This window comes from Siphateles boraxobius, unplaced genomic scaffold, assembly GCF_051911475.1.
Source record: "Siphateles boraxobius isolate OS27281-9 unplaced genomic scaffold, OSU_SipBor_1 7, whole genome shotgun sequence".
In the NCBI taxonomy this organism is placed as follows: domain Eukaryota; kingdom Metazoa; phylum Chordata; class Actinopteri; order Cypriniformes; family Leuciscidae; genus Siphateles; species Siphateles boraxobius.
The window spans coordinates 11,422,859-11,494,947 of NW_027509197.1; the positions used below are offsets into that span (position 1 = coordinate 11,422,859).

The 72,089-nt window shown below is 39.0% G+C and overlaps 2 protein-coding genes and 1 long non-coding RNA gene across 5 annotated transcripts; 1 reads left to right on the forward strand and 2 right to left on the reverse strand.

The window, feature by feature from the left end:
* Positions 1–3,482: 3,482 nt before the first annotated feature.
* On the forward strand, positions 3,483–36,209 carry ptprna (protein tyrosine phosphatase receptor type Na). Of its 2 annotated transcripts, none has more exons than XM_077216637.1 (23): positions 3,483–3,810; positions 7,771–7,821; positions 12,777–12,887; positions 14,938–15,031; positions 16,657–16,810; positions 16,903–17,212; positions 17,653–17,778; positions 17,984–18,015; positions 18,571–18,833; positions 19,499–19,585; positions 19,762–19,841; positions 20,063–20,124; positions 28,066–28,275; positions 30,273–30,485; positions 30,781–30,928; positions 31,443–31,516; positions 31,675–31,752; positions 31,968–32,087; positions 32,169–32,335; positions 33,938–33,991; positions 34,094–34,158; positions 34,241–34,314; positions 35,379–36,209. In XM_077216637.1, the coding sequence occupies exons 1-23, from the start codon at positions 3,735–3,737 to the stop codon at positions 35,448–35,450; spliced, it is 2,721 nt and encodes a 906-aa protein (XP_077072752.1). In that variant the 5' UTR covers positions 3,483–3,734; the 3' UTR covers positions 35,451–36,209. The 2 variants fall into 2 exon arrangements, with proteins under 2 accessions (XP_077072752.1, XP_077072751.1); XM_077216636.1 differs by having other exon boundaries at positions 3,509–3,810; positions 20,060–20,124.
* Positions 36,210–36,603: 394 nt separating this feature from the next.
* On the reverse strand, positions 36,604–45,028 carry dnajb2 (DnaJ heat shock protein family (Hsp40) member B2). 2 transcript variants are annotated; one of them, XM_077216639.1, is made up of 11 exons: positions 44,733–45,028; positions 43,953–44,039; positions 43,415–43,524; positions 43,242–43,295; positions 43,052–43,168; positions 41,893–41,985; positions 41,514–41,631; positions 41,164–41,234; positions 39,766–40,023; positions 37,605–37,667; positions 36,604–37,298 (listed from the first exon to the last, which is right to left on the reverse strand). In XM_077216639.1, the coding sequence occupies exons 2-10, from the start codon at positions 44,015–44,017 to the stop codon at positions 37,639–37,641; spliced, it is 915 nt and encodes a 304-aa protein (XP_077072754.1). In that variant the 5' UTR covers positions 44,018–44,039; positions 44,733–45,028; the 3' UTR covers positions 36,604–37,298; positions 37,605–37,638. The 2 variants fall into 2 exon arrangements, with proteins under 2 accessions (XP_077072754.1, XP_077072753.1); XM_077216638.1 differs by lacking the exons at positions 36,604–37,298; positions 37,605–37,667 and having other exon boundaries at positions 39,366–40,023.
* Positions 45,029–67,035: 22,007 nt separating this feature from the next.
* On the reverse strand, positions 67,036–69,409 carry LOC143723221 (uncharacterized). The gene is made up of 3 exons (XR_013197070.1): positions 68,221–69,409; positions 67,680–68,011; positions 67,036–67,475 (listed from the first exon to the last, which is right to left on the reverse strand). It is a non-coding gene; the product is annotated as an uncharacterized LOC143723221 (long non-coding RNA).
* Positions 69,410–72,089: the final 2,680 nt, after the last annotated feature.

The window sequence follows — 72,089 nt, forward strand, 5'->3', positions numbered from 1 at the left end:
GTGGAACATCAAAGAACATATTTTAAATATACATATTAAATGAATATACAGTGAAAGATTATGGCGCCTAGTGTTATTCAGTTTTAAATTGACTTAAGAAAATAATACAGGTTGGGGTCGACATGAGAGTGAGTAAATGATCACAGAATATATTCATATATATATATATTTTTTTTTTGTGAACTATCCCTATTTAGTTTTTGTTTTATTAAACAAACTAATCATTATTCATTTGATACAATTTGAGATCAAACAATAAAATCAGATGAGATTTTTTTTACATTGATAACATTAATGATAATGCTAAATGGTGTCCTTTTATGCATATGTGAAATGTGTTTCATTTGATGTTTTTTCCTTTAAAGGCCTTCAGCTATGTAACATATTATGCCATCATGTGAGGAAGGCTTAATATTTTAGATATATCACATCATCCTTTCAATGATGGAATGTTCTTCATTTGTTTTTGTTGTGTCATAAACTCTTACATTGCACCTGGGAAATCAGTGTAATGAAACTATTTGTATCATCAAATATATGTGATACCAAATAAGATCTCTGTTGCTCCAACCCCCATATATTCCTGTTCCCCAGGCTATAACCATAGTGAATGAGAAGTTGCAATGTTACTCCACAGCTGCTGCTGTCATGGCTATTATTAGACTTCCAGTCTGAGCCCCGTCACCAGGCTGCTTTCCTAAGGGCCTCTTGGAAAAAGTGTGGACTTGATGTGGCAGAGACTCAATCTCAAAGCATTTATTAAGAATGGTTCCTACAGAATACAAATGTGTAAATATTAATGCTATGAGTTAAATCTTTTATATCTCTGAATGCACCTGCGATTGGAATGTGTCAGAGTTTGGGGTTGCGGAGGGGAGGCGAGGACTCAAGTGCAGGAAACAAGGGCTTTTTTTATTAATAAATTGAAAACAAAATGCATACAAAAACTACCCCGAGGGGAAAAGGACTGGACTGGACTGGACTAAACTGGACTGGACTGGACTGGACTGGACTGGAACACCGGCTGTAGATACGACGACGAACCAGCACAGGACTGAAAACACAAGGAGAATAAATAGGGAAGCAAACAAAAGATGGTAACGAGGGAGGACAGGTGGGACAAATGAATCAATAATCAGGTAACAAGATAGGCGGGGTTAGACAATTGACAGGAGAGCACATAGCACAAGGAAACATACATGATGATAAGCAATGTGCTCACACCAAACATGATTAAAACACAAGCACATGGCCAGTAAAACAAATCACAAGCTATGTGCAAACACAAAACAAGACATGAACACGCAGCTAATGAAAACTCATAAGCCACGGTTTTCACACAAAGCATGACAACATGAAATCACACAGCTAGCGTTAAACACAAGATGTGAGCTACACAGTACAAGACAAAACAGGAGTGCTCTGTCACAAAACCAAGAAATATACTTAGACAGAAGTGACAGGAATGTATGATTGGTGTCCATGTGGTCAAAAAGTGCATGCCTCAAGAAACTTAAACATTGCAATTTATAACACTAATATACCCTCACAACTTCAGCTTCGTAGGAGTTTGGAGTCTGGTCACGGGCAGAGAATGTATGTAATTTTATATTCAGTTTGGTTATAATCTATCTGACTGTGTGATTTACACTGTTTTTCACAGTTTTGACCTGGCCTCACCTTTTTCAATTCAAAACATTGAATGAATGAATATTGTCAAAATGTGAGTTAAGGGTCAGGGATCAGCCTTCAGCTTTCTTTTATGCTGATCTTTTATGCTGTTATCATTTAATGTTTGATAAAAACTATTCCTACATCAGCTACTGTATATAAGAGGATCCAAGTAATCTGAGCCGGTCTATGAAACATACTACTATTTAGAAGTACTGTACTGGAATTCTACAAATTCTTATTTGTATATAACTTATTTAATCAGCTATTTTCTTTCCAGGTGTGTGTGTGTGTGGATGAAAAAGTGGTAAATGTCATTGGTAAGTAAATTTTGTCATAAGAGGAATGCAGATTATTTTTGTTAAAAGTGTTTAAGTCATTCAGCCAGGTGTGTGTGTGTGTGTGTGTGTGTGTGTGTGTGTGTGTGTGTGTGTGTGTGTGTGTGTGTGTGTGTGTGTGTGTGTGTGTGTGTGTGTGACAAGGGATATTGGGCCGCAGTTTGAAAGATGTAAAATATGCAAGGGACCTTTTATAAAACATTGACCTATAGCTGGACTTAAGGGCAACATTTCATTAGACCTTCACATTTACAATCAGAACAAAACTAAATTAATTTACTAAAAAGAACAAAAAATTAAAAGAAAGTTTGTTCAAAATATTTTGGATAGTTTGTAAAAAATACTAACTTTTTTTTCAATTCTGTGGTGGAACTAATATTTTCATGCACATTGTGAATCATATGGTCACTGTTTTAAACGTATTTTAGCAGTCTCATTTTTTATGTGTAAAGCAGTACTGTGTGTGCTTAAAAATATAATAATGTACCTCATAGGGTGCATGAGAATAATACTGCACTGACAATATCTGAACAGTTGGTGGCACCACAGCTCAGATTATTTATTTTTTCACAGCTCAGATTAATTTTTTTTTCACAGATCAGATTAATCAACTGCACATCCTCGTTTTTTTGTTACTGTCTCAATTGGTTGTAGATTATGTTGATCTATATAAATGATGACTGTATAACATTGGTATTCATTTATTTTGTTTAACTTTTTTTTATAGATTCCTGAAACAATATGAAAAATATTTTTTAAAGACAATGCACATTATTATTCTTACTTCTTTGGTTATCTGATTCTACATACGGAAGTTTTGTTGAAGCTTGTTCTCCTGAAGATGTTTGTATGTTTTCATTTGGCTATTTCTTGGTTATTAATATGAAAAATGAAAGTGGTTTCCTATGCCAAACATGGGGAACATACAATAAATACTGATTTGTCATGTTTGTTAGTTGTAAGCCTAATATAGGAATTTGTGTATGAAAACCTTTTTTTAGAAAAACAACAGAAACATTGCATTCTGACTGATACAAAACTCCATCTATTTGCACAAAATGATTGCAACTTGAGACCAATTAACGTTTCATGTAAAACATGCAATATGAAAGTCTAAAGATAAAACTGACAATAATAGAAAACACGTTTCTGTGTGCAAATTCAACAATATAGCATTTGTCATGGATTTTCCTTTAAGGAAAAATTCATTTGATATCCATTCTTTCCTCAGTGATTTGTGATGTCATTTTCTTTTTCGCCTCAGTTTCCTTGTGGGAGGAGGAAAACTATAACCAACAGAAGGATTCAGTCATCTTCTGCAGTCGCCGAAAATATTGTGAATGCTAAATAACAAACAGCCACACATCCTGCCCGCTCTTTATAGATGTCTGTTGGCCCCCTCCCTCCTTTTGCATGCAAGACTCTTCACAAATCTCTTGGGCTCCCTATGACGTAATTGCGGGTCCCCTCCACATCCGTGAAGAAAGATCGTGATTCCCGCTCCAGATCCGCACCACAAATTCTGTACATTCGTTACTTCCTCTGTATGTTTATTACTGCCTAAAACGAAAACCTACAGTTAATGTGTTTTACCTGACGCGTCCATCACTTATACTAAAAGCGCTAGCACAAGCCTGCGGCACCGACAGACAAGATGTGGATTTAAATTCTTGACGGAGGGCGATAAAACAACGCGTGCTGACTTCAATCCCGTGGATAGTTAATATGATGCATCCACGAGTATGGAGAGCCCTGTTTTTGATGTCCGTATTCTGCCAGCTTGGAATGGCAGGCAAATACGGTAGGTAATGTCAGCAGATGAGAAAATCTTCGAGAAATATCTCGAAAATAATATCAGCTTTCTTTGTGCATAGACATTGTGCATTGGTGTGGGTTTTAAGGCCTATGACAGTTACGATGTGGCCACATTTACTTACATTCAGTACAACAAATGCTTCTACTCGTAAGCAGTTTAATGAGTTATGTGACGCGTATGAGATGGTTTATGTGCCATTCTTTTAAAATCACTTTTTTATATATATTGAGATATTTGCATATTGTTCTTAGTCGCGTTTGCCAAGACATTATGATCACTTCTTCACCTAAAGATGCATCAGAAGTGTTGAAGGCTTAAACTGAACTGTATTTAGCTTCATTGCGCAACTGGTGGGAATGGACAGTATAGAGACAAGGAAGAGCGTTTCAGCACCATGGAGAGGGACAATATTGATATTTTGTTTATAGCATCTATCCACTTTATGTTTCATCATAGGTTATTTAGGCTTTAAATCATTCCATATATATCATCTCCCTCTATCTAACCATTATTTGGTTAAGAAAACTACTTTTTATCCTCCATCCCTGCTCTGACCAATAGAAACAACTCTTCTCTGTATCCTTGGCGACACGTCGACCACAGTGGACGAGTGACCCATTTGCAAATATTTTTGTAATATATACTGTCATCTACTAAATCTTATAGTATATCTTATATTTTCTAGTTGATTTACAGACTCTCGAGTGCACTGCCTTAGTTTGCTTTAACTTAAACTGAGTTTTTCTTAGGGTTGTTGTTGGTATTTAATTCATCCGTGCGTTATGACACGTATGGATGGTAAAGCTCAACAGCAGGATTCTCATTATAGCTACCCTTTGCAGGCTGGTTAAGGCTTTAGTTTTGTATAAATTAAATGCAAGATCAATTATTTATTTTGTTTATATTATTAATCTCCTTTTCTATAGCCTATTCATATTTTACATTTATATATAGAAATTAATTTCATTATAAATTGATAGCATTTGTTGCAGTCTTCACAAGCATTAGTTTTGTCTCGTTCATCCTAACATTTCCTCTAATTTTCTATGGGCTGGTGTTGATTTTGAAACAGGGTCTTTGTCCATCATTCATGTGTTTGCCGACACCTTGTTTCATCAGTTTCTGATTGATATTTATTGTTGCCAAGTCCAATCATTATATGATTGAGTTTTGTTTATAATATTGTATTTTAAAGAAAAATGGCAAGTGTTGCCTTGGTAAAGATTATAGGAAAAACCTGAAGGTTTAGAGTCGACTTAAGGGTTTTACTGCTTAAGCCTGATACTATCGTATACATACAACTGATTGGAGTATTTTGTGCATTTACATTGCTTATTATCTTAACACAATTTATAATAATTATTCCAGTTTGAGTATAGATTTGCACTGTCTGAGACTAAAAATCTGTCAATGGTTGGTGTTGTTCATTTTGTTTAATACAGGAATTCAATGCACTTTTTTAATCATTAATCCAGTGTGAGTAAAACACGGTCATGGTGATTTTCACTAATGTGATAAGTAATCATTGGAAAGTGGGAATGAGAGGTTGACATCAGATTATTATTATTATTTTTTTTTTCATTTCTAAGAGGTTTATCATCTGTCCATTTGCTCTACTGGAAAATAGGCATTAATAATAAACAAACTTCTCACAATTTACACAGTCTAATTGTCATTGAGGTAAACTGGAGTGTATTGGTTCAAAAAATAGCTCTTTAATGATATTGTGTTGAGTAACCTTCACTCTTCATATATAGAGCTCATCATTATTATGAGAGTGAAGTATTATGTTTTGAAGCTAACTTAAAAAAAAACACATTTTGTTATATATTTCCATTGAGAATGATTTAAAAACACGCCATGCTTTTTAAATTGCCTACGTTTGTTTTTAGGCCACTTTACTTTATTCTCCGACAGCTTTATCAGTCTGACTCTTTATCTTTGTTTGTCCTGCTCGTTCCCCTGACAGCAGTGCTGATGGCCAGCCTGGCGATTCACACACACACACACACACACACACACACACACACACACACACACACACACACACACACACACACACACACACACACACACACACACACACACACACACACACACACACACGCTCAAGCATAGTCAGGTCATGCTCACTGGCAGTTATGTTGTCTTTTTATTTGATCAGCTGTGTTTCAGCACATGCCCAGAGCTTCCCTCCTCATTCTATCTGCCCACACAGGGTTCTGCATCTTAGGGGAAACAAGCTACTCCAATCATAGGCCATCATGGATGAATGATTCTTGTCATTGATTCATCTTGATTCAATATTGTTTATATGCTTTCGGACTGTGTTTTTAAGCTCTAACACTTGTGATAGAGTCAGCTTTGAAAGGTTTGTTCATGGTCCCATGCTGAGATGAATGTGTTGGTGAAGGAAAGATTACTTGAATACTGTCTTTTCTATATCGGCACTGACAAAAATACATTGAAGTTTTCGATGGATGTCAAATGTAAGGCCTGATTTACTAAAAAGGAAAATTTGCGTGAAACTGCAAACTCCCTAAAAGCGCTAAAGGGAGTGGATTCTTCTGCTGGTGATTCTGACAATGCACAAATTAAAAAACACAGAAGCAGCACATTTCCATAATGACTCATGCAAATTAGCGTATAGGGTCGCAAACAAGCAGAGCCGATGATAATCAGGTGCGGGACAGTTTAAGTCCAATAACACGTGAAAGAGAACTTAGTTTAATACTCACAAGACGCTCCCTCTGACAATCAGCTTTCCGTGTGTGTGCTTCGATGTGTGTGCTCAGAAAACCGTATCAGAAGTTTAGAATGATGTGTCTTTAAAACGAATGCAGATAATAAACTTTCATGCTGATGACGAACTGCAATGTCACGTGAGCATGACCAAGATAGAGATGACAATCAAAATTGTCACGTTTTGGGTGTTTGTTTCTTGTTCCTGTCTTTTGTCTGTCATGTGATCCCCTGGTTTTAGTCTTGTGATCCTTCCCTTGTCTGTTGTGTCATGTTGTAATTGGTTGATTGTTAATTGTTTACAAGTGTCCCTTGTCTTGTCATTAGTATTGTGTGTATTTAAGCCCTGTGTCTATGTCGAGTATTGGTTGTTCCATGTCCAGGCTCCTGTAGTCTTGTTTTCCAGTCTATGTTCATGTTCCTGCTTTAGTTATGAGTTTTCATGCCTTGCCATGTTTTTGTTTTATGTTTGACTTTGTTCTTTTTGTAAATAAATTGCGTTTGGGTTCTCACCTCATTTGCCTCCATTGGTCGTCAATCGTTACACCTTCCACTCAAAAATGTGAATTTACAACATAATAAATTATCTGTTGGTTTCTTTTTTAGCTGAAACTTAACAGACAGATATTAAGGACACCTGAGACTTATCTTACACCTTGTAAAAGGGGGTATAATAGGTCCCCTTTAATGGCGCAAATACCAGTAAAATGACTACCGCAAACCTTAGTAAGTGCCGGTTCACAAAGAATGTGTTTTTGCTGTTAAAAACACATAATGTAGGTCAGTGGAAATAAAAAAAAAAAGTTTTAGAATGTCCAATGCTGCAAAAGATGCGAGCGCATACTAGAGTGTGTGTTTACTTTGAAAAACAATGGAAAAGCAACGCAGTGGAATGGAAAAACGCGTTCTGTGTCTAAATCACGCTGCATTATTTATTCAAATACCCATAAATCACATACATTTTGCATCTGAAAGGGAAACTCCTATAAATGCTTACGCAATAAGGTCAGCCGCATAAAAATAGCTCCACACCTGAATTCGTGAATTGAGTGTCCACACCCTTTCATCGCTAATTTTTCACTGCAGAGGGTTTGCGCTGGCGCAAGCTTTTAGTAAATCTGGCCCTAAATGTTTTATTCTATTTTCAGTTGCTTTTTTATATTTCTTATCTTTCCATCTGTCTTTTTTCTCTCTTGCATGCAGGCTGTTTGTTTGAGAAGAGGCTGTGCTCTAGGGAGCAGTTCTGCTCTGAGGGTGAGTATCACACTATGGGGACAATATTTATAATTCATATCGTTATTGTATACAGTAATTCTCTGAAGTTCAAAAACAAGGACTTGGTGCTATCTTCTGTGTCCTGTCTCTATTTCTTGCTCTTGATGATCTAATCGTGAGTTCCGGATCATCGCTTGACAGCACAGAGCTGCTACATCCCGCTACGACGCAACAAGAGACGCAAACACACAGCTAAATAATTTATGCAGCAGGAAATTTCACTCATTTTATATTAGTCCACAGTAACCAAGTTGGTGTGTTTTGGAGGAGGATGTTTACGTTATTTGCATCAGATATGCCTATAGATGTCCAAGTGGAGATACAATAGGATTCATACGTCTGGGACCACTATAGAAAACCTTGTATTTTGCATAATTTCCTAATTTAATACAATTTTTGGTGACGCTTTATTTTACAATTTGTGTACGTACTGAGTACTTACAATGTACTTACCTGAGAAAGTACTGGTAATATAAGGTAGTTACTGTACCTGGGTTAAGATTAGGTTTAGGGATAGGTTCAGGGTTAGTAGTTATTACCCAGTCTTTGTAATTGCTATAATAATTAAATAGTATGTACATGTGGAACAGGACTGTAAAATCAAATGCTACCCAATTTTTCATTACAACTGATATTATTAGTATAACAATTTGAATGAAAGGTTTAATTAATGAATTAAATGAATTTCAGTAGGACACTCATAAAGCTGTTACTGGGGCCGTATCATTTTAAAAGGTAGACATTTGTACCTTATTTACCTCTAAAGGCTGCATATTAGTACCCTGAATGTACATATTAGTACCTTCTGAAAGGTGTCTCTCTTTTGCATTAATGACAGCAGCACTCACTCCTGTAAACAAGCGGAAAACTTGATGTTCTTCAGCATGATTTAAGGGATATCCAAAATGCATCTTGTGCTTCATGAAAACAAGAACATTTGACCATCTGTATTCAAGGAGTTCACAAAGTCATTGTCGGAAGTGTGCATTTTTTTATTAGAAATAGTGTGGAATCACAAATATGCAGCAAAAATTTAGCAAAATCCTAAACCTTTTTGTTAATTTGCAGGATTCAATATTTGTTTTTTAATAATGTGGTCTCAGACTTTTGAACTCCACTGTATGTAACATTTAGACGACGTTAGATGAAGTTATCAGTGCTGCTTATTGTATGTATTTTTCACTCTTAAAAATAATAGTTCCTTATTGGCAATGGTGGTTCCATGAAGAACCTTTAACATCCACAAAAGCTTTTTATTGCACAAAAGGCCCTTTACTGTGGAATAAAGGCTCTTTAGATTATTTAAATCTTCTTCACACACAGAAAAAAAATGGTCCTTTTTAAAACTATTCACTGAGGTTTGTTGGGGAACCCAGAATGGCTCTTCTATTGCATCACTGCCAAAAAATAAAAAATAAAAATAGCCTTTATTTTTAAGAGTGTGTATCAGTATACCCATATTGCTTTTTGTGTTTTAATGCAATACCTGAAAATTCCAACTGGTATCAACTGGTACCCATCTGTGATTTTGTACTTCTCTCAGAGATTTACCTGAGTCTGTATTACCACTGCCATAAACCATAGTATTCTATCACCTGCTCTTCTCTCTCTCCGTCAAGTCCCCCCCACCCCTGCTCCACGTCCCCTTGGTAACGGTGACATCATCAAGCCCATGGAAGCTGGGTGTACGCCCCCACAATCACTGATGACTCACTACCCGGTGCTTACGCACACAATCACGTCTCATACGCACACATTATATACCCACACGGATACCTGCCAATTCAAAAGAGGTTACACAAATACAAGGAGCTCTTTAAAATGCGTTTCAAAGGCTTGTGTTTGCAGTGACGTTTATCTGGGTCTTGGATAGCTGTACACGGTCAAGGTTTTCGTGTTCCCAATCTTATAAAATGATGGCGCATAGGTGTATAAATAAACTGTTTTTTTTTTCTTCAGTGAAAAGCTGTTTGCTTTTTGCTGTTTGCTGTTTGAAGGTTTTACACCTTCAAACACACATATTGACAGGACTGGGTAGATTACTTACAAATTGTAGTCAGTTACTGATTCAAAATGACATGACAAAAAAAAATATGTAATAATTTAATCTGGGTTACTCATTTTAGGTAATATAATCGGACTACTTTAAGATTACTTTTGACCTAAATCGTTTATCACATTGACTTGAATAGAATAATCTTGTACCATATTGATATACAAAGAGAGAGAGAAAAAAATACATTTCATACTTTGTTTTCAACAACATGAACAGCATTAAATATTACATTATGTCGGGGTTTCCCAGACTCAGGTTCATGATGGAAGTTTCATAAAAAGCTAATAAGTAATTAAATCATAAATTAAAATATTAACACAAAATATTAAAATAAAAACAATGAAAATAAAACATTTGCTAAAAAAAAATTGTTTACCTGCATGTCATGTGACCATTAACCAACATCAGAAAACCGTGAACTGCATTTTATTATTATTATTTATTTTATTATTGACTTGATTTTAAGAATGACCTTTAAATAAATATATTATGGCAAAGATTTTCAGCTGACAAAAAAAGTTTACATTGGATGTAAATATGAAATTATGTGAATTTGAAGATTTTAATGTGTTTGAAAGACAAAAGCCTTCCAACGACAGTAATACATGGTTAAATGACTCACTGAGTGATAATTCAAATAAAAATGAATGTGTTCGTTAAGAGCTGATTAGATTTGCAGGGTTAAGAAAACACTTCTTAAAAGTGAATTGATTTCTGTAAATCCAGTGATCAAATGCTGTGTGGGTCTCAAAGGCACAGTGTGTGTGCAGTTCCACAAACCTGGAAGACCTTCTGGTGTATACTTATAAGCTGTAGACTTTTAGAGAGGGAAATGTAACAGATAAAAAAGAAGTAGAATCAATGAATTATGAATAATTTACTGTCATTGAGAACAACATGTAATCATGTAATCAATAGAAAAGTAACTGTAGTCCGATTACAAGTATTTTAAAATGTAATATAATCTGATTACAAGAACTTCAACACAGCAAATTGAAAGGCAGGTGTTCGTATTTAACTGAATATGTACAGAGACACTAATGAAAGAGAGAATAAAATAATTATTAACCTTTTATATAAGACACTCTGGATCCACCTGAAGTGTCTTTAATTATTATGTACTAATTAAATTAATCATTTACTACAATGCACTTATTGTGTGCATGTTTTTACACTCATATAATTTAAAATACCCACATTGTAACCTACATCTGTAATTCATTTCTGTAATTACATCTATAATTGCACGGTTGCCCCTTCTCTTACATACCACCAAACCTGTCTCTAACCAAAACTCTTTACTGTTTAATTTCTGTGGCAAAATGGGTTTAGACATAATAGACCTCAGGTATACATTAGCAAAATAAAAAAGAGAGATTCCCAAAACCTTTACTTCATAGCTTGTTCTGTCATTTCATCATAGGAATTTGGTCAAGTATAGATTCTAACAAACATGTGTTTGTTTTATATGTTCATAGCCTCAAAAACAAAAGGAAATCTAGCAGACTATCAATACTTGCATAAAGTATCAAAAAAATATTTATTAGTAACGTTTCGGTCTCATGACGTTCATCAGGCATATACAACATACTGTTCAAGCTCGATCACATTTAAAATGATATCATGACCAATCACTGTGAAGATCCATCAATTACCAATCACACTCAATGACTGAATACATCATTACGTCCACATCATCATATACAAAAGAACTTAAAAAATTGTACATTGTATAACATCAAAAAAATATTACATTATATAACAGGGAAAAAATCTAGCTAGTATCTTACTAAATAAAGCTTCATCGTTCATGAAGCGTGTAGCCCCTATGTTGCCTCAAAATCTATCTATTTATTGGTCTATGCTAAACCTGTTATTATTATGTATGTTATTATTAAATATGTAGCCTATTAATTATGAGAGGCAATTTGGTAACACTTTACAATAAGGTCCCATTATAAATTATTGCTTTAACCAACATTAACTAACAATGAGCAATACACGTGTTACAGTATTTATGAATCTTTGTTAATGTTAATTATAGTTGATGTTAGTTCAGATACATGAAATAATATTAACAGATACAAATTGTGATTTTAATAATGCATTAGTAAATGTTGAAATTAACATTAACTAAGATTTATAAATGCTTTAGAAGTGTAAAGTTTATGTTAACTAATAATTAACCTATTGTAAAGTGTTACCAATCATTTTGTGTTGTGTACGGTATGTCTTTCTTTTACAAAAGCGGCGGTGTGACATCAGTTCTCCTGGGTCACTTCTATTGCGTTGTAATAACGCACTGTGTATTTCCATGCCTCAGGGCAACTGATCTATCGCCCCCATAGTGCTCTCACATCTCCGTCTGTGCTAGAAATAGCTTTGAGTCATATTCATGGACAGACTCGCTCAGAGATATAGAAAATGGCCGGGTTCATGTTTAGAGCTCATCTGCGTTAAGGGATCAAGGTCTTTTTTTAAACCACACAACTGGAGGTTTAGTCAGGGATGAGTCAGTGGTGTATGTGTGGGATGTGAGTGTATGAAAGTGTGTGTGGAGTGGGTTGAATATGTTATGGGTGTTTGTTAGTCAGGAAACTGGCTCATTTTTCACTTATGGGTTATTTTGTCTGCGACATTTTAATATGCCTCTTAGTCACACTGTATTTTTTGTGTTTAAGATGACGCTTCATTTTTTCCCCCGACATTGTTTATACTACCATTAGTAACTTTTAAACGTAACTTAGTTGAGACAGCTTTTTTTTGCATTATTTAATCAGAATATTGTGGAAAAAATTTACTCTAAAATATTTTTTTTTCTCCAGATTTTCTCTTCAGTGTTCTAAATCTGAATAATCTGTTTTTGTTTGTATTACAGACAAGATCTTTGGACAGTGTCGGAGCTCCAGACATGATCAGGTTCAGTACCAGGTCTCTGTTCCTGTTCTTCAGAGACTGCAGGAAGTGCTCAAAGAGTTAATGATTCAGGGTAAGCCCACACACACACACACACACACACATAGAGGCAGAGAGAGAATCAATGTGCACACACAACTTTAATAACAAAAGACAAATACACAGTTTATGCAGACCGGGAAACAGGCAAACAATACACATGAACAGCAGAAAAACAAGAACGTCCTGGCACCCCCAACCGAACAGCGTGAATGCAAACAAAGACTAACAAATCATGAAGTTCAGAATATCAGGTTTTCCTGGAGCTCTGCGAAGCACGAATGACATTTACTCTCACAGTTGACATCCTGCGTTAAATCCAGTGAATAGTTGCTTTGTTGACTCTGGGTCATTTAATTAATTAAATTTGAATTTTTTTAAATGTTGGATAGTAGGGATAATATTAATAATAATAATTTGTTACATTTATATAGCGCTTTTCTGGGTGCTCAAAGCACTTTACATAGAAGGGGAGGAATCTCCTCAACCACCACCAATGTGCAGCATCCACCTGGAGGGCAGCCATATTGCACCACAACGCCCACCACACACCAGCTTACTGGTGGAGAGGAGACAGAGTGATGAAGCCAATCAGTATATGGGATGATTAGGAGGCCACGATGGACAGAGGCCAAGGGGCAAATTTGGCCAGGATGACGGGGTTACACCCCTACTCTTTTTTCCGAAGGACATGGGATTTTTAATGACCACAGAGAGTCAGGACCTCGGTTAAAAGTCTCATCCGAAGGACGGTGCTCTTTGACAGTATAGTGTCCCCGTCACTACACTGGGGTGTTAGGACCCAGACAGAGCACAGGGTGAGCGCCACCCTGCTGGCCTCACAAACACCTCTTCCAGCAGCAACCTGGTTTTTCTCAGGAGGTCTCCCATCCAGGTACTAACCAGGCTCAGCCCTGCTTAGCTTCAGTGGGCTACAGGGTGATATGGATGCAACCATACCAGTATCGGTATCGAGCCTGATGTGGTTCCCTAGATTATTATAGGAAGGCTGTACAGTAATCACATGAGCGTAATCGTGAATAGCCTATTAAATTGAGTCCCTTTCAAGTCTTCTTGCGCTTGAACAGACAAATTCACCACAAAATGCCTGTATAGTCAAGTATCCTTGTGAAACATAGTCGGTTATGTCTTAAATGAATGCAAACGGTTGGAATTAAAATACGTACGTAACAGCATGTTGGATACGTGCAGCTCTTAAAGTGACAGCAGCCTAATAAACCTATTGCTGTCTTTGTCCTCAATGTTAATCTATCAACCAAAGACAGAGAAAATTTCTCACTGCCCTTGACTGGTTGAGCCCTGCTGGAGCAGCTTTACATATTCACGGTGCTAATAAATTAAAGATACAATATGATAGAGCAATAATATGAACAGTGAAAGTATAACAGTCGCTCCTACAATACATTTTAATAGGCATTTGGCATGAAAATAACTGAAGGAAATATCTACTTGTTAAGCCAAATGATTTGATTAACATTCTTTTGGTTTCTTTGGCCAATATTTTTAACAATTAAAAATGCAATAAAAAATACAGGTAATGATCTTGTATACTTGGTATCGGCAAGTACTAAAAAAAAAGTATCGTATCGGACTCGTTCTGGAAAAAGTGCTATCGGTGCATCCCTAAAAATATTTTATTATGAAAAATCTTTTCAACATTTTACCTGAGAAATATCAGGACAAATTACAGTTTTTTTATTTGGTACTGACAAGCAACCACTTCCAACTTTTCAAATATTTAACACTTCATTGTTTTTCTGAATCCTTATATTACTAGTTTAATAAAAGACTGTCACTTCCATATCTAATTGTTATGTGTTATGCGCTGTGCAATGTGTATCAAAAGTAATACTTTATTATAATATCAAAGCAAATTATGAAGAATTTATACAAAGATTTTACATTAGACTAAAGGAAAACAGATTAACCATTTCTGACAGGATTGAGGATCTGTGTTTATTGACTGGTTTTCAAGAAAAAATACACTTACGATGCACACTAACCCGCACCTGTAATGGCGTTTGTGTCTGTAATGATATGTGTGTTTGTGTGTATGTGGACAGGATTCTCCTGGCAGGATGAAATCACCCAGCGCATCATTGCTAAGGAGCTGAGCCGTATTCCTCACACACGCTCCCAAAAGATCCAGAATGCACAGTGAGTACCAGAAACAAATACGACTTTTAGTTTAAAGGAATAGTATCGTTTACTCACCATCTTGTCGTTCCAAAACCTGTATGACATTTCTTCAGTGCAAAATGTTTTCTTCCTGGTCATTTTTTTTTCTGTGCAATTACAGTTAATGGATTCTGGAGCTCAAAATGACCATAAAAGTATCATGAAAGTGTGCTGTATTCTAAGTTTATTTTAATTTATACAAGAGCTTTGTGAATGTTGAATTGTTATTCACTTCCCTCCAATGAGCTGGCAAAGGATTATTGAGTCAAGATGAACTTGAGGACCAGATCAGTCTGATTCTTTAATTAATTTTTCAGACCGTGTTTTAAACCTCATCAATCAATATGTTTCAACAGAATATTTTATTCATGAATCACTACTTCTTTCATGAATGTTCAAAGTAGAGCTTGCTTGGTCAAGATTTTCTTTTTAAAGATTTATTTTTGGTGTTTTTGCATTTATTGGGAGAAACTTAAACTCGGGGGCTTCGGCTCCAACAGATATCAAGAGCTGTGTTCGAAATCGCCCCCTAAACCCTCATTCACTATACCCTACATTACTCCACGAATATTATCCACTTGAAGGAGTGAATGAAAACGAGTGTGTGAATTCGGACACTGAGTGTGCAGGAAGGGCTGCCGCTTGTGCTTACTGTTAATAATAATTTGAAACTTAGCAAACTCACAGCTCCAGTAGTTGAAAAGATCTTGAACTCTGTCATGGAAACTAACATGTATAAAACTTAATTAAACAATTTAATAATCCATTAAAAAAGGGATTCTTTAGTGTCACATGATCCTTCAGAAATCATTATAATATGCTGATTTGGTGCTCAAGAAACATTTCTTATCTGAAAATGGCGTAATATTTTTGTGAACCCATGATATTTTAAAAAAGAATATCTGTAACTTTTGTTATCTGTAACTTTGATATCTGTAAAATGTATACCTGTATGATATTACACTGTAGCCACATTGGACCAGCGGTTTGGAAAATGGATGGATGGATGATTCAGCTGCGGGCGCCATCTTCTGGTCAGACGCGGGAGTTAATTCGGCACGAGACTCTCACAATGCATTATGGGTATTCCGCTGAGCGTACATCATTTGTACACTCATTATTGCGGTGCATTATGGGATTGAATGAGTGAACTCGATAGCGTCGACTATGGTTTCGGACACCATTACAAATGGCTGTTCCCTCAAATAGTGCCCTATTTAAGGGTGTAGGGGGCGATTTCGGACACAGCCAAGATTTTCAATAAATATGACTTATTACTGAAATATTGTTGTGTTTCTCACACAAAAGACTTCCAATATACTGCACAGACGTGTATGGTCTACTTATGATCCCTAAAAGATCCCTAATACTTTTATGGTGCTTTTACATCCTTTTTGAGGCTTGAAAGGTCCAATCTATTGTGATTGTATAGAAAAAGCATTCTTCAGAATTTCTCCTTTTGTGTTTCACAGAAGAGAAAGCTATTTTTATGTTACAACTATCCCTTTGAGTGTCTACAGTAAAACCTGATTTCAGAGGTCTTGTCTGACCTGAGATGTTTGATCCCTGTTATTAGATTTAATGCAACTGACTGAATTTTTCAGGCCGCCACAGCCTGCAGCTAAGAAGATCTATTCCAGCTCGAACTCTGAGCCTGGTCCAGCTCAGAGTTACATGGATTACATGGTCTTAGACCCCCACCAGTCCTCCTCGCTCCGGATGCAAGCCCTACCAATGGACCCATACTCATACCTACAAGTAAGTCTGGTATAGAAAGTAGCAGAGAAAACCAGATTTATGAGGGGGAAAAAAATGCTTTTTAGACTCATTTTCTCATTGTTCTCTAACAGGAGGACATGACCCATTCACTCCATCCTCACAGCAGCATGGGATACCAGCGACCACCCTCTCGAACTGGATCCCAGCAAAAAGACAGAGACCGTCAGCTCCTGGAAGATGCATTGTCTCTCTACCTCTCCTCCGCACAACCCTCGTTCCGTCACAGGGGGGCAGCAGCCCTCCCTGCCGATCCATACTATGAGGATCTAGATTTCCCTTTGGAATATGAAGAGGACTACACCCTACAGCAACAGCCCAGCTCAACCCAGCGCGCCAACAAGAAACCCCCTCAGGACTACAGTTCTCTTGCCGGACTTGATGGTGAGTAGAGTACCTTTTTTGGGATGCTATAAATGTTAAGATGTGGTCATAGTAATCAATTCACTATTAAAATCTGCATGTGCCATTTTTGCTTTAGTTTTAAATTGGAGTAAATTCATATTATGGAGCTGTTTATTGTATCTTGCATGTGTATTTTGAACTTGTTAGCTCACAGATTTCCTTCCCTAAAGTTAACAATACAAATATGTTTTTGTGAAACACAAGGATGGGATTCCTGTATCGAAAATAGAAGCTCTTGGTGCTAGTATAACACCAAAATCATGGTGTAAATCCCAGGAAATGCACTACTGTCATTTTTGATGTTAGTGGTTGCTGGGAGGGATTTCAGAGTTAGTATTTCATTGTATTGTGCAACAAAACGTCACCTGGATATATGACAATGAACTCTTGAATGTTGAATCTTGAACTTTGTGTTACAGATGATAAACTGGCGCAGTTGGCGAGTCTTTTAAAGGGTCTTGGGGTGGACCCACGAGACCTGAGCCCTCAGCAGATAAAAAGACTTACTCTAGTGTTACAGCTGCTACAAAACATGGAGAACACAGGTATAAATTGGCATCACAACACAAACCAATGTACTCATGGCATGCATGCAGACATATGCATCGTCAAACTGCTTGAATCATATAGGAGGAAGTCACTGCACCTGGTCTTATTGTCATGCACGTCAAGTTTTTATTTTAATACCATTTAGATTAGGGGGGACAAAAGCACTGTGTGATGTTTTTTTCTTATCTTTCTGTTCCTCAGATCAATCCCCAGGGACAGTCACGGTAAAAGAGGTACGTGCATCGAATGATTCATCTAAACGCTAAAAGAAACTATTAACACTCTCATCTGGATTCGTTTTTAAACAACACTTTTAACACACAGTTGAATGAGTCACCTAATTATTTAAATAACACTGCCACTTATCATAAAGCTTGAAAGAGTTTGTAATGTATTAACTAACATGAACTAACAATGAGCAATACATTTGTTACTGTATTAGTAAATCTTTGTTTACGTTAGTTAATAAAAATACAGCTGTTCATTGTATGTTCATGTTGCTTCACAGTGCATTAACTAATGTTAACAAATACAACTTTTGATTTTAATAATGTATTAGTAAATGTTGAAATTAAAATTAACCAAGAGTAATAAATGCTGTAGAAGTTTTGTAACTAAGGTAGTTAACTAATGTTGACTAATGAACGTTATTGTAAAGTGTTACAGAAAGTCATTAATTAGCTGTACATTGCATTTTTAGGTTTAAAAAATCTTTGCAGGGAATTTCGACAGTATGTTTGTAGTACGTTTTTTTTCCAACACTTAACAGTTTGTGTTTTCCTCGACAGACGATTGTAGAAGGCAGTGAAAAAGTGTCACAAAAAGGAGCCAAACCCCCCTCACCTGTTTCAGCTCTGCCCTCCACCCCACCATCCCAGCGGAGCCCTACTCGTCCCGCATCCACACCAGCCCCTGCCACTGTGCCTAAGGAAGAGAGTGTAGGACCCACCCTGTCAGCAAAAGATCTGGATTTAAAAGAGAAAACCGCCAACATCCTGAAAACCGGGACAAACACCAGAGAGGAATATGGATACATCGTCACTAATCAGAGGTAGGAGTCACAGTCAAGCTCCTAAAACTTTTTAGGGTTTTGTACTGTTCATTTAGCTAAAATTGACTGTGATGTAGAAGTCATTTGTAGACACAGTAATCCATGCTCAACTTCAATAAAAGTGAAGCATCTTCCTCCTCTAAGTTTTAAGAAAATGTATATATATATATATATATATATATATATATTTGTATATATTTATTAATTTAAATTTGTAGCCAATATAATTTTTTTTCTTATCTCTAAAATATTTAATCAGGAAATTGTTCTTTGGGAGTGCAATCTGTATAAAATTGATTATATTATTTATTTAATGATTTATTATTTTATGTAAAATAATTGATGTAATTATGACTGGAAAATCCACGAGCAGTTTTTATACAAATGTATGGCAAGATATATGGATTTTGTTTTTTCTTAAAATAAATTTAAGGTGACCACATCAAAATCTACATACCATTTAAATTTTTATATTAGAAATAGAAATATAGAAATTGATCAGTTTTTCCTCTTTCAGAGTCCAGTGTGTGTCTCTGGTGTTTTTCTGATGTATTTCTGTTAATAATATGGCTGAATGTTCCTTGAAATGTGTTTCATTTATTTGTCAATTTGAATGCTAATAATAAAACAAGTGTATTACATGCCTTCCTGTGTTTTCCCTCCAGTCATTTAAGTCTTTATGATGGTGTGAAACTCTTAGAGACCCTGGCAGAGAGAATTCATCTCTCCACGAGCAGTTTCATCAACATCAGGTAAAGTGTGTGTGTGTGTGTGTGTGTGTGTGTGTGTGTGTGTGTGTGTGTGTGTGTGTGTGTGTGTGTGTGTGTGTGTGTTTCCATTGCTGGATGGAGAGACTAAAACATTGGTGAATAAAGGGTGAGAATAAAAGAAAAAACATTTGGCCGTTTGTCTCTGTTCATGTGTGCAGCGTGGTTGGTTCTGCCCTGACGTTCAGGATCCGACAGAACTCTCTAAATCTCAGCGCAGAGGATGTGGCCAATAAAGCCGGTGAGTGACAAGCCTTCTCGTTTGGACCGTTAAATTTACATCCAGCTGGCTGGGGAAAGGGAGGAGAGAGAGAGAGAGAGAGAGAGAGAGAGAGAGAGAGAGAGAGAGAGAGAGAGAGAGAGAGAGAGAGAGAGGATTTGATAAAAGGGAAAAAGAATGAGCAGGCACTTATTGATTAATTCACACATTCACAAACATGTTTTGTCTTTATATTGCAGTAGCTGAGAAGAAGTTCCTCGAGGGTGAGACAGGTTTGAAAATCATCCAGACTGGAGTGGGAGAGGTAAGAATGTCCTCCAAACACAATCCAAAAAATAAATAAAAACACATTCCCTGTGATCTATTGATTAGCGATTATGGGAACCGGTTGGTACAATGAGGCATTCTCTCTTGTCAGACAGCAACAGAATTGGCCACACAGATTATTATTCTCTACATAACGTCCTCATCAAGCAAACAGGCAACATTCTCATTGAAATTCATAGATTCTACAGTTTTGTCCGTCAATTATGTACAGATCACGTACCGAGATATAATTCTTGGGTTCTCATGAATCACTTTGGCGTTTAATACTGAACCGAACAAGGAGGGCATTTGAAATGAAATGATTTTGAAATCGTCACCGTTCATCTCGAACCGACCCCACTGTACCGTTCCCCCGTCTCAAATCCTCCTGCGTTTTTTCCCGCTGTGCCTCATTTCTCTCCCTCACTCATTCTTTCTCTTCTTGTCCCATGCCATTCTCCCCTCTGCCATTCTCTTTTTGTTACCTCTGCCTTTGACCCCTCCCCGTCCCTTTCTCCCTCTCTCCCCCACTTTCTTGGGTGGCTTTTGTGCTCGGTGCATATTGAGGCGTTCTGCTCTCCCTCGTTCGCTCCCCTTTCACTTTGTACAGCTGTTGCAGGCCCTTGAATGCAGAATAATGTCTTTTGTTGCATCCGGCTGCTCATATTTTTAATTATTCTTTCTTGTTCTATTGTGGGTTGTGACACTTTTTTTGCTCTGAAGTGCACGGTGTATGAGTGTGTGTGTGTGTGTGTGCAGTCTGTGCACTCTCCCTGTCCTTTATCTTATAATTTTCTCTCCCTCTGCCTCAGTAATGAGACCTGCTTGCACCTGACTGTTTTTTGTCCGCTTTTATGGGGATACATGCTTTTCTGCTTAGGCTGTTTAGTCTCTCTGTGCTTCTTTCTTTCTTTAGTCTCTTTCTTCACTTCTATTCTCTTCTTTAATGAATTAAAGTTTTTGCTTCCCATGGTGACATACATAGCAATGCCCAAATTTTGGGACTCCCACTGAGATTGCCTATAATTTTATTAATGACAAATTTTGTCTGTACCCTAGAACATTTACATTTATCGAACATCACATCCTAAAAATCCTTTTTAAGCTTAAAATGACTAAAATATCCAAACTAAAACATATGTATTTGTCCATTCTCATACAATTCATATATATATATATATATATATATATATATATATGGTTCTGTCAGCCACTTCATTAAAGAACCTTTTAGTGGTTCCCTTCATGGGACCATTTTATGGATTCAATTTCAATTTATTAACTTTGTTGTCATTTTTTTTTTATTTGAATTACATTTTATGAATTAAACAGCTCATAAACATACTTTATTTCTACATAAAATTTAAATAACCCGTTAAACATGAAAGTTGTAAGCAACCATTTAAGACATTTCTCCTTATATAGAACATTTTCTATATAGAACCCCATTGAAGAGTGTATCAATCAAAGCTCTTATTATTCTATAAATCATTGGCCCGTATTGTCCCCAGCTTATTCCAGATGTGAAGGCTCAGTGTTTGTGTCCTTGCCAAACCATATTACTTACGAACCCCTTTTTGGGCCCATGGCACTTTCCTTAGACCCCATTCATTGTACCCCCCTCCTGCTCCTGTTGCTTTCGGCCCATTCCCCCCCCCTCTCTCTCTCTCTCAAGAACGACCTATCCAGGGCATCAGTACCTCCCCCACCCCACCATTTCACCATCAGCAACATGTGGAGCTGTCGCCACGGCAACGACGTTTGATGTGACAAGTGGCGGCATTGGTTGAATGGGGCTGAGAGGCAGCGAGGCCTTCATATGAGTCGGACACAGCTCTCGGGGAGGCACATTCTCTCTTTCCCCTCCCTTTTCTTGTCCTTCCCATTTATTTTCACTCATTTACCTTTTCGCTCCGGCACTACATGTATGCCACTCTTTCCCTCCGTTTTGGTTTCTCACGTCAACCACCGGCTACTTTGAAGCGCTATCTTGATGCTTTGCTTAAGTTGTTCGACCGGGGATGCGTAGACTTTGAGGAGGCTTGAAAATGTGAGATTGAAGATGGCCCTGCTCGTGATGTTGTGGCGCGTGTGATGTAAAGAGGTATACGAGATGTGTGCGGGTGAGTTCTGTTTTATACCAGATCTATTGAGGCTGTTGGCCTTTATTTCGTTTTTAAATGCTGAGATGCTTAATTATATATGCTGATGTTTATCTGATGGTTGTTTTTGACACTATTATATATTTTCCTTATGAATAATGTAAAAAAATGTTGCATAAAAAGACATAGGCTACTTAACGCTTTATTAGTTGATCAACGTACTGATGCCATTAATTGTGCACCCTGGTTTAATTTAGTCAACATTTGTAAAAAATAATACAAATAAAATAAAAATATTACATAAACACTTTTTCAGGACATCTTTTTTTCTCTTTGCCATATGTGGAAATTGTTTAAAGAAAAATTTAAATTTCACATTGCAATACATTTAATAATTTGTTTCGTTTTGAAAAGATCACAGCTCGAAAAATATGGTTGAACTTAAAATTTTTCTATTTGCACACCCATACACACCTTGAATTATAAAATCAGTTACAAACTGCGACAGAGTTTTGACTAATGCTGTATTTTAAGTGTAAGTCAGTGTTTTGCACTATATATTGTAGGCTTTATCAGTTCTTTAAATGTGCATAAAACAAATGTACCATGACCACTCCAACTTTTACTTTCACTCATACTGTTACTAACCAGAACCAGACTAAACTTGTAAAAACGTATTCAAATATTTTTTTTCTCTCTCTCCTTCCAGTTTTACAGGGGTCAAAATTATACATTTTAATTGAATACATATATAACTATATATTAGTGCTTTCAAATCGATTAATCGTGATTAATCGCATCTAACTGTGTATACACTCACTCACTCACTCACTCACTCACTCACTCACTCACTCACTCACTCACTCACTCACTCACACACACACACACACACACACACACACACACACACACACACACACACACACACACACACACACACACACACACACACACACACACACACACACACACACACACACACACACACACACACATTTACAAACTTGTATGTCAGATGCAATTAATCGCGATTAATCGATTTGACACCACTACTATATATACACTTTTGTAAATACAAATATTTAAACAAAAACTTGCCTCTATATCGTATCATCATATCTTACCATAATAACAGAACTCAAAATAGTTTATCTTTAAATTTGTCTTTTACTATTTGGTAATATTAAAAATGATTTAATATGATAAGATTTCAGATCTCAAAAAATGAATACTAAAATAACAATGAACCACATGTGTTTGGTTACAGTTCACATCTTCAGTATTATGCAGCGTGGCACACACACGAATGCGTGTGATGGAACATTTTTGTTAAACCCTGTTTTTAAGAATTGTCTTGAATAGCGATGTCAGGTGGACTGGTTGCTGTGGTAACAGGGCAGAGCAGGCTGGATGAGTGAGATGATGTAATCCGTTTGTAGTCATTGCAGGTGCATCTAAGTTCATACTGTTTCTCATGGTTTCATGTACTAATTATAAAAAGATATTATTGTAAGGTCGCAAAATAAGTTTTATTGCATCAAATGTTTGTATTACGTACTGATAAAATGACCCACTCAGTGACCGGAATTAACCGGGCATGTTTTTCATGTTAACTTGAAATAAATATCATTGTTTACCCGTATAGTTTAATAGTAAAAATAGCCCCAAAATCTAAACTTTCTTTTCATTATTTTCTAGCTTCGACCTTAGTGCTAAATCAAGTGAACGGTTATGTGCTATTTCAAATATTGTTTATAAAAAACTGCAAGGGATAGAAAAATCAATCATTATAAACTCTCTGAAGGTTTTCTTTAGAGGAAACTTAATGAAAACTGCACACCTTCTGCTGTGCAATATTAAGGCTGAGAGAGACGACGGCTGTGATGAGAATTCTGACGAGTCATAGTCTGAGCGCGTCTATCAGATAAGATGAGTCCTGCTGAATTGTGAAATCAACTTACAAGGAGTGAATGGAGCAGAAGATACATAATGGGACAGACAGACTGATGAAATCTTAGATCCCCGAGAGTCTCGGAGATGGTCGGCACTTCATTTCTCACTCGGACATCTCGGCTGTGCGCGAACTCCCTATTGTGATTCAGAGTGCGAAGCTTTCGGTGATCTTTGCCCCCGAGATCTTCCAAAAACAAACAAGCACAAACACACACACACACACACACACAGCTATACATGTGTGTTTGTGTGTGTGTATCTTCTTTTTTTGTGGCTGAGGTCAAAGGGCGCGGTAGATGTCAGAGGGGTCATGGGGGAACCGGGGAGGGGGTCCTGGGACCCTGAATCCTATTTTCCCGCTTCTTGAGGAACAGATGTTTGAATTATGCTTCTCGGCTAGCAGCTTATTGTGATTCAAATGCACATTTGTATTCGTGGCGACTTGTTCGTGTGTGTGTGTGTGTGTGGAGTACGTGTTGAACTTTTCTTTACGTAAATATGACCTCACTTGTACGGTTATTCCTCACGTATCACCCTCTCCGGACCCATTTCACCCCTCCTGCGCAAGAGTTTTACTCTCTCGTTCTCTGTAACCATGCTTTCTTTCCTTGAGATCAGTTGCCTTCTCTCCCGCTTTCTCTCTGCCTCCTCATTTCTCTGCCTGCTCCGCTCAGACCTTGGGGGGCCTTTGTCCTCTTGTCCTAAACCAGCTCATTTTTCCTGCCTGCTCCCGTGCTCCATTCTAAAAGCCTGTCAGTCTTCCCTTTTAGGGGCCTCTCTGGAGTAGCAGGTGAGGCGCCCCACACCCCTTATCTCCTCCTCCATTGTCCTTCCGTCCAGTCGCGCACCCTTGCTTCAACACCACCACCCCCTCCCTCCTTCAATCTCTTCTCCGGAACATTCTTCCAGCTTTTCAGGAGAAAAGGCCGAATTTGAGTGGGAACAAGAGGGATAGAATGAAACGTGTGAGGAACAGAGAACGAGAAAGAGAGGGAGAGTGGGTGCGAGGAGGACAGGGAGCGAGGGGGGGAAATAGTTGATGAATTTTGAGAAAGGACAGAAAAGAAGGGAAGGCGTCCTAACCTCTTTGTGGTCAGACTTAAGTGCTTATTCACTCAATCTTTTTCTTTTGCTAGCTCAGCTGTAACGGCTGCAGAGCCCGTTTTGAAGGCCTGAAGGTCTGTGCCACTTTCTCAGAACAGCCAGTGGGTGTCTGTGCGAAAATTATAGGCGGTGCAAGAATAGATTGTTGAAAGTTCCTGTTGCATTTTTTCCTGTTTTGTTCTTAATGTTTCCTGTTTTGTTCTACGTTTTTCGACAAGAGATTCATGGTAGCCTTTTTTTCAATTGTGGAAAAGTGAAGAGTAATATATGTCAAGCTCTATATTGCATAAAAACTGCCTCAAAAGATTGTGTTCAGTTGTATTCAGCCAACTATTGTTTAATATTGTGGATTGTACACTTTGATCATCTTTGGTTGATGTGAGAGGCATATAGTTTAAACAAATGGAGGAATTAAGTTTTTTTTTGCCATAATCCCCTATTCTTTTTCAGAACAATTTCCATGCCAAATAATAATTGATATGCTGGATTAAAGTAATATTAATTTTAGACTTTTTAAGTTATACATTTAGTTATCAATGAAATGAATCAATCATACATTTTCTTGTGCAAGTGCAGTTGTGTGATTATGTTTTTTTCAGTCATCATAGTTTTACGTAAGCTTTTAGTTTAGTTTAGTATAAATGTAATTATTAATGACATAATTTAAGCATACATTTACTTAAGCAAGTGCAGTTGTGTGATTATGGATTTAGTAACACTTTATTTGGGTACACTTTATTTAAAGATGACGTAGTTACATTGTACTTACTCAAATAGGTACTGAGTAATATTAATTAACTACATATACTTACTATAAGAGTTATGGTTAGTGTTTGGTTTAGGGTTAGTTACCTGTAATTATGCATAATTTACTGTTATTACTATAGTAAGTACATGTAGGTACGTGTAACTGTCATCTTAAAATAAAATGTTACCCTTTATTTTAGTGTCTTTGTTACACGTACTTACCATGCATTACAGTAAATTATGCATAAGTACTTGCAACTAACCCTAAACCAAACCCTAATCCTAACCCTCTAGTAAGTACATGTAGTTAATTAATATTACTCAGTACTTAAATGTATCTGTAACAAGGATACATTGAAATAAAGTGCAATCATGTATTTTTAGTAATTAAAAGTCATACAGAAGCTTTAGTTTATTTTAGTACAGAGAACATTCTCTTTTATTTGAGTAATTTTGGTAAAAAAATGATTTACCATTAACTTATGTACTGTAGGTTTCCCCATACTTGCACACAGGGCCTAAAACTAACTTTTTGCTTCACCTGCCAATGGCCGGTGACCTAATAAAATGTACCATGAAACTGTTTTTGCAAATAGGCCTACAGGCAGTAATGACACCAAAATTTTAAATACCAGTGAAAATTCACAATCCTCTATTCCAATTCTGATACCACAGCTGAATATACTAGCCTAACTAATATACATTTAAAACATTATCAAGTGAACAGTCAGTAATAAAATAAGAACAAATAATCAAATTACAAGCAAAAGCACACAATAAATACAATATAAATACAATATAATAATGATACAAATGAAATAAACAGTGCTTTTCATGTTTTTCCTGGTAGGTCTGACAGTAGCAAGCAAATGTAAAATAACACTGCATATTCTTCACTGTATAAATTAAACATCCTTATTAATTAATCCTTATTAAAGTAACTATAGTTATTCAGTCAAGAGCAGTGAGTGATTTTATTTCTTTGTCTTTTGTTGTTTGATTAACATTAAAAACGCAGACATCAGCAGGAAAAATAGGCTGCTGTCACTTTAAGAGCGATTGCACGGATCTAAAATACTGAAACTTTAGACATAACCGACTATGTTTACTGGGATATGTTTACTCGCTATTTATTGACATCATTTTGAGAGAATTTGTCTGCTCAAATTCGTATAAGTCTTAGACATACCAAACATACCGAAATAATAAAACACCTAAAAGAGATCATTAAAATGGACGCGGTTTAAATAGATATTTCTTTCAGTGTTACATACTAAGGCGGTTTCTTTAGATAACACCACATGTAATTTCATTGAATAGTGTAGGCGTTTTGACAATAGCATATTTCCTCTCGTCTCTCATTTCCTTCTGCTCACCGTGATGGCCATGAATTACATTGAGCATTCTGCTGTTGCCATGGTAACGCTACGGCCTGTTCTCCCCTGCTGAGGCTCCCAGACACCATGGCAACACCAACAGGCAGGGGTTGGAGACACGGGGGCAGAGGGGCTGCATGACATCAGCAATCATTGCGTCCCTTCGTTTTCTTGTTCTCTTGATGTGCTATAAGTACAGATTGTGAAAACGGGTACGAAAGAGAGAGACGGAGAGAGAGAGATATCGAATAAAAATAAAGGAGTGTGAAATGAAAGAGATCCCCTCAGAGTGATTGACTCCTCCATTGTGTGGGGGATTTCCTTAATTGTTTACTTGCTGGTAATTATTCAGTGGGGCGGGCGGGTCAGTGACTTTGTCTAATTATTTCAGGGTGGCACGTGGCTGTGCGCGTGTGCCTGGGTTGCCAGGGTAATTAGTAGTCGATGATGACATCCGACTTGTTTATACAAACAGAGAGAGAGACAAAAGAGGGGACGAGAGACACTGTTTTGTGCCATAGAAAGCACACGAACGCTTCCTCACTTGCTCCTTGTGATGTCTGAAATGCTTTTATTTTCATTTTCCATTTTCTGTGCCATCGCCCTCTTTGCTTTATGTTATCTCACGTTTGTTTATTTTTCTCTCCCTCATCATAGAGGAGCGAGGGGCGTGGCTTGCCCCAGGCCACACGGGTAGGGGAGGGGTCGCGTGGTGTCATCCTGACAATGGTGGCCATGGCGTGTGTGGGCACTGTGCTGATAGTCGCCCTGGCAGTCGCCTGTCTTCGTCACCATGCCCGTCAGTTAGCCTCTGGCAAATTGGGCCTGGGACCAGAAGCTGGTGTGGAAACCCACTTTGATTACCAGGTAGCCCACACTGTTAAACACACACACACGCTTCAACATAAATACAAATGCTTCTGAGAAGGATTTTTCAATATTATATATATATATATATATATATATATATATATATATATATATATATATATATTGCTATAAAACAATAATATGCTATTTGAATATATTTTAAAATGTAATTTTGAGATGTCAAAGCTGAATTTTCAGCATCATTACTTCAGTCTTCAGTGTCACATGATCCTTCAGAAATCATCCTAATATGCTGATTTGATACTCAAAAAACATTTCTTAATGTTGAAAACAGTTTTGCTGCTTGATGTTTTTTGTGGAAACCATGATACATTTTTTAAAGAGATGAAGAATTGTATTTAATGATGATATATATATATATATATATATATATATATATATGGTGTATAAAGACCTTGCATTATGAACCGTTATGTTTTTATAACCTTAGAATGAGACATTTATATCTCCAGAACCGCGGGCGCCCCCTTCTATGGAGGTCGACATATTGTGTCGTCATGTTTCTACCGTAGCCGACAGCGAACAAACAGCGCTACAGAGCGCGTTTCATCACTACCTTGAAAAAAAGTTTTCAGTGGTGTATAAAGACCTTACTTAATGAACGATATTTGTATTACCTTAGAATGAGCAGTTTCTATCTACATACACCACGGGTTCGCTTACATTGAAATGCGGCAACATGTTTCTACAGTAGCCCAAAACGGACAAACGCGTTTCGTTACTATGTTGCTCTTCGTGCAAGGAAGCAAGCTTAATTCAGCGAATAAAACACTGACACAATGATGAACAAGTAACAATAATATTCACAATTACATATAGTTTTACTGGATAAATAAGTAAACATAATTTCTTAATTTATCCTTGTAAACAAACCTCATTGCTGAACTGGCTACTCGCTGCTGTCTCAGACGATGACATATTTTCCTGTCGGCCACCGTAACTTTTGTTGGTTGCAATTCGTAACCTCACCACTAGTTGCCGCTAAAAATCACACACTGCACCTTTAAATACGTTTTTTATGATATCAAACATTTTGATACCATTGAAATTTCATAATTCTTGTCTCTATTTTCAATATCACTAAAGTCTAACTAAAAAAAAAGCTTACTGAAGACAAGTTAACATTGACAAAATAAGAACAAAGAAATGAATTGCAAGCATATAGGAAAATAAACTACAATCAAACAAAGACACAAATGAAATAGACCTACCTGAAAATATTCAAACACTAGAAATTTTTAGAAAAAAACCCTGGATAGTCTTCACTGTGTAAATGAAATATACACACAGGTTACAGAAGTGATGCAGTGAAGAGCAGCGAGAGATTTTCTCTCTTTTGTTGTTTGATATACATTAATGACACAGGCGACATCAGGTATATTAGGCTGTTGTCACTTTAAGACTGACTGCACGGATCCAGAATCTTTCTCAACTTTTGAAGTTTGCTTAAAACATAAATTACTGTGTTTACCTGCCACATAAGCCCAATTAGGCGGCATAAAGAACTGAGATCAGAACTCGCACGAACTATATAGCGAAATGAGTTCTCTTTTGCTGCTCACTGCGCTTCAACCATGTAAAATCACTAGCATTTAACACGCAATGCTTAAAAACGTATGCAAATGATAAGCTTTCAGCACAGCAGCACAGTCACGTGAGCGTAAGCGTAGAGACGATAGTGCAAAATCTCTACCAGTACACACATTTCTACCAAGTACCGATTAATCGTGTCTACCGGTATATCGCCTATAGAAGCATGAAATAGTGTCTAATATCTTTTCTAGTGGCATTTTTAGGATGACTAAAGCAATCACTAATCAGGTGTAGCTGGCATATAATCTGCACTGTAATTGCATTTAATTTCATTCGACGTTGGCCTTGGCTATTAGAGATTGGTAATTGTACAGTGATGATTATTGATCAGAAAATGTCATTGGAAGTCAGTAGTGATAAGGTTTCCCTGCATCTCTCAGGAGCTGTGTCGCCAGCACATGGCAGCCAAGTCATCGTTCACCCGTCCGGAGGCAGGCGGTCGACGGGGGACCGACACATCTCGAGTCAGCAGTGTGTCGTCTCAGTTCAGCGATGGACCGCAGCACAGTCCCAGCTCTCACAGCAGCACACCGTCTTGGAGCGAAGAGCCTGCACAGTCCAACATGGACATCTCCACAGGACACATGATACTGGTACAGAGCCACAAGCGCACCAAAATTATATTTCAGACTTTACTTTGCTAAGAATCAAACTCGAATTAACAGGAATTATTGCACTACAGCACATATAAGTAAATAGGTCGTAGAGTCTGTGTTTAAACATGCAGTAAATTAAAGGTACTATTACAGGGTTTCATGTCTTATTTTAGCTGTATGGTCAGCTCTGAGGTTTAAGCTGTATCCTGAACTCTTTTAATAATTACATAGAAACAAACTAGATTTGTATAAGCAGACAAAGAAATGCTTGAAGTTCGTTTGTGGTGTACAGGCATATATGGAGGATCATCTGAAGAATAAGGACCGTTTGCAGAAAGAGTGGGAGGCTCTTTGTTCGTACCAGGCGGAGCCGAGCTCCGTCTCTATCGCTCAGTGTGAGAGCAACATGGAGAAGAACCGCTATCCTGACTTTGTGCCCTGTAAGAGCATGTGCCAACATTTATTTCTGTGATCTCATCCATATGCTGTACACTACTTCAAAAGTCAGTGAGATTTATTTTTTAAGTAATTGTGGTTTTATTCAGCAAGGGCACATGAAATTGATCAAAAAGTGACAGTAAAGACCTTTAGAATGATTTCTGAAGGATCATGTGACACTGAAGACTGGCATAATGATGCTTAAAATTCAGCTTTGCATCACAGGAATAAATTACATTTTAAATTGTATTCAAATAGAAAACAGTTATTTTAAACTGTAATAATATTTCACAGTATTACTGTTTTTACTGTATCTTTAATCAAATAAATGCAGTCTTGGTGAGCATAAGAGACGGTGAGCAAAAACGTTACAATATTTGAACAATATTTGAACAATATTTGACACTAGTAGGAAAGGCATCAGATCATATGACTGGAAAATACAAATAAAGGTTTACCAAAATGAGTAATTTTTTTAACACTGACTATGTTTAATTAAAAAAAAAACTGTTTTAGATGACCATTCAAGAGTGAAACTAAAGGCAGAGGTCAACCCCTCCAAAGAGGACTACATAAATGCCAGCACTATCGTAAGAAACAACGATTTTTATTCCACTAAAGAAGTATACATATACTGTATATATACTGGATAAGTAAATACTGGTAGAAAAACACATTATCTCTATAAAAAAGGTAAATGTGATCATGTCACAGGAAAGGGTCTTCATTTTTCTGTCTTTACCCATAGATTGATCATGATCCACGTTTACCTGCTTATATTGCAACTCAAGGACCCTTACCACACACTATTGCTGATTTCTGGCAGGTAAGTAACACATGTTGAGAGTAATGATGACATTTTAAGATTTAGATTTAACAAATATTGGAATATTTTTAAATATTTTAAAAAATAAAATATGATGATTCATAAATCGAAATTACTAAATGGCTGTAATTTAAATAATAGAAACTTGGTATTAAAATGCATTTCCTATATAAATTATTCTTTGTGTGCTGACACTGTTTTGGTGCATATGTTAGATGGTATGGGAAAATGGCTGTACTGTAATAGTGATGATGACCGCTTTAGTGGAGGATGGAGAAAAACAATGTGAACGTTACTGGCCTGATGAAGGATCGTCTTTATACAACATCTATGAGGTGAGAAACATTAAGATTCACTTCCTTTGGACCTTATGCTTTTAGTATGTACTACCCATTTTTTCCCCCTGTACGTCTCAGGTGAATCTTGTGTCTGAACACATCTGGTGTAAAGACTTCTTGGTTCGTAGTTTCTACCTGAAGAACGTCCAGACTCAAGAGACCCGCACTCTGACCCAGTTTCACTTGCTGAGCTGGCCAGCGCAAGGCATTCCCACCTCCACACGCCCCCTGCTGGACTTCCGCAGGTACTGCCGAAACCCAACACCTTCCTGCTGATAATAAATGAACTCATATTGTGATATGACTACAAACAGATCACACACACACACACACACACACACACACACACACACACACACACACACACACACACACACACACACACACACACACACACACACACACATCAGGTGTTTTCTCAAGGGAGGTAGTAGCTCCTCAAAGATATTACAAAAGATAATATATTTTCAAAGTAATACTGTCCAATAGCAACATCAGTGTAATAAGGTTCGGACGGAGGGAGGCAGCGTCTTTTTTGCCTCCCTTGTGCTTAATATGTTCTCATAGGGAACATAATGATAAATTCACATGACATCAAGTTAGCAACCGCTCGTAAAATTGATAAATGATGGAAACTGATGGACTAATCACGGAGTAAACAACATCTCCACTAGGTCACATCCGAATTGAAAATAAGAAATGATTTAGGAGTTTGATGATTTTTAGTGAGCACTCAGTTAAATTAAAGGCCTTTGTGCCTGTGACCATTTACTGAAGATTTGTTGACTACTAATAACAATTGCCAAAAAACATCTAGTAAGAAATAAATGTGCATTGTAACACTTTATAATAGGATCCCATTGATCATACATTAACAAACATTAACTAACAATGAGCAATACATTTGTTAAAGTATGTAATAATCTTTATTAATGTTAGTTAATAAAAAATAACTGTTCATTGTTAGTTCATGTTATCTTAGTTCTATTAAAGAATATTAATATTAAATGTTTTAATTAACAAAATGATTTAGAAGTGTCTATTATTGTTATTTCATTTTAATTAATGTAAACTAATGTTATCCAATCAAACCCTATTGTTAATGCATAAACGTAATGAGTAAATATAATATTCAATAGTATATTTAATATAATATTAAAAAATTAATTCTTGTTGATAATGTGAGGTCGAATGTTTTCCTCATGCCTTCGACTCAGACACTGTATTAACATCAAATAAACGCACTTTACATTTGATAAAACACACATACGCAAGTTTTTCCTCCACATCTGTCTCATTGCAAATACTTTCCCTACTGTTTTTCCTCACCCTAATATGAGGATCTGCTTCAAACTTGGGATTCTCTAATTACCTGTGGATGTTTTCTTTACCTTGAAGCCCAGTTCCCCCCAAAGTTCCTCTCCCTTGAATGCATTTGCACTGTGGACCGTTTGTCCTCGACATCCTGCCACGGGCCCTGCGTCACCCCTATCTTTCTCTCCTCCTTCCGTCACTCTCTCTGTCTCTGATGGAGATCGGTAGGTCCCTGGACGTAGCACACCTCCCAGTGTCATTTTTGTGATTTGCAGCTAGTAGTCTGGGTCCAGTTGCATAGTCACAAAAATGATCATTGGTAGGTGTGAGTGCAGCAGGAGTGAGGCTCCATCTCCTCTCTCCCCTTTCCTTCCCCAGCATCATGCATCCTCCAATTCCTCTTTGTCGCCAGAATAATGAATCGTAGGGTTTGACAAATTGACAGTTATGCTCATTATGACATGCTTTCTCCCTTCTTCACCCCCAACCTTTCTATTCTTCCATTGTGCATCATTTTTTCCCTTTTTTTCCAGAAAAGTAAACAAGTGCTACAGAGGACGCTCATGCCCAATCATTGTGCACTGCAGGTAAACGGCTACAATTTGTGTCTCAGGCTCACAATATGGGCTATGAATTTATTTCATGGAATATGAATGATTTAAATTCAAATTGTTTCCTGTTTCAAACAGCAATGGTACTGGTAGAACCGGCACCTACATTCTTATTGACATGGTACTTAACCGCATGGCCAAAGGTAAGCGCTTCATTACTCTATCTAGCTGTATTATTTAAGTGTGCCTTGTATGCCATGCTCACAGGTTGTTTGCCTGTTTTAGGTGTGAAGGAGATTGACATTGCCGCCACATTGGAGCATATTCGTGACCAGAGACCAAGTATGGTACGCACTAAGGTATGTATAAAATGCTTTTCGATGATTTCAGCATGCGATTGTGCATGTTAGTATGGAAGCTCGTTTCAGCAACGCAATTAACAAAAAAAATTATTGCGACTTTATCTCAAAATTCAGGGTTTTTCTCTCGCAACTGCGAGTTTCTCTCACAATTCAGACTTTGTCTTGTAATATTGAGTTTATATCTTGAAATTCTTTGTTTCTTGCAATTCTGACTTTCTCTGGCAAACTCACATTTCCAAGTTTATATCTAAAATCGCAATTCCTATAAAAAAATACAGAATTGCTTTAAAAAATAAAGTTAGAATTGCGAGATATATAACTTGCAGTATTTACTTTTTTTCTCACAACTGCGAGTTAACATTGTGCAATTCTGACTTTTTCTTGTAATTCCGAGTTTACATCGTGCAATTCAGACTTTTTCTTGTAATTCCTAGTTTACATTGTGCAATTCAGACTTTTTCCTTGTAATTCCTAGTTTACATTGTGCAATTCTGACCGTTTCTTGTAATTCCTAGTTTACATTGTGCAATTCTGACCGTTTCTTGTAATTCCGAGTTTACATCGTGCAATTCTGACTTTTTCTAGAAATTCTGAGTTTACATCTTGCAATTCTGATTTTTTCTTGTAATTCCGAGTTTACATCGTGCAATTCTGACTTTTTCTAGAAATTCTGAGTTTACATCCTGCAATTCAGACTTTTTCTTGTAATTCCTAGTTTACATCCTGCAATTCAGACTATTTCTTGTAATTCCTAGTTTACATTGTGCAATTCTGACTTTTTTTTGTAATTCCGAGTTTACATCCTGCAATTCAGACTTTTTCTTGTAATTCCTAGTTTACATTGTGCAATTCTGACTTTTTTTTTTGTAATTCCGAGATTACAATGCAATTCTAACTATATTTCTCACAATTCTGAGTTTATACATTTGGAATTGCAAGAAATAAAGTCAGAATGGCAAGATATAAACTCGCAATTACCTTTTTAATTTTTTATTCTGTGGCGGAAACAAGCTTTCTTGTGTTATTGTGTATTTACGCACTAAGCTTGAATGTTTCTTCAGGACCAGTTTGAGTTCGCCCTGACAGCTGTGGCAGAAGAGGTCAATGCCATTCTGAAAGCCCTTCCCCAGTGAGCCACATCCCACTGTGTCCCTATTACATGCTTTCGACTTGTACTCACCTCTTTTCATGCACCTCACTCACTTTCAAAAGTCGGAAAATTAATATTGTCACACTATAAAAGACTATGAACGCTTTCTGTATGCTGGAAACACTTTACAGGGGCCAAATTCTTCAGTCCCATTTGAGTTTCAGGGAGAAACAGTGGTTTTAAGAGGCATCTGCGTTCCACACAAGCATAAGACAGTGATTTAAAGTTACCTAATTTCTTAACATTGATATAGTATAATGTCTTTTTTATAAATATATATATACATATAATGTTTGATGTTGAAAATGTGTAATCTTTACATTTTGTTGTTCTTAAAATGCTTTCTTGTTCATGGTATGGCCAAAAATGCAATTCATGTCTCAAATGTAAAAACGACAGAAGAACCCACCATGTCTCATGCAGTCAAACATGAGAACATATATGCACAGTCATGACTCACGTCTGAACCCAAGAGTGGTTTGTTTCAGTGGAATGTACCTGAAAGGCACCTGTAATATCTTACGGTTCCTGTCAAATCTCTCACAAAAATTCAGTGCTTTCACATTGATGTCTTAATGTCTAGTGCAGCCTTTATGTCGTGTGATTATCACTGTGAATAATTCATGGAGAGCTCGGTTTGTCTATTCCTGTAGCAAATAATTAGAAAATGATTAAAAAAAACAGAGAAATATGTGACTATAATTTTTAAATGGTACTGAATTAAATGTGAATCTGTGTATCAGCACTGCTTGATGTGTGTGGTTTTTTCTTTCATTATAATCATGCAGACTGAACTCTGCCATTTATTAACAAAGTATATATGGCTTTGAATGTAGAAAGATGCTTTTTCTTGTAGACTGTGTAGATGAGACCAAAACTAAGTCATATAACCAAACCTAGTTATTATTTTTGGCACCGAAATTACACATTTCACCTTTAAATCACACACAAAAAATGTTGTATCCTTGTCTGATTTTTTTTATAAGACATTTAAAATGTCTATCTTAAATAAATGCTGTTCTTTTTAACTTTCTATTCATCAAAGAATCCTGAAAAAAATGTATCACGGTTTCCACAAAAACACACAGTTAGCAATAATAAAAATGTCTCTTTAGAATCAAATCAACATAGAATGATTTCTGAGAAACATTGCTGTTTTTACTGTATTTTTGATCAAATAAATACAGCCTTGGCAAGCAGAAGAGTCTTCATTCAAAAACATTTGAAAAATCTTACCGATCCCAACCGTTTGAACAGTAGCATATAAAAAATAAAAAACTACAGAATAATTGGGTTATGAGTGCAGACATTTTAATCAATACACAAGAAACCTTTCAGAATAAATAATAAACCTTTCATTAGTTATGAAGATTTGAAAATCTCAAATATAGCATTTCAAGTGCAACTATACATTCATTGCAGGTTTGAATCATTCATTATTAAAAATGTGAAAGAATAATTTTGTCCTCAAGACACTTGATTTTGTACACAAGCTCACATATTTAATCAGTGCAGGCCATAAATATAATCTATATATAAAAAGTAATCCAGTTCTCCCTCTCCAAGGCTCACTTTAACACACATACATACTTAGCACGTACATTATTGACCTTTATGTAGTGTTGCCTGGGATTTTTTTTCCAAATAAAACTTTGAAAAGGGTCTGAGCAGCAGGTGAGCCAGGCAGAAAGAGAAAGAGAGAGAGAAGCAGGCAGAAGAGAGAGAGAGAGAGAGAGAGAGAGAGAGAGAGAGAGAGAGAGAGAGAGAGAGAGAGAGAGAGAGAGAGAGAGAGAGAGAGAGAGAGAGGGAGGAGCACCGGGAAATGCTTCACCTGTTAAGAACAGACGGATGAATTCAGTATTAGCGTCACAATCCTCTGTGTTGTGTTTGGTCAATTAAAACTACATACACAGACTAATGAAACTGAGACTAATAAAACAGGATCGTTTGCAATGTTGAGCTTACTCCCTATTCTATGCACAAATTCAATATTTTCCTGCTTGATCTGCAGCAGGAGCCACAAACTCTCAGGTAATTACACAAATGCATGTTCATTAACTATGAGTGGGGAGAAGATCTAAAAACTATGCTTTAGTTCTCAGTCATGTACAGAGAAGTCTACAACACTACGTTTTACCTCTGGGGGTCAGAGGGGGTCACAGCGCCACAGGTCAGCCTGTGAAGGCCTGGAAGTCGGACTCTGTAACGGCAGGGAGAATGAGTCAGGTAAAAAGCCCAGGAAAAACAAAATCATTAACATAGTAAATGCAAATGAGGTTTACAAATGCAACCCATTAATAGGAATGATGAATGTGCTGGTAATGACAACAGTCACACTGAATTACATGCTTTTAGGTAAACGGTGTATCACTAAGAAAAATAAAATGTATTCAACCTTATATAACGTATGGCCTTTCAGCTGTAAAAAAAAATTTGAAAGTTAATAAAGGGCTGCTGTCCATTTATATCAGGTAAACTGGAGAAAAGGCATGGATAAAAATGAGTAGTCCATCAAAAATACTTCTTATGCTGGAAATTTAAAAATGATTTTTAATCATTTTTAAAATTTTTATTAATTTTATTTTTTATTAATATTATTATTTTTATTAATTTTATCATTTTATTAATCCAGCAGAGCTGGATTAATACAGTTTATTGTTCTTCATATTACCAACAACATCATGCTACAAGTGCTGAATATGAATTAGGATACTTCTGTTCTGAGATAACAATGTTGTCTTCGCATAACATTTTCAAATGTGAATTGTAGTTATTGTGTGAATGACTTTGTTCCCTCTTTGCAATTTATATTGTACACAAAATATTTTTTTCATTAATGTTCACATAGCATCACATTCAAACTTTTTGTGCTTTTTTTAGTGATCATTTATTGACGTTTTGTTCATTTTATATCACAAAGCTTATAGTTATGAAACAAACTGCACAAACAAGTGAAAAAAAAAAAAAAAAATATATATATATATATATATATAAAATGTGCTCTGGCTAACTTGCACACAAACAGGCATGTGAAATATAGCAATGGCAACAATAGCCAAGCATTTGAATCCCAGCAAAATAAAAGGCACAAACAAAATATCAATACTAAATAATTCTGATGCGTATAAAACTATTGAGAGAGATTGTCAGTCAGTCAGTTATTTGGCACATTCTGATCAACTCAGATCATTTTGGATCTACATTTCCTTACATGTCTGTCTGTAACGTATTAGGTAATAGGAGTGCTAATCACTAAACATTAGCCCTCGGAGGCACATTATCCTAAAGTCTTTGTGCAAAATTTCCCCATCTACAAAAAAGTCCCCTTCACATTCAACAGGTACCTTTGAAGGAATGGCAAATGCACACTAATATTTTGAGGTTGAGAACCACTGGTTTATAATGCAGCAACTTACTCAGTTGCAATTTAATTAATCTGAGTGAGAATGCAAGTACAGAGCATTTATCTTTGTTTGGCACTAAAAAGTCATGTCAAAAACTGGATTATGCTGGTTAGCCATTATGCTAACGTTTGCTAACCGTACGCCTGCTCTCCAATATCCCAAAAACGCACCCTCCAAAGACATGTCAGTCAACCTGATGCCAGCAATCCAAAAGATTCACGGGCAGAGTGTTTCTGATCGACTAAGAAAGCGACTTGACTATTTTTACTGTTTACACAGTCAAGGCTGGCAAATGATATCCCAAGACACCTATATCAGTGATATCTGTCAGTTATGAGTGACATTCTAAAATATGGCATACAGTACCTTCAGACTTCCTACTGTATAAAATGTCCTGTCTTTGTGTAGTATAAACACATTTTGGCACCTGTTATTCATTCCTCAAGGCAAGAAAATACAAATTCAACACTGCCATTTTTGTGCAATGCCATCAGCCCTGCCACAAGAGACAAAACTGTTAAAGCACAGTCCAAAACTTAAGGAAGGATTAAAAAAAAAAACAGAGAGAACATAAGGTTAACACTGCTGATTTCACACAACAGCATGATTATTCTCCACAGTCTTACTAACAGACCACACACTGACATTTCCTTTTCTTCTTTACCACATTATTCCCATTGGCCGCCATTTTATCATTCTCTTTATCCTCTCTAACACTCTCTGGATGCAAACTTTCTGAACCCGTATCCACACCCTGTTCTGTTAGTTTGTCTTCTGGAGATGAGGGGGTGCTTTGGTCTGAATCATCCATCACTTCTCTCTCGTATCTGTTTTTTTGAACGGCTCCCTGCCCATTCCCATCACCTGGTTGCCTCCCCCTCCCTCCCCCAGCACCTGAGATCACGTCCTCTGCCCGCTGCTGGGCCTCCATCTCCGACAAGCTGTAGGCCAGCGCCATCTGGAGGTCTTCGTCCTCGTCTTCACTGGCATCAGGGCAGTGGTAGAACGGGGCGGCGCTGAAGGATCGTAAGGCGGGGTTTGGGGAGCTGTTGATGGGGGGTTGGAGCAGTGGCTGTTGGGATTGTCTGGGAGGCTGACTGGACTGCTCTCTACGACTCAGTTCCAGAGCTAAAGCCATCTCATCCTCCACACCTTGACACAAAAACACAGCTGAATGTCAGATCACTTCTACAGCAAATCCTCAACACGGAAATTAGGAATTTGCATATATGGAAATGCAAGAAGCTGGCGTAATGTAATGAGTTTGCTAAATCTACCTGCAAGCCTAATCTGAGGTTTTGAGACAATATTTTTGAAAATAAACAGTTGAAGGAATATGTGGTATTATTGTTTTAATTATTTATCTGACTCCAATAAAGTAATGTGACTCCATTAAAGTTTTAGATTAAATTCAATTAAATTAGGATAAAGACGTACTGAAAATGATGTTTAAGCACCAGAAGGCAAGATTGTTGAGCTAAGTACAATTATATATGCAGCCGTGGGCGGGAAACAGCATAAAAGCCCTTTTCCTACAATATGCTAGGTTTCCACTTTTATAACTAGGCCAAATGGTTATGACTTGCACATACACTAATATTCAAATGTTTGAGGTCTGTAAGATTTTTTTTTTATGTCTTTGAACATTAAAAAGTCTCATATTTACCAAGACTGCATATTTGATCAAAAACCCAATAAAACCAGTACTATTGTGAAATGTTTGAACAAATTAAAATAACTGTTATATTTTAATACATTTTCAAATGTAATTTATTCATGTGATATAAAGCTGAATTTTCAGCATCATTACTCCAGTCTATGGTGTCACAGGATCCTTCAGATATCATTCTAAAATGCGGATTTGCTGTGCAAGAAACATTTCTGCTTATCAATGTTGAAAACAGGTGTGCTGCTTAATATTTTTGTGGAAATATGATACATGTCTGCATGATTCTCTGATTAATAGAAAGTTAAATAATAACATTTATTTGAAATAGAAATCTTTTGTAACATTAAAACTGTCTTTACTCTTACTTTTGATCAATTTATTAATACATCCTTGGTAAATAAAAGTATTCCTTTCTTTAAAAAAAATATCTTATTGACCCCAAATGTTTTAATGGTAGAGTACGTGTATTAGGACTGCAAACACATCTACTTTCCCAGGCAGTCCTGATTCTTATCCTGAGTGTTCAAGTTGATAAGGTGATTTTTTACAAACACATTAAGTATAGAGATTGCCTTTTAGCTCAGCCCAATATTATTATTAAACGGTAGCAAAAAAAGAATTACCATTGATGAGGACAGTTTTCAGAACCCCATCCTCCTCAACCTCTGTTCTCTCCTGGCCATTTTCTCTGACCCTGAGGGAAGAAATGAAATGTTTATGAAAAAAAGAAAAGAAAAGGGAAATATGTAAACAAAATTAAATTCCTGTGACTTTCTGTAAATCAGACCTTCACATTATGGCAAAGTATAAACCCTCTTTTACTATTCTACATCAATTGCATTTTAATTACTCGTTTAGTCACAAACTGTATTTTTTGTTTAATCTGCCAGATGCACTGTCATACATCACTGATTTCCACATATGGAACTAGGATAACAGCAGACAAAATCAGTTTAAAGAGAAGCAAACTGACTTTTTTGTGGAGACACGTTTTCCATTGACAATACGGGTGGAAGTAGAAACAGACTTGAAGTTTGCCCCTCCCATGCTGCCCATCCCACCCATTGAAGAGGAGAAGGAGGTAAAGTCAGCTGTTGATAGAGAAAATAACAATTCAGCTCTTAAGGATTTGAAAAAACAATTCTCATAAAGTGACTATATTACCAGATCAACTCATTTATTTGCCATGGTCCAAATCTACAAAAGAATAGTTTTTCACCAAATTGTCATCAATGTTATCAATACATATTCAGAAAAGTTCACCTAAATTATTAATCTTGGAGACTGACCACATATGCAACATGCATACAATATATACACAAAAAGAGCACAAAGCATATTTAAAAACCAACCATTTGCTGAGGGGAAGGAGAAGAAGCGACTGGGCCCAAGCCTGGAGGAGGAGCTGTGAAACCCACTGTGCATTCCACCAAACGGGAAATCATCTAGCGGGAAAGTGTAGAAAAATGTGAGAGGGCTTAGGAGGGTAAGGTCAGGCAGGATACGATGAGTCTGTGACCCAGTGGTTCTCAACCTTTTTGATTCAGAGAGCCAATTAAGGTCCCCCCTTTGTCTGAGACTTTATTCAAGGGCCCTTTTATATAAGCTGTTATGCAACTCCAGTACTGTACATCTATTGTAATCAATACAAATAGACTCAAAAGTATGGTGTCAGTTTAATGTTGTACATCTTTATTTTTAGATTTTAGCATTAAAGGGGTAGTTCAAACCTGTATGAATTTATTTCTTCTGCTAAACGCAAAGTAAGATATCTTGAAGAATGTCGGTCACCATACAGTTGATGAACCATTGACTTCCATAGTATTCTTTTCCATACTATGGAAGTCAATAAGCCCAACAACTGTATGGTGACCGACATTCTTCAAAATATCTTACTTTGTGTTCAGCAGAAGAAATAAAATCATAAAGGTTTGGAACAACTTGAAATGGGAGTAAATTATAACAGAATTTTCATTTTTTTTGGGTGAACTATCCCTTTAATATAACTAATTTTACAACATTTCCCTGAAAGTTTGCTGCGACCCCCTAGTGGGCCCCTGAGCTGAAAACCACTACTTTAAGGGACATTCTGACAGAGATAAAACAATTGCACTGGTATCCAAGCAAAATTCAAAGATTAGCATATTTACAGACTAAAGGCAGTTCACACCAAGAACAAGAACTATAACTATTTCAGCATCCACACCATTGGACGATATTGTTCTGTTTCTTTTAAGTGCGTCGCGCTGGAGTTTTGTCGTCGTCTACTTTAAATGCTTGAGCTCTTTAAAGCAGGATGGATTCTGATTGGCTGTCAATGTTTTTATCATTCAGCAGCAGGACAAATTTATTCTGAAAGTGATTCCAAACGATATTGTTTCTCTATGCCATTACTGTTATAGTTGTTGTGTGGAGTCTGCTATCCCCTTTACACTTCAAACTATTTTTAGAACTGTATCTTTATCGTTATAGTCCTTGGTGTGAACGGGCCTTAACTCTCTGAGAACCCACCAAAGAAGTCAGCGAATGGGTCCTGCCCTCCGAAGAACTCTCGAAACACCTCATCTGGGCTGCGGAATGTGAAGGAGAATCCTGGGAAGTCATCAGGAAATGAAGAACCACCAGAGTCTATAAAACAGAAGAGCTCACATAAGCACATGTAACAATAAGAGAGTATCAAAAAGTGTAAAGTTCTCCTCACCTGAGCTTGGCATGTCCGATCTACCGTATCTGTCGTATGCATCTCGTTTGCTTTCTTGGAATTGAGAAAAAAACAACAGTGAAATGTAACACCCTAAGTAACCTAACCGTTTCCTAACAAGTGATTTAACCATTTATAACATTGCTGTAGAGATAACATTTCCAGTGTCCTACTGTCTGAAAGAACTTCATAGGCCTCTGCTATTTCCTTGAATTTTTTCTCTGCCTCTTCCTTGTTGTCTGGGTTTTTGTCAGGATGCCACCGCAGAGCCTGTTTCCTGTAACTGTATACACACACATAAATAAGTAGCTAGGTAAACTTAGCTTGACTGGCATCTCAAGATTGTGATGAAGTGAAATATAGGTTCAGAGGCCATTCACATACAACACATTCTTGTGTCCATCTGTGCTTTCAATTGTTAATAGAAAACAGATACTTAAAACTGTAATAATATTTCACAATATTACAATTTTAGATCAAATAAATGCAGTCTTGCTTAGCATAAGAGACTTTTCAAAAACATAAAGAATCTTTTGAATGGTAGTCAGAGCACTGTGGTTGTTGGATACTTTATATAGGTAAACTGTTTTAAAATTACTTGAATCTTCACTTGCATCTGTTAAGAGACAAATTTAGAAACATACAGTTAAAACAATACCGAGGCCATCCCATACTGCAAGCTACTGATAAGAGAACGCAGTTTTAACTTACGCTTTCTTGATGTCATCTGGAGAAGAATTTCGTGACACTCCCAGAACATCATAGTAATCCACCATTGCTGCCTTCAGTGTAGTGCACCTGTTACTCAAACAGTAATAAATGACCTCATTATAAATCACCAGAATGTGTTTCTGAAACCCTGGATGTCAGTTATTACAGTCATGTTCACACAATTAGGGATCTGTGATCATTCAAATCAAATGCCATGACATCAAAACATACAGTAACAACAACTTGGCTCATCATACCCACTGATCTATATACAGAGATCAGTGGTCATACCCTGTGTTTTTTGACACAGCAATGTATATTGATTGGTTTAGCCATAATTTTAATGTATCTCAACCCTGTTAAAGGTTTATTTGAACAACTTTAAAATTCCAGGCACTTTTGGTAGGTTTTCTACTGGACTTTTTATTTTATTTTTTTATTTTTGCTCGTATGGTGTTATGGATGACAACAGATCAATGAACTGTTGCTGAAGATGACAGTTTATCAGAAACTGCTGGATTTGGATTGTTAGACTGAATATAGACGGGCATTCCCCTGGAGTCTGGCCTGCCCATGTCTGGAACTCTCTGGAAACCGGACACAATGTGATGTTATTTCAAGCCCAAAGTTAAAACGCGATTTGTGTGTGTGGGCCATATGGCCACTGACAGCTGCTGTAACACGCCTGATCATCAGACACAAACACACTCAACTCCATATAAATACATAATTTTAGAGATCCTGCAATCATTGTGGTCGCCCTATTAGAATAACTTTTACCTTTTTTAGAAGTATGTCCAGCCAGGAGAAGCCGTGCTTCTGTAAACAGGACTGAGATATTTCGGGTGAAGCCACGGGAGCGACGGTCCGTTCCGACTCCCAAGACGCTAATCACAGGAACTGACGCTGTTTTAACGTAGGCTACGCTTGGGTACGGAATTCCGTCAGAATCACCCATTTACCGTTGGCACACCGGGCTTCATTACTTCAACGTGTAACCGATACTCAACTTCTAAATATATGTCTGTCCTTCGCCCTTTGCTGCAAATGCGGTGCGTCACGATCAGCTGAGCTGCGCCGTTTGGGAACGTGCCTGTGTTTGTTTACGTCACAGGCCCCGCCCACCACTGGAGCCATGTGTAGTAGGCTACCGAGGTGGAAAGTACCCATCCAACGAACTACTATATTAATAACGGTGTTTAAACAAAGAGAGCGCATCATATCAGGCTCAAAATACCTAAAGGATTGTACGAGGCACACTATTAACAAATGTCATAAAAACAGACCGCACCATAAATGGAGTGGACTTAGGCTAACATTTCATGTAAAATAATAAAGTAAAAAATAAAAGTAGTTTTAATTAAATCATAGGTCATGGGATTGGAAATCCTTTATTCTCTGCCATATATCTCAGACGTGCTTTTCAAGGATCTTTGGCAAAACTGTTTAGGCCTATAGGCTAGCCATTGTCAGAATTATGGCCAGCTGTCAGAAAAGAAAAAGAACCAACCCATAAAAAAATTAAAGGTTTGGCTTTAGTAGGTTAAACTCGATTTGACGCGATAGGGATGGATGGTTCTTCAATCAACCTGTTGAATCGGTTCACAAAGCGCATTGAACGATTCATTTTTTTATTGTGAATTGTTATTGAGCTGTATTCATTTTGTATTTGGTTTAATAAACTTCTTTTTAAAATGATTAATTTCTCGAGTCTCCTGTTAAAAACTAAATTGTTCATGACTCAAAACGAACCAGGCAGTAGCAGTTACAAATTGTAGCCCAAGTTATAAAACTAGTTTGAATTCTACTTAAAATTTTAACCCCCCCTCCCCCATGTGACTTTTTAATACTGTACAGTGTTTATTTGAATGTATGTTTAATTGTTTTATTTGTGTATTATAGACTATAAATAAATAAATATTTGGGTTTAAGTATAAATAAATAGCCCAGTATTACATTATTATAGTCCATATTGCATAATATAAATAGTATAGGCCATACTTTAATTAAAAAAATAAAGAAAGAAGTATTTATATTAGGCCTACTGGTCATTCTCTTCCTATGTCTGCTACTTCACATCTCTCACAGCAAATAACAGAATTCGCCTCCAAACAATTTATCTATTCAAAAATCATAATATGAACTAGAGATAACATTCAAGTGCTGACTGTGAAGGAGCATCTCGATGGTTGTGATTGTGAATACTGAAAGTCAGTGTTTTGAGTCTGATCGAGGCAATCTTGTTTGTGAATGAATATAGCCTATATAGGCTACACTTGCCTACATATTGCCGTTTCTTTTTCATATTTTTTTCCCCCCACAGGAGACTAATTGTAAAATGGATGCATACTGTGATTTCACCAGAAGGTGGCAGCAAAGCTATGTCTCAGATCTTGTGGCATCCACTAATCTTACTTATTGGCTATTTGACGACTCAATATATATATAATAAATAATTCATAAAAAAAAAGTCTAGAGCAGCAACTAACGATTATTTTGATAATCAATTAATTTGTATTTTATCTCTTATACTAATCTAATAAAAAGGCACATTTTATTTTCTATATTATGCTGGAAAAATTGTATTCCACATCTGAAATATTCCATGAAAAAAAGAAAGGTAAACTTTGATTTCATGGGGCCTTTAAAAGAATATTTTGAATAAAGAACAGAGTAGCCTAAGTGTTAACACTTTCACTCTGATCATTGTAATAGCCTACATTACTGTAATTTCTTAATTGTGTAAATGTAAATTAATGACTTACTACACTGATATCCACATTATAATGCTTTTACAGGTAGTGCTCATTAGAATACCATTGCGTGCGTAACATGTAGAATTTTAAAACTTGAATTGACTGTCATTGTGCTTATTTAGTGAAGACTGTGAACGCAGTTCACTTTTGATTTCGGTCACTCTGACATATCATCGGAAATCTGGCGCTATGGGGAAACAACTTTTACCAAGAATCTCCAAATAGGTTTAACTCATAGACTGTAAAAGAAAAAGGTTTACCGTAATTCCTCAAATAAAAACCGTGGCCTTTATTTACCTGAACTGCAAGGTAACCGGCTTTTATTTGAAGCTGGCTTTTATTAGAGGCAGGCATTTATTTCTAATTCCATCTTTTTCATAAATAATAGGATTGGGCCGATAGACGATGCAATCATCTATTGCGATGGCTGACAGACATCACTATTGAGACCATAGATATCATATAGAGACTAGATGACCTATCCACCTTATTCCTGACGACCTTACTGCGTTTTGAATTATGGGTGGCACTTCCGGTTTGGGGAACTTCCATTCAAAAAGGCTAAAACGAATCATTTCAAATCATAAGGTTGTCCTACAAATAAAGTTGATCCGTCAGTTTTGACTGGATGAGCTGTCAATTTTCTTTCATGATTTATTTTCAGACATGAGAATAAAGTTATACTTGGTATTTTAATGCGACATTTTATATCAAGAACATCTATGGCAAGAGCTCTTTTCAGTCGCTGCTTTCTTTTCCTCATGATTATTTTCTTTTTTCCCTTTGCAATCCGGTGTAAATGTATGAAAAAGGACAACATATACTGCACATTTGTGGTCTGTTCTCCCGAATTTAATTTACGATATATTCCATTAATAATTCAGTGGAATGTGTTGTCATCTCTACTTCCCCTTTAAGGTTTGTGGGGAAATATGCGTATGTGTGACGTAGTGGGGCAGGTGGATGATGGGAGTGTAAACAAAAAGAAAAGTATAGCGAAGGCGGAGTGAATTCAGTCTTGAGTTTACGGTGCGAACATAATAGTGATGCAGGCTATGCTCCAGTTGACTGCTAGCAAGAAAAGTGCCTTGTATGCCCGTGAATGTGTACCGCTGTGAGTGATAATAAAGCCGAGTTCATTGTTGCAATCAACCGACGCCTCACTGCGTGTGTTTCAGCTCTGTTAGCCCGGACCACTAGACGCAAGTTACCTGCAACGAGCTGAGTTATTATGTTGATGTCAGCTCGCTCTCAACTACGGTTCGGAGTGTAAGAAAGCTGAGGAAGGTAACACTGGGGGCTTCGTCCGGGATCTAACAAGCAAGAAAAAAAAAGTAAAGTTTCGTCGGACGCAGAATGACAGCGCTCGGGGCTAGAGCTAAAGCTAGCGCGTGGACGAAGAGGCCTGTCGAGATGGAAACCCCTAACGTAAGCACCAACCTATTTTTAATGGATATAAGAGACACTAATACAGACCAAGATAATCACGGGGACGGCAGATATAACGACAGCACTAACCCATTCACGGCTGGCATGGAGCGAACTTTAGCCACGGACGGAGCTTTTGCTCACGGCCGGATGCCGTCTTTCAACCTAGCTTTGCCCCCCACACCACCGCCATCACGGTTGACTAACCCGTTCCTAATGCCCGTGGAACCACAGAATACAACAGATGGTGAGTCCACGTACTTTTATCAGCAAACCTGTGACTGTTCAACGCATATGATAGCCAGCCCTGTAGCAGTTTTACCGCACTGTTTTAAAAATAGCCCCGCCCCAACGGTTGCCCGACGCGCCATTAATCAGCTAGCTAACCCGTTCACTTCCATGAACTGTACGGTACAAAACCCTTTCTCCCAGCCCCATGCATTGCCCTCTCAGTTCACATCGACACCTTTTCCACTCTGCACGCCCCGGCCCGTGGAACGTTGTGGAGCAATGAGCTACAATGATAACTATGCCCCACACCGTAATCGATACCAATACGGTCAGTCAGCTGTGGAAAGGGCCAAGTCAGCCCCACGCACAGCGGCGGATGTTGAAATAGAGGACGTTAGTGACGATGAAGATTATGGATATCAAGAGAGAATTCCAATATTAAAGCCAGGCCATTTTGATGGAACTGGCTCCTGGAAAGACTTTATTCATCGGTTTGAAAGCTGTGCAAGGGCAAACCATTGGTCGGAAACGACAATGGCGGTTCAACTGAGATTCAGCCTGACTGGCGCGGCTGGAGCTATCGTCCATAAAAACCCCAGGTCTGACCGCTGGAGCTACAGGTGGATTGTGGCTGAAATAGAGACCGCCTACGGGCCACGGTCCGGAGGAATGTGTTGCCCCTCCATCTCTTTAACTCTATTCCTGCAGAGTCCAGACCCCCAATAGAGCCATCTGTCGCACAGGTCCTGCAGGGTATCGGGCCCAGTGGTCTGGCAGTTCTGGGGGAGGTTAACTTACCAGTACAAGTTGGGAGCAGGGCTACCAATGTGAACTTTATTATGGCTGACACAGCTGAGAACACCGAGGTTATCCTGGGGCACCCTTTCCTACATCAGACAAGTGCCCAGCTGGACTATGGTCGACGTGAGATAACCCTCTTTGGAGAAAAGGTACCTCGTTTTAACCAAAACCATCAGTCCCGGGTACACATTGTCAGAGTGGCCCGCACAACAGTGGTGGAATCGGGGTGTGAGTATGTAGTGCCTGGCACCGCCCACCTGCGCCATACTACGGAGGGAGACCTGATGCTGAGCCCAACCAAGGGTTTCATAGAAAAGCACCACGTCCTGGTGGCTCGCATCATCGTACAGACGCAGCGGTCCACCAACGTTCCCATTAGAGTTTTCAACCTTGGTGCTTTACCTGTCACTTTGAAGAGAGGCGCTGTGGCAGGGATTCTACAGCCAGCCATGGTGGTGAGGAAGGTGGAGACCCAGCTGCCTCTGGCCTCACCGGCCTCTGAACCTATTAACTCTGTCTGTGTTTCTTTACCCAGCCACCTGCAGGTCTTGTATAATGAGAGCTGTGCTAGTCTCCCTGAGGACGACCGGGTGAGGTTGGCCCGTCTGCTATGTTCTTACAGTGACGTCTTCTCTACGGGCCCACTGACCTTGGACGCACTGGCCTCGTGCAGCATGATATCCTCACCACCCCTGGGCCGCCTGTGAAACAGCAACCGCGCCGGATGGCTAGGGACAAACAGACTGCAGCAGACCAGCAGGTGCAGCAGAGCCTGGACACTGGTGTGGCCCGACCCAGCAGCAGCAGCTGGGCTGCACCAATCGTCATGGTGAGAAAGAAGGATCATACGTTGAGGTTATGTGTCGACTACAGGCCCCTAAATGAGAGAACCATAAAGGATGCTTATCCACTACCTCGCATCCAGGACACCTTAGACACATTGTCCACTGCCAGGTATTTCAGCACGCTCGATTTAACATCAGGGTACTGGCAGGTGGAGATGACGCCGAGAGCCCGAAAAGCCGCTGCTTTCTGCACCCGTCAGGGCTTGTTTGAGTGGAATCTGATGCCTTTCGGACTGTGCAATGCTCCGGCCACATTCCAGAGGCTCATGGACCGTGTCCTGGCCGGGCTGCAGTGGGAGACCTGTTTGGTCTACCTCGATGACATCATTGTCCTGGGACGGGACGGAACTGAAATGTTGGAGCGGCTCAGTCAAGTGTTCGGCAGACTACGCGCAGCCAACCTGAAACTTAAACCTTCCAAGTGTGTCCTGTTCAGGGAGCAAGTGGCTTACTTGGGGCACATCGTCTCCGCCAACGGTGTCGCCACCGACCCTCAAAAGATCCAAAAGGTGGTTGGGTGGCCCGCACCCCAAAACGTATCTGAAGTGCGTCAGTTTGTCGGCCTGGCTTCATATTACCGACGCTTCGTCAAAGATTTCGCCTCCATTGCCAAGCATCTCCACGAACTGACCAAAAAGTATGCACGCTTTAACTGGACGGGCGAGTGCCAGGAGGCGTTTGAACAGCTGAAGGGCCGGCTGACGTCAGCACCCGTGTTGGGTTATCCTCTCGACAGTGGCCAGTTGCTCCTCGACACGGACGCCAGTGATTGCGGGATTGGAGCAGTCCTCTCCCAAGTGCAAGAGGGTGAGGAGAGAGTACTCGCCTATGGGAGTAGGAGATTGTCAGCCACTGAGCAAAACTACTGCACCACCAGACGAGAACTTCTGGCAGTTGTTGAGTTCACCTCTCATTTCCGGCAGTACCTGCTAGGGAGATCATTCATCATACGAACTGACCACAGCAGCCTACGCTGGTTGACTCGGATGAGGGAGCCTGAGGGCCAACTCGCTCGCTGGCTGGGAAAACTGGCAGAGTACGACTTCCAGGTGATTCATCGTCCAGGGAGACAACACCAAAATGCGGATGCGCTCTCCAGAAGACCCTGCGGGACGTCGTGCCCATGCACAGTACCAGGGCCTAGCCTCAGTAACCAGCCCCAGCACAAAGGGATTCAGTGCAACATGGCCGAGAGTCCAGTTTCAGAGGATGCTGGGGAATCTCCTGCAGAGCAACCTCCAGTGGGGGTAGTGGACGCTTCTAGTGACAATCAAGCTGGCTCTTCATTTCGTGCAAATGTCTACAGGGTGAGTGAGCCAGGCCAAGTTAAACTGTTCGGTGGTTGGACCCGAGAGCAGTTAATAAGTGCACAAGAAGCTGACCCAGGTATAGCACCAGTGAAGAAGTGGATGGACGAGGGGAGGTGTAGGCCACCCTGGGTTGACATCGCACCCTATAGCCCTGCCACCAAAGCCTACTGGTCGCAGTGAAAAAGGCTCTACCAGAAAGATGGAGTTTTGCTAAGGAAATTTTACTGCACGGATGGAAGGGTATTCTATCCACAGATCCTGCTGCCTCAAGAGTACCGCACCTCAGTGATAGAACAATTGCACGATGGCCCAGTCGGTGGCCATTTTGGAGGAGAAAGGACCCTTGCACGTCTCAAGGCCTGGTGCTACTGGTACAATATGAGGGATGACGTCACTCTGTGGTGTCGCACTTGCACCAGCTGTGCTGCTAAAGCCCGTCCTAAGAAAACACCTCAAGCCACCATGGGCACAGTGCGAGTTGGTGCCCCCTTCGAACGGATCGCAGTTGATTTAATGGGACCATTAAATGAAACCGAAAGGCGTAACCGCTACATAATAGTGGTACAGGACTACTTCAGCAAATGGGTGGAAGCCTATCCTGTTCCCAACGAACAAGCAACGACAGTGGCTGAAAAGATTGTTTCCGAATGGGTGTGTAGGTACGGAGCTCCACAGTGCTTACACAGTGACCAAGGTACCAATTTCGAGTCAGCTGTGTTCCGGGGCATGTGTGTGCTGCTGGGAATCGACAAGACACGGACCACGCCATTTCGCCCTCAGTCAGATGGCCAAGTAGAGCGTTTCAATGCCACCCTGCAGAAAATCCTAGCCACCACAGCAGAACGATGTCATTGGGATTGGGACATTATGACCCCCTATGCGGTCATGGCTTACCGTGCAACCAAACACAGCTCCACGGGCCTGAAGCCTAACATGATGTTGTTCGGACGGGAAATTACAGAGCCGGTGGATCTTGTTGCTGGGCTGCCACCTGACACAGGCAACGCTACTACCCCGTCGTCCTATGTTGTACAGCTAAGGGAACGGCTCGAGCTATCTCACCAGTTGGCCCGGGAGGCACTGGGAAAATCTGTTGAGCGTGCCAGACGACAGTACGACAAAAATGTTTGCAGAGTCCAACACAAAGTCGGTGATGCAGTATGGTTCTTGGTTAAAGGAACAAAAGAGTAAAGAATAAAGTGCGAAAGTTTATTTCGCACTTTATTTGGTCTATAGAATAAAAAGGGGCCCGAGAACGAAGATGAAAGACGTTCATCACGACAAACTTAAAGCGTACCACTCCAGGACAACACTGGACAACAACTGGGTTTTTCAAGAGGCTGAAATGTGGACACCAGTGGAGGCACTACCCCTGTTGTCAGACACCAGCTCTTCGGAAATTGATATCAGTCCCCTTGACCTTCAGGGTACATCACCAGAGACTGAAGACCCTTTGGTGGGGTCCCTTCCAGGTCTTTTCTCTTTACCACCATCATTGGCAGTTTCACCGAGCAGCAGCCAGCTTCCTTGCCACACTGCTGGGCCTTCACTGGATGAAGCTGGGACCCTGCATGAGGCCAGGGGACAAGCTACTCGCCCTGTTTTGAACTCCACCCCTCTGCGTCGACCACGGAGGGTCCGCAGAGCTCCTGACATGTTTGGTGATTGGATTGTTCACTGAGCGTATCTGTTTGAGGTTGGGTGTAGGCGGATCGCTGCCCTCCTCAAACCAAAAGAGTTCCTGTATTCTCAAACCAAAAGAGTTCCTGGATTGTCAAACCAAAAGAGTTCCAGTATTGTATTATTACCAAAGTAATTTGACTATGTAGAGCTTAAAATGTGAAGTTGGTATGGGTTAAATATAATTGTTTATTATCAACAGTCGATAATTTGGATACTAGTAGGCTGCATAGTTTTGTTATAGCATCCTGGGTATGTTTACTGCTAAGCACTTTATTGAGTATGGGTGTGAAAAATAATGATGTAAAGAATAAAAAAGTTTGTTAATTTGTTTAACAGAATATTTTGCCCTATTTTTGCACTCAAAATCCTGCAATCTAGAGTAACTTTACGCTAACGTGGAGTTTAGTGGTTAAACTAATGGTCACATTTTTCTCAGGGAATGTATAAGTGTCATGTTTAGGCCTGTGTACAGGGTAATGATGGTGGAGATATGTTAAAGGTTTAATCATTCTCCAGAGTGGGGGTAGTGTTGTCATCTCTACTTCCCCTTTAAGGTTTGTGGGGAAATATGCGTATGTGTGACGTAGTGGGGCAGGTGGATGATGGGAGTGTAAACAAAAAGAAAAGTATAGCGAAGGCGGAGTGAATTCAGTCTTGAGTTTACGGTGCGAACATAATAGTGATGCAGGCTATGCTCCAGTTGACTGCTAGCAAGAAAAGTGCCTTGTATGCCCGTGAATGTGTACCGCTGTGAGTGATAATAAAGCCGAGTTCATTGTTGCAATCAACCGACGCCTCACTGCGTGTGTTTCAGCTCTGTTAGCCCGGACCACTAGACGCAAGTTACCTGCAACGAGCCGAGTTATTATGTTGATGTCAGCTCGCTCTCAACTACGGTTCGGAGTGTAAGAAAGCTGAGGAAGGTAACAAATGCATGAAGAATCTCTCGTTATTCTCCTCAAATTCCTCACGTCTCTTTCCAGGTTTGTTTTCACAGTTAAATGCAATTTATAATCTGTCAAAATGACGGAAATTACTTTGAAATAGTATCACGTTAATGAACATTTTTGATTAAGGTAACATCATTTTTTTAATTTAACCAAAGACTCGCGCTTTTAGGGTTATTTGGTCTGTTGAAAGTGCCTTGTTGATGCTTTTACACTTTTAAATTTCCCTTCAATGTTCGATGGTTGAAGGGTGAGTAGAGTAATGTCATCTCATTGTGACACTTTTGCGTTCATAGAGCGAGCCTTTCACTGACTGTTTACAGCTTAACGGAAGTTACACCCATAATTCGCGCAAAGCTTCATGGGGCGTAGGAATACTGTGGATTGGCCGCTGTGGTGCAAGAAATGCGGCCGCCATCTTAAACCGGTCATACAGCAGCAGTAGATACCAGAGCACTATGCAGCATATTCCTGCTCAAATCGGCGGACCATTACTCAGGGATTACTTTTCACAAGTAAGATTTAACATTTAACATTACCGTACTATTGGTTGTATTTTGTGACCAAAATATTCAATGTGTCCTGTATCGTAGCTGCGTGTATGACATTTGCAGCAAAAAAAAACCACGTGAAAATCAGTTCGGTATTCAGTGAGATATGATTAATTAAATGCGCTGGCAGCTCATTGCACCTGCCAAACAGATTACACTGAGCGGAGCGGGTGACCGGTTTAAGATGGCGGCCCCACGGCTCGTCCGCGCCAATAGGCAGTAACGGTCGATAGGGCGTCTATCCATAGACATAATATACTATACATAATAGAGGGAATGCGCGTGACGTCACCGTCAGCTGGAGTGATTGAGGCCACGCGAACTGAGTGGCAAAAAGACTGAGCAACAGCATTGGTTTTCAGCGTGAATGCCGTGAAAAACACAAAAAAACACATCTAAAACGGGAACGAGCTTTGCGATTGACTGTACAACTACATTTGACAAGAAATCTGAGGTATATTTTTACAGACTGCCGAAAGCTACAGAACAGAGAAGCAAATAGATTGCTGCAATTCATAGAAACAACTGGACTCCAGGCATAGACGCCCTATTGGCCGCTTTGGAACGTTGCTGCGATACGTCAACGCGTCCGCCATTTTGCTGAGGGCAAGACTGCACTGTAATCAAATGCAAGTAAATGGTGAGCTGCGGTTTTTCTGGATAAAAAAACAAACAAAAAAAAAACATTTATCAACCGATTTCAGTGGTTTGTACGTGGTGTACAATAAGCTCCATTTCTAGTTATTTAAAATCTCGATAGTTAGACTTATAAAATATATTTTTTTTAATAACGAATTGTCAAAGCTCAGGCTTGTCATGTATCTGGGTTTTTATTCTTGGATAAGAATTGTGTGAAGATCCCAATACTGAGGTATAATTTATTTTCACATTAAATTAAATACAGTTTTCTTATTGTGGGGAAAGCATTTTCTGTGATTGACCTGATTGGATCCTTTATGATATGTTACAACTACAGTGCAATGCAAATAGTAAATATAAGATAAAATGAGAAGTGATAGTAAATAGTTTGGTCAATAAAAAAAAAACAATATAGAGCAAATGAAATTGTAATGAATAGTATAATTATATAATATCATAAGTACCTACATACAACGAAGAGAATGTATCAAATAATTTATATTTTAAAATATTCCTACAAAGGCTATATAAAATAAAATGTCACATCACAGCCCTGTCTCTTTTTGTGAGACCAAAGATCGCCCATTAGATATACGTTACACAAGACGAATTATATCTCAGGTTAAACCACTAGACTAGAGACATCAGAGCCAGCGTCAGACATCAAAAGCACTAGCCGAGGTAAGGCTGTTCCATGCGGGCACATGAGCGCTGAGCGCTCGTTGAGCGCCCGGATCTCACAACTCCGAAAACGTCAGATAAAATTTTTAAATAGTCGCTATCTTTATAAATAAACCACAGATTTCGGCTTTAAACAACTACATTGTCGACTGAAAAACTATTAAAACTACATTTCGTGACACAATAACGGTAGTATTTTTAAATTTCGCGGCCTTTCTCCTTTAAACGTTACTATTACTATTTATATCATGACCAAATACATCCAGAAACAAATGTTCAGTCTTGCTTGTGAAAGATAATTCATCGAGACCAGTTTTCAGTTGTGTGGCGATTTGTCCAGCCCCAAGCAGCACACGAAACAGGCATTTTTCTCAATTCTCTCTATGAGAAGTATGAGAAAGTTGCCCTCCGCAATATGGCGGCGCCATTGACGTGCACTCCAGCGGCCAATAGGGCATCTGTGTATTTATTATGTCTATGCGTCTATCTATAGACGGTTTTATCGGACGCACGCGTGTTGCCAGGGTTAAGTGCTGGCCCGAAGTTAACTTCCAGTCTCTTTGTTTATCGGTAACAAAGTAACGTTACCTCTATACTCTTTGTCGGTAATATGGCGCCGACTACAAACGCAGTTAAAATTAAGGTGATTTGTAGACTGAAGTTGGGCTCAGGTTGTTGTGCTGTGGGATGCAACCTAAATATCTATCAAACATAAGAGCCACAATGTTTTTCCATCAATGCTTTACAAATAACCTACATACATTTACAAATAACAGTCGCCTTAGGCTTGTTCCCTGGGGACATAAATACAATAATGCTGAATAAAGCTCTTGTAATGAAGCTTTAAATGAAGAACTAAATATGGACTTTTACTACATTTTCACTGATATATTTTATCTGTAAAGCAGCTTTAAAACACTTTGACTTTGACCTAATTTCATTGTACTAATAGGCTGCTAATATATTTTTTTAATCAATAAGTTGTAATCAATATCATAGAAATGCAAATGAAACCAGAAAAGTTATGGATTATGCAAATCATGCATGTATGATGCTTAGCAAGGTGCAATACTGTCAACACACACTGTTTGTCTTTATTTTAGGTGCGCCATCAGTGGACCCATGCCATCCAGATTATGTTCCATAAATTTTCGCTCATAAAAACACCATTGATGGTTCACAGAAGTTGGAGCGATACCAGAGGAGACCATCTGTGGTTGAGTCTATGGATTCACCTTCCTTAGAGGTCACCCATGCTGACCCTGAAGAAGGATGCACTGCTGTGGGTACAGATCTGTCAATGGCAGATATTGACCAGCTACAAAATGAAAATGTTGAATTAAAAATAAAAATGGCTTCACTGGAGAAGAAACTGGAATCTCAAGAAAAACGACTACAAGATCATATGTTTGGCAGTCCGTCCGATTTTATTTTAAATGATGACAAGCACACTCATTTCTACACTGGTCTACCATCTGCTTCTGTGTTCTTCACCGTCCTCACTTACCTGACAACAACATGGAACGCATTATCAACCATACTTACCCTTCCTGAGCAGTTTCTTGTGGTCCTGATGAAGCTTCGCCTAGGCTTAACTCATCAAGACCTCGCTTTTCGCTTCAGAGTGAGATGTGGAACTGTCTCAAACATCTTTCATGAATGGCTCGATGTAATGGCTAAAGAGTTACAATGCCTTGTCCGGTGGCCATCCAGGAAAGATATCAGAAGAAATCTCCCCACCCTCTTCAAGACTACAGGTTTCCAACAAGTTAGATGTATAATAGACTGTACTGAAGTGTTCATTGAGAGGCCAACTAGTTTGCAAACACGGGCAGTCACATACTCCCACTACAAATCACATAATACTGTGAAGTTCCTTGTTGGTATTAGTCCAACAGGAGCTATTACATTTTTATCAAAAGTCTGGGGTGGTCGTGCTAGTGACAAGGTTATAACAAAAAATTCAGGGTTAATTGACCTTCTTGAACAAGGAGACCATGTAATGGCTGATCGAGGCTTCAATTTTCCTGAATATTTTGCCACCAAATGTGTTCGTCTTCTTGTACCAGCATCTACAAAGGGAAGAAAAAAATTGACAGGATTAGAGGTGTAGGATTACAAATTTATTTAAATGTTTAATTTAGATTTCCAATACAATAGTATTTTATATTGAGAAAGTTTAGAAATGATGAGACCAGGAAGTTTACAACAGAGGTGACACACTCTAGAAAAATGTCCCGAGTGAGAATCCACGTGGAAAGGGCCATAGGAAAACTGAAGACATTCAGAATTCTGCGGAACACCCTGCCAGTCAGTATGGTCAAACGGAGAAATGATAACAGTCTTTGCACAATAGATAAAATATTAATTGTTTGTGCAGCACTTTCAAATCTGGGGAAACCACAACTTAAAGGGATAGTTCACCTATAAAAACACTCATGTCGTTCCAAACCTGCAAGACCTCTGTTCATCTTTGGAACACAAATTAAGCTATTTTTAATTACTTAGGCTGTCAATGGAGGGACAGAAAGCTCTCGGATTTCATCAAAAATGTGTTCTGAAGATGATCGAAGGTCTTACAGGTTTGGAACGAAATGAGGGAGAGAAATTAATAACAGAATTTTTGGGTGAACTAACCCTTTAATTTGATACTTTTACCTATGGGATTACTTTTTTTATTATTAAATATATTAAAATACCAAACACATGCATTGATATTTGTAGTGTTGCACTTGTATCACAATGTTTCACATGGATTGTAATTATAAAATGAAGTTATATATGCAGTAATGAACACCAACAACTATTGAGTAACTGATTTATTGACTGATGAATAAAGTACTGTAGACTACGATTTCCGTTTTTAATGTATTTATGTATTTGATGTAAAAAGTGAAAAAAACTTCATGCTCAAAAAGGCAGGAACAACCTATGCTTTAAGAAAAATAAATTTTTTTCTTGAAAAACCTGATTTCAGATCAGCACTATTAAGCTGCTTTTGAGACTATTTTCATGTAGCTGTCACTCAACTGCAGTCTTCCCTCTACAAATGCATCCACAACTTTTGGCAGCATGTGTTTAAAGTAAAAGCTACGTAGCCTTTGCATATACTGTATTTGGAGACAAAACCATTGTCATAAGGCACATCAAGTTCCAAGTGCTGTGCTGGGGTCCAAATAACAAGACAGGATGTTTCAGACCGAGACAGTGCAGCCCTAACTGTATCTGCCTGTAGTAACCTCTGGGGCCTTTTGGGTTCTTCTTGCCAGGTTTCAAGAAATCACACTGAGCTACTGGTTGTGGATCAGCCTGAAAGGATATTTGAAATGTACATTATACATAAATATACATGATAATAAAAATAATTATTAAGGAAAATTGGCATATGTAGTGTTGTACAAAATACCACCAAATGTACACTGATATTTGAAAAGACTAGTATACAATTATTAAATATAATAATTGTTAAAATGCTCCACCTTTTAGTCACCCGTGACCAAACACTTGGTTTTGAAGTGACAGATGGGCCACTCTGGAGTCAATCCTGAACACACTGCTCCGCAGCAACCAAAATCGTACCCACATGGCTACACACCTCTACATTGCTGCATAGATCCAGATAGACATTTTATCAGCGGGATAAATGCAAGTATTGAAAAAGTGTATCTAAATGCTATTGTAAAATGTAACGTTAGCTAGCCAGCCATACTTACCCTGCCATGCAGGTGCAATGCCCACTCTGGATTTCGCCGGACTTCATCGCAATGATCCAGGCGGAGTAGGTCTTTGAAAGCGTCTGACCCGCCTCGATTTCCCCGTAAACGATACAGGTATTTCCATCCGTGTGTGTTAGAATTTGTTTAACTTTTCCGAAATGAAAATAGTTATGGGCATCCAAGCTACGATATGCCTTGAACATCTCCCTTGTGTACACACATTCCTTCTCGACTAAGTATTCAAATATATTTTTCTACTGACAGGTCTGTAGAAAAAAATGTTTGCCTCAAAATTTTGTTGAAAGGGTCTGGTAGTGTAACGTTATCACATTTAAGTTTGTCCAAGTAACGGCTCTTTTCTTCTATTGGTAGTCCCATATAATACTGACTGGACATACTTGCTAGCTAATGTAATTTGATTGTGTAGAAAGACCGGCTCTGCTACAGATGAACTCTGTTGTTATCGATTCTACCGGAAGTTAAGTTTGGGCCAAAAAGCGCGCATGCGCAGTAACGTTTGTTTATGTTGTTGCCGTTGAAACCGTCTATATGATGTCTATGGTTGAGACTGCATCGCGATCCACCCGCCTGCCCTGTTTCCATGGTGACGCGTCATGCTTGGCACGCACGCACGTGATTCACGTTCACCACAGCCAAAATAGAGCTGTATGACAGATGTAGCACTTTTTTTCTAAATATTAACTAACTTGCTTAAACTTCCAAACTCCGATTCTCAAATACATGTAAGAGAGTTTTTTGTGTCGTTTAAAAACCTTTAACGTTATAAATGATCTTGATCTGTAACGTGAGATGTTTGTTTGGGCCGCAGTTCAGGGATTCCTGTCTGTTGGATTTATTACAGCACGTGAATTCATCAGTTTCTAACGAAATACATTAAAGTGAGTGGCCGGGGAACTGGGAGAAGAACAGAGTAAATTTAAAAGATACTTGCACTGTGATATGAATAATACACCTCGGCAAATATATTTGAATAAATTGTTATTGCCGCTTCCATAGACACTATTGTGTATTTTACAAACTATAAATGTATTGTTCTTCTATAAATTATATGTATTTAAATGTCTGAAACCTAAAATAAACATGATGTGGTTAAAAACACTGAATACTTGTGATACGGTATGACAAGCGCTGAAAGAAAGTCCGTCTTTAGCTCAGCGTGACAGCACAGTTTGAATCTGGCAGAACTATGTCGCGTCAGAGCTGGCTGACATCTATGATGACATGTAGAGGAAAATATCTAGTGGAAAATGAGTATGTTACGTTATGTCATTATAAGGCACAGGAGATTACCTATCAACACTAAATTTTCCCCGGCCTTAATTTGAGACCGGCCTTTTATTTGTCTGTGTTGACCCCCCCCCCCCCCCGGCCACTATCAGAGGCCCGGCGTTTAATTGACTACCGGTTTTTATTTGAGGAATTACGGTAACTGCAGACCAGAGATCCCCAAAATAGGGCGTGAACTCCTAAAGTGGGCAGAACCCTCAAAAATGGCGCGGAATCTCCACGTGCAGAGACTTTCACCATTGGCTCTGGCTTCAGCCAATTGTCACAGAGCTCATGGCCAGTGGCAATCTGACTGGAGTTTATCTCCCGCCAATGGTCTTTGGATTGAGCAAATGAGCGCACGGGCGGACTGCATGAGAGTCCTGCATGAGTATAAATATTCGGCAAAGGCGGATGAACCTTACAAAGACAACGGCACCATGCAATGCATGGGAGATCTGGGAAGTCGCATGCAAATTTAACCCCAAGAAACCAACAATGAAACTAGTTCTAAACAAACAAGTGATGCGCACGCCAGCGTTGGGACCACTAGGGCGCGAGCGGAGACGCCAAATGGTTACTAGGGGCGACGGTCAAAATGTCTCAAATTCCCTGGGAGACACACGTGACAAGGCTACTGAAAAAATGTAATGGCTTTTAACTGCCAAACACAAAGTGACAATCGGTACGTGGAACGTCCGAACACTCTGGAAGGTTGGAGCCTTTGAACTGCTCATAAAGGAACTTGAGCGTTTTAAGTGGGAAGTTATCGGCTTGTCTGAAGTACGAAGGAAAGGTCACGGGACAGTTGAGCATGAGGGTTGCAAGCTCCTGTTCTTTGGTGACAACGACAGACGGCAAGGAGGAGTAGGCATTTTGCTATCAAAAAATGCTGCGAAATGCTTGATTGAATTTCATCCAATCTCAGCAAGAGTAATTTTGGTGCGTTTCCACGCTCAAGGCCACGATACTACCATCGTACAAGTATATGCTCCGACAAGTACGAGCACTGACGACGAATTGGAAACATTTTATGCTGCACTCCAGACTGGATTCAATAAAGCAGGAAAAAACGATATACGCATCGTGATGGGAGACTTCAATGCAAAAGTTGGGAAAGACTTTGAAACGTGGAAGGGAGTTATAGGCCATCATGGATACGGTGAAGAAAACGAAAGAGGTGAACGTATTATGTATTATGAACACATGGTTTGAACTCAAAGATACACGGAAGTGGACATGGGCAGCACCCGAGAAAACATCGTCCATAGCACCTGGTTGTAAAAACAGAAAAGTTACCAGTGCAAGAAACATGATCGATTTTGTAATGGTAGGTCAAAAATGGAGAAGTTCGTTCACAGACACTCGCAGCTTTCCTAGTGCAGCGATCGGATCAACAGATTACAACTTAGTTTTAAGAAACATCAAGGTACGGTTCCAAGTTCATCGGGCCATTGGAACAAGAGCTATAATCGACATAGAAAAGCTGATCCAGCACCCTACTGTGATGCTTGAATATCTGATAGCCTTAGCAAATCGATTCGCCATGCTTGAGAACCTACCAGAAGATGTGGACAAAGCACTAGATGTAGTAAACTCTAACATCCAAGAAGCAGCGAAAGAAACAATTGGGTACGTAAGGAAGAAGAAAAAAACATGGATTAGTGAAGAGGTATTGTTGCTCACTGACCAAAGAAGAGAGGTGAAGGCACAGCTGAATGCCAATCCAAGTCTAAAACCCAAGTACAAACAATTATCTAAAGACTTAAAAATGGGCCTAGGTAGATGTTGCCAAGAATGGACACAGCGGCAGTGCGCAGAACTCGAATCAGCCAGTAGAAAAATTGACTTGCGAAAGCTATTCAGCAAGGTAAAAGAGATTTCGGGCAGTCTGGCACTCAAAGTCCGGAGCGCAAATGTCAAAGATGAGACAGGCAAGCTGCTCTCGAGTGAAAATGATATCAAGTCTAGGTGGCATAGGTATTGTAAGGACCTGTACAACGAGAATGTGTCAGTGGATAAAAGTGTGCTCGATGAACTCTGGCCCTCGAGTTTACATAATGACACAGAGCCAGATATTTTAGAGTCGGAGGTGGGAGTGGCAATCGACAATCTTAAACAACGCAAAGCACCCTGAGTCGATCGTATAGAAGGGGACCTAATTCGGTATCGCGTATCGAAGGCTGATGTCAGAGGAACAAGCCGGCTTTAGGCCAAGTCGTGGTACAATCGAGCAAATATTCTCACTAAGGTTATTGGCAGAAAAATATACCATATTGCAAAATGGCGAACTGTACATGATCCTCATTGATTTCAAGAAAGCATTCGATAGAGTGTGGCATGAAGCGCTTTGGGCGATCTTGCATCACTACGGTTTGCAACCAAAGCTGATGGGTTTGTTGGAAGACCTATATAAACGAGCCGAGAGCACAGTAATCGTGGTCCATGATACAACGGAATGGTTTAAACAAACAGTCGGGGTTAGACAGGGTTGCATAATGTCACCAGATCTATTCAACCTGTATTTGGAACACATCATGAGACTTGCCCTAGATAGACAACACATGGAAAATAACGAAGCCAGTGTCGGCGAAAGGCAGCTCAGCAACTTAAGATTTGCCGACGACATTGGTCTTATAGCTGAAACTCTGCAAAATAGCCAAGTATTAATCGACCGCGTAAACGAGGAGAGCACCAGGTTGGGACAAGAGATCCACAATACAAAGACTGAATGGATGCTGGTAAGATCAACACCTAAAGAAGGCGAGGTAATTGAACAACAACACGTCTTGCTGAGAGGAGAACCGCTCATGGAAGTAAAGACCTTCAAGTACCTGGGAGCAACAATAGCTGCAAATGGAGACTGTATGCAAGATATTCGCATCAGAACTACGATAGTGCTCTGTTCAATGGGCGACCTCCAAAAGACATGGAAAGGCAGAGGAATCAGCATACATACCAAGATGCGCTTGTATAAAGCACTGATCCAGCCAATAGCACTATACCGCTGTGAAACTTGGACGCTTAAAAAAGTGGAAGAGAAAAAACTCCTTGTATTCGAAAAGGCTGCCCTAAGGAAGATACTCAGGGTTAGCAGATTAGACAAAATCCGTAACGAGATAATACGACAGCGTACGGGGTGCCATCAAACGATTGTACAAGTAGTACATGAGAGGCAGCATAGGTGGCTAGGACATGTGCTGAGAGTGAATGAAGACCGTATAGAGAGGACGGTACTACAAGGAAAAGTAGATGGTAAACGAAAACAAGGAAAACCGAAGACCACATGAATAAGATCGATCGAATATCGGACAAGTATGAGTTTACACCAGGCATTAATTGTGGAACGGGACAGAAATATTTGGAGAGAACTAGGTGAACGTATTGGAGCCCACGTCGGACTCACCAGCTGAGTGCTGAAAAGGCGTAGAAGAAGAAGAAGATAGACATATACACCAGATGTCGCCTTGGGGTTCTAAGTATGCGTCAAAACCGCCGCCATCTTGGAACAGGGGTCTTGTCATAGGAAGTAGCAAGGAAACGCTGAATTCATGGATGATGCTGGACTTTTGTGCTGCGTATGGATGTTCACACGAACAAACCAGACAGCAAGGGATTGCATTTCGCAAGAATGTGAAATAAAAAATAAATTAAAAAAAATTCTCTGGACTCATGATAAATACATGTCTGACCGTTGGAATGAACCAAAACAACTAGAAAATCTCATTCATGACGATTTATGGTGATTTTATTTCCGTTAGACCTTTTCCTACATTGACGCTGATGCATTAAAGAGGGGCTCCCCTGTTCCATGATGGCGGCTCTATTGACGCATTCGTTCCAATGAACTGCCGTAGCCAAGCCGACATCTAGTGTATATATCCATGACCTCCAGCAAGCCATCAGCACAGCACGTGGGAAAGTTTATAAGCAACTGGGGTGTCCTGGGGCACAAGATACGCAGGGAAGGAGGGCATAGTTACGCTGAGTGCAACTAAAAAGCTCCCATTGTCCGGTCGGTTAGGGAGTTACGGATCTGCCCAGCTCTGTGATCTCATATTGCATAATCTTATTAACACTGCCATGCAGTCTATTTCAGTTTATGTTTAGGGTCAGGTGTAGGGTAGGTTTAGGGGTTAGAATTTGTTGTAGCCTTGTGTAGGAAATCAGCACTGTAAAAATCGGCTGTGGGGCGGAGTTTGCGCTGAACTGGATTGGTGGAAAAAATCATGCATGCATATCATGTGCCTATCTGCCAATTAGAGAAAACCACTCTCTATTTTGCAGTTCCCACCCCCATATGGAGATCTCCAGGCTGCAGTTACACCAATACTGAAGCCTCATTGAATAATGCCATTGTTCAAGCATGCGAAACAGGGGTTCACTCGTTCCCTATATAAAGCGAAGCTGAGCAAAATTGGGTCACAATCTTACTCCTTGAGAAGGAAAATAAGCTTTTCTCACTGTTGATTCAGCACCAACAGCAGGCGATGCTTCCCATTGAGCGTTCCAACGAGAACTTCGAAGATTACATCAAGAAAGTTTAGCAGCGCCTGTGCGGGTACCATTGAGCTCCCGGGCAGGCATGACACCTGCGTCTTCTTTCTGGGCCGTGTCCACGCAGTAGCCACCCTCGAGAGCACAAGTTGCCCTCACTGCGGTGCCATAAACTTGCCAAGATTATGGAAGCTTATTTGGTACATTGGATCAAAAGAAACAGAAAAAAAACACCTCTCAAAGGAGGTGCTCGCAGACCATAATGAATTCACACACAATGTTCAAATTAGTCTGATAGCTGCAGCTGCGACAGTATGTTGGCTAGGCCTGCTTTATTATGCGGCCGCTTCAGCTCTGGCTTATAGACTGTGTCCCTTTTCATGCATGTCTGCTGAGCATCCTGGTCACTCAAAAATGCCTGGATGTTATGGACCTTAGAAAAAATTACAACCATGTACGAACTGGGCGTGACAAATGGACATGTGAGCAGACGCTAAACTGTCACAGCGGATGCAGAGCATGGGCTGGAGAGCCCTTTCTGATGGCAGACTATTTTTTTAAGGTGTCTAGAAGGACATAGAGATGGTCTGGCATACATTTATAAATAGTTCAACTAGCTCTCGAGTGTTCTACACTCAGATTCGTCACCACCATGTTCTCTTACACAACATGGCAGTGGTGGCATAGATAATAACCAAAGAGGTATCAACATGCGTCCCCTGCTGAAGCTCGAAAAGAGCCTTCTGCTGTGGGCAGATCAACATCTGTCTATTCGAGCTGTCCAGGTCCCTGGCCGTTGGAACTGCGGGGCGGACATACTGTCAAGAGGAGTAGTCCTAGGAGAACAGAGACTATACCCTCTGACAGTAAAAATGGTTTGGAACATGTTCGGGAGAGAACGCTCACTGTCCACCTCACACTGGGAGTGGATTCCCTAACCCACTGCTGACCGAAAGCAGGCATGTACAAGTTAATGCCAGTGAAGATTTTGCATCAGGTGCTATGCAACAAAAGGGAAGAGAGATAGATAGAGACAGTGCCGTTAGTTGCGCTGAATTGGCCACTCAAGGACCGGTGGGGATGTTAACAGCTCCAGCGGAGAAAGGACCTCCTCTCTCAGGCAAGGGGTTCAATCTGGCTTTCCAACCCCAACCTGTGGAATCTGCATGTTTGGTCCCTCAGCGGAGCGCACAGCATCAGCTACGTTAAAAGTGCATGTTAAAGACTATTACTGAAGCAAGAGCCTTTTCTACTAGGCATCTCTATGCTCATAAGTAGAAAGTCAAAAGACTTACTCCAGAAAATAAATTTTACTCTACAAACTGAAACTTGCATATTAATCTATAAATATTAATAAATGGTAAATATATGGTACTTTGTTTTAGGGTATTGGTGATACATTGTCACTTTTAGGGCTTTAACGATTATGCCGATTAATTGTTATACAGATTATTGAATTATTTGCAAGTTGTCCCTTGCAATAACAGATTATTGCACTTAACAACTTTAAATATTCAAGCAATGTATTCAAGGAAAAATAGGCATCTTTCAGATTTTTTTTATTAATTTAAAGAACAAATGTGAATAAAAATAACAGAAACAATCACAATAAGTGACCATAACATAAAAAAACAGTAAATGTCTCATTCCCAAATAAAGTCATAAATAAACATATCTCAGAAATGTTTAAGTTTTGTAAATAACAGAAAAAAATATGTCACAATAAACTACCATAATATAACAGGCCATAAAACAAACAAAACCAATCCTGCTCCTTAATTGCTTGGTAGATTATGGGAAAGAAACAATAGCATGTTGACTTTCTCTGGCTTAAGAGAACATCTAGCAGGTCACAATATTGCCAGCTGTACTGAACATTCCTTCCAAAGCAGTACTTGTTGCACAAATGCACATTTCTTGCCAACTAAAGGAAACCTGGAATCATTGTCCCGCCACCACATTAAAGGGCCTGCCGGAGTATCAAGTGCCTCTTCCTGTGGGTACCGTAACAGTTCAGCATCCGTTCTTTTTGGTAAGCCACATGTAGAAGATTGACCTCTTCTGTCCTGCAGCAGATCAGTCTCTTCTTTTTTGGAGGAGGTGCAAGAGGTGTTGTAGACATCATTATCTGCCACACAGCTCTATCAGACACTGTAAAAAGTGAAGGGCAACTGTTACCTTAAGCAGGATGTCTACCTAATATAACCCTTAAAAATTACTTTTGTTAGTGTAATCTTACGCAGTCATGTTGACTGTCATATATATATATACTCTGAACGAAACCATTCATTTAGATAGCAGAATGAAGATCACTGTTACGTTATCTGACCAAATATCTTACAGTGTACTTCCCACCTTCTTCAACTTTGTGTCCTTCCTCTGCCATCTCCATCATCTCTTTTAAAAGCTGGTCTTTGGTGTCATCTATAATTTCAGTTTCTCAAAAGTGGTCACTGTATCTTGGGTTAAGAATGTTGGCCTTTTTTTAGGAGCTCTTGAAGTGGAGCTGGGCTATACTATTCATCAGGTACAGCACACCTTTTTTTCTGGATATGTATTGTAAGATTTATGTCACAAGGACAAGGTCGAGTTTGGGTGCCCATGTTGTCTGTCATCAATCACGACAAGTCTGATTTCAGATATCTGCTCCAGAATTTTTGTTTCGTACCCTATCGTGTAGAAACATCCTGGAGGAAATATGACATGTTTGTTACTGCACATAACTGCATAAACAAATAAATCTGACATTATAGTTTCAGATACAAATTTGAGATTATAATACAAGTAGAAAGATGGTTTGAGGATTATTATAATATATTTATAAAAATATTAATTTACATGATTAGTTATCAATAATACACAAAATAAAAATACTTCAAAAAAATAATTCACTCACACACTCAACTAAATTATGCTGAGGAATGTTGGCCTCCGTCTGTACCTGTTTCAGGTCTCTTCTTTTTATCCAGCTCATACTGAAAGTGTTTTCCAGATTCCAGCAAAGTACTAGCACTTCTTACGTGCTAGGCATTTGTGGAGATTATGGCCGAAGCAATTTAGCCATGGCCAGCCAAGTTTGCCCACTGCAGCCACAATATTAGCACCATTATCAGTGGCATATTTTTTTTTTCTTATCTAATGCCCAATCTGATAAAATGCTCTTAAGAGTTTCTGAAAGTGTATCAGCAGTTTGGTTCTGTGAGGAGTATCTTGTTTCTAGACCCTGTACTGTTAAGCTCATGTACACAGTCATATTTGCACTGGACCGCATGTCTGTTTTGGCTGAATAAAAATCTATTTCTTTCAAATCCTTCAGAATTTCATACTTCATTTCTCTGTATAAATTCGGGATTGCTGTTTTGGAATATTGCTTGTCAAAGTTTTGGAGAATTTCTTTAAATACTGTTTTTTCCACAGTATTAAAAGGCTACATTTCCTTAGCAATGTGTCTCGTTACACTGTCTGTCATGTGTGCCATTTGATACTGTCGCGTTTATATTTTGTTGCACATTCGAAGGCCTGCGCTATTGTCACCTGACTGTAAGTATGAGTGGATGACTTCAAAACTTTGGCGAACTCTGTGGGGTGATGTGTCTTCAGGTGATTCCTAAGATCTTTGGTGCAAATTGCTAGAAATTCGGCACACTGCCATGTCAATGTCTTTCGGCCGTCAATGTCTTTATCATGATCCGGTGTAAAACCAAAATGTGCCCAGATCGGTGCTGTCATTTTCAGCTTTTTTCAGCAAAATTAAATCCATCTTTGTTGAATAATTGCGCTTCTATGACTCAAAATGATCCATAAATTGACAAGGCAATATATTTTGAAATTAACGAGTGTAATTGCTCAGTGTAATCCGTGCAAACCGAGACTGGTGGAAGTAGGTGTGTTGCAGGTACTACAGCGCCCCCTTGTGTCTTCTAATACTGGGCAATAATTGCGGTTATCTAAAATCAATCAATCAATCCCAATCAAACGGTTGTTTAATAATCGTGACAGGCCAGTGATGACTCGTTGTCTGGGCTTCTTTCTTCGGGGTTCCTCAGGCAGGGGCTCTTTACTGATGTCCACGTGGATTTGAGGACCGAAGCTTCTGCTGGTTGTGGAGAAGCTCTCGGTGATCAGGACACGTCCATCAGGATACTCTGCCTCCACCAGTGAAGGGCAGTTGAGTGTCTCCCTCCCGCTGCTTGATCTTCAGTCCTAGTTTAAGACTGTAGGGACGCCGCTGACCACTGCGTGTCTTCATCATGGGCTCCACCACAGAGCGGTAGATCAGATGTCCTGGTAGGCCTGTACGCTGTAGCCATGGATGGAGACAGACTCTTTCTGCTGACACACGTCCACTGGAGAGACCGCTGGACGGATGTCAGGAAGGACAGCAGTGTTCTTTAAGTATTGCTCTTCCAATCCTGTGGGTCTTTGAGCTTTGGCAGAGATACAGCTGTAAGTGTGATCTAACTCGATTACAGCTGCCAGCTGTGAAAGTTCACAGGAGTCTTGAATTTAAGAGACGCCATCAATCAACAATTCCCTCAGGTGTGTGGGAAGAGCCCTGGTTCTTCTCAGGCGACGCTGCTCCATGCTGATGAATCAAGAACACAATTGATGAAACAAATTGTAGAGTTGCAAAAATCAAGCTTCAAGGTTTCAAGGGCCACGTGCACACTGCAAAGTTTCAGGAGCGACAACGGGAGTGAGTCCCCTAAATTATTATTTCATGTGTGTACGGAACACGACTCACACCCCTTTTGGTATCTGCTATTCTGACCAATTAAATATTATCGCGACTTTAATCGAGGAATCTTGACAGCCCTAGCCATATCCACTTATTATTAGCGTTTTGGGCTTGTTGTTTAAAGTAATGGATTTCTCATGGATTTCTCTTGACTCAAAATACTTAAATGTTTGTATTTTAATTTTGTAAATAGATATAATCAACATTTATACATGAGACCCTTTCGGTTTTAATTCGATTATGCTGTTTGCAATTATTCAAGGTATTGTAGTTTTTCCCTCTCTAAAGCCATTAAGTACTCGTAACTTGTCATTTTGTTTGATTTTCTTTTTTGCTTCAAATCAAAGTTTGTAATGTTGTAAAGCTGGATGGCTTGGTTCATGGCTTATAACTCTTTAACAAAGTTTTTTTTTATTCAACCAGTCTAAAATTAATAACAGTCTCTAAAGGAAGAATTCATCACCAGTAAAGTAGATAACATTTTTTTCAGCGTAGTTTACAGTATGGAGGAATTCCAATCTAAACAATGTTTTTGCACCCTTGAAGGGCACTTCGGGAAGGGGACGCGCAATATTTCACGTCAAAATGGATTGCTCAAGACTGACACCTACAGGCTGCTTAAGTAGACTATTTCTGCACACTGTTTTTGTTAAGTCAACAAGGGTAGTTTAAAATATACTTTAACCTGTTGCCTATGTCATATATATATATAGTCCGAGTCAAATTGCTTAAAATGAATAGGACATGACAAAATATTTACATTAGGCTACTGACTGATTTGGTTTTCTTCCAGTTTACTCCACAAACAAATCTGCAACTATGCTCATATTTTACAATATGAGGCTCTAGTTGCTCTTTTCTACTTCAAACGAGCCTGTTCTTTTAATATGGACATTAACAAACCCTTTAAAATTAATTTGGTTTTCCTTAAAGGGATAGTTCACCCAAAAAATGAAAATTATGTCAGTATTTACTCACCCTCATGTTGTTCCAACCCCGTAAGACCCTCGTTCATCTTCGGAACACAAATTAAGATATTTTTGATTAAATCTGAGAGCTGGATCACTCCTCCATAGGCTTCTAAGGGATTGAAACGTGTTCCCCGAAAAGTTATTAAAGACATTGTTAAAATAGTCCAAGTGACTACAGTGGCTCACTCTTAAGTTTCTCAATTGGCGAGAATACTTTTTGTGCGAAAAACAAACAAAAATAACGACTTTATTTCAACTATTAATTTCCTTCTCTTTGGGCCTCGAGTCAGTTCACTAGTGTAATAGCGTAGCGCTTCTGTTGTTGTACGTAACACGCATCACACACATGACCAGCGTCAGCCAATAGTGAGCCTATGTGTGACGTAGCTCTATGCTATCACACTACGTTAACTAGAGGCCCGCTATTTTTGCGGGGTTTTGCGCACAAAAAAGTATTCTCGTCCTTTGATAAACTTAAGATTGAGCCACTGTAGTCACTTGGACTATTTTAAAGATGTCTTTAATAACTTTTCGGGGAACAAGTTTCAATCCCTTAGAAGCCCATGGAGTGATCCAGCTCTCAGATTTAAAAATATCTTAATTTGTGTTCCGAAGATGAACGAATGTCTTACGGGGTTGGAACAACATGAGGGTGAGTAATTACTGACATAATTTTCATTTTTGGGTGAACTATCCCTTTAAAGGTGCTCTAAGCGATGTCATGCATTTTTTAGGCCAAAAATTTTTTGGGGGGGGGTTTGTTTGTGCAGAAATTGTTTGTGCATTTTGTTTATGCACAAAAAAAAAACAGTTTGTGCATAAAAATGTCAGTCATCATAACCAACATGTTGAATGATGTTCACCTGTGAAGTTTTTCAATTCACCCTAGCAGGGAGTTTGATTGACAGGCGATCTGACCAATCATAACCGCCATCCGCCATTTTGTCCGGCAAAGCAGTCAGGAGAGTTAGTGGATCTCGATCAGACAGCAGCAGGTGAAGCTAGCGAAGGAGAAGGAGAGACGTAGTCAGGTGGAGGCGGACGGTTGGCAAACAG

Coding starts and splice junctions, on each gene's coding strand:
- dnajb2 (XM_077216638.1), bottom strand. CDS start 44,017: ATGGTGGATTACTATGATGTTCTGGGAGTGTCACGAAATTCTTCTCCA. Junction 43,296..43,414: donor CTATGAAGTTCTTTCAGACA/GTAGGACACTGG, acceptor CTCAATTCCAAG/AAAGCAAACGAGATGCATAC. Junction 43,169..43,241: donor ATCGGACATGCCAAGCTCAG/GTGAGGAGAACT, acceptor TCTGTTTTATAG/ACTCTGGTGGTTCTTCATTT.
- ptprna (XM_077216636.1), top strand. CDS start 3,735: ATGATGCATCCACGAGTATGGAGAGCCCTGTTTTTGATGTCCGTATTC. Junction 7,822..12,776: donor GGAGCAGTTCTGCTCTGAGG/GTGAGTATCACA, acceptor TTTGTATTACAG/ACAAGATCTTTGGACAGTGT. Junction 17,779..17,983: donor ACAAAACATGGAGAACACAG/GTATAAATTGGC, acceptor TCTGTTCCTCAG/ATCAATCCCCAGGGACAGTC.